The 72,089-nt window shown below is 45.4% G+C and overlaps 1 protein-coding gene across 1 annotated transcript; it reads left to right on the top strand.

Annotated features, from left to right (window-relative positions):
- Nucleotides 1-26,289: 26,289 nt before the first annotated feature.
- Nucleotides 26,290-70,796, top strand: LOC311125315 (actin filament-associated protein 1-like; the record flags this gene model as incomplete). Its single annotated transcript, XM_084199368.1, has 6 exons — nt 26,290-26,376; nt 42,178-42,306; nt 42,968-43,050; nt 69,083-69,191; nt 69,382-69,602; nt 70,617-70,796. Coding segments are annotated over exons 1-6 (774 nt in total), but the record flags the coding sequence as incomplete, so codon positions are not given.
- Nucleotides 70,797-72,089: the final 1,293 nt, after the last annotated feature.

Here is a 72,089-nt window from a genome sequence, read left to right as displayed (position 1 = left end):
TGTACTGTAGTGACCAGTAGCCTCTCTCTGTGTACTGTAGTGACCAGTGATCTCTCTCTCGCTGTACTGTAGTGACCAGTAGTCTCTCTCGCTGTACTGTAGTGACCAGTAGTCTCTCTCTCACTGTACTGTAGTGACTAGTAGCCTCTCTCTGTGTACTGTAGTGACCAGTAGCCTCTCTGTGTACTGTAGTGACCAGTAGTCTCTCTGTGTACTGTAGTGACCAGTAGCCTCTCTCACTGTACTGTAGTGACCAGTAGTCTCTCTCACTGTACTGTAGTGACCAGTAGTCTCTCTCACTGTACTGTAGTGACCAGTAGTCTCTCTCACTGTACTGTAGTGACCAGTAGTCTATCGCTGTACTGTAGTGACCAGTGATCTCTCTCTCACTGTACTGTAGTGACCAGTGATCTCTCTCTCACTGTACTGTAGTGACCAGTGATCTCTCTCTCTCTGTACTGTAGTGACTAGTAGCCTCTCTCTGTGTACTGTAGTGACCAGTAGCCTCTCTGTGTACTGTAGTGACCAGTAGCCTCTCTCTGTGTACTGTAGTGACCAGTAGCCTCTCTGTGTACTGTAGTGACCAGTAGCCTCTCTGTGTACTGTAGTGACCAGTAGCCTCTCTGTGTACTGTAGTGACCAGTAGTCTCTCTGTGTACTGTAGTGACCAGTAGCCTCTCTCTGTACTGTAGTGACCAGTAGCCTCTCTCTGTACTGTAGTGACCAGTAGCCTCTCTCTGTACTGTAGTGACCAGTAGCCTCTCTCTGTGTACTGTAGTGACCAGTAGCCTCTCTGTGTACTGTAGTGACCAGTAGCCTCTCTCTGTGTACTGTAGTGACCAGTAGCCTCTCTCTGTGTACTGTAGTGACCAGTAGTCTCTCTCTGTGTACTGTAGTGGCCAGTAGCCTCTCTGTGTACTGTAGTGGCCAGTAGTCTCTCTCTGTGTACTGTAGTGGCCAGTAGCCTCTCTGTGTACTGTAGTGACCAGTAGCCTCTCTCTGTGTACTGTAGTGGCCAGTAGTCTCTCTGTGTACTGTAGTGACCAGTAGTCTCTCTGTGTACTGTAGTGACCAGTAGTCTCTCTGTGTACTGTAGTGACCAGTAGCCTCTCTCTGTGTACTGTAGTGGCCAGTAGTCTCTCTGTGTACTGTAGTGACCAGTAGTCTCTCTGTGTACTGTAGTGGCCAGTAGCCTCTCTGTGTACTGTAGTGACCAGTAGCCTCTCTCTGTGTACTGTAGTGGCTAGGCCTCTTTCTTCCCTCATTCCAGTATGTTTGCTGGGGGGGTTGTGTTCATGTTAAGAAGGCTCTACGTTATGGTGTGTGTGTCTGTGTGGAAGAGGTGCCATTGCCATGTCCACACAGATCTAATATTAAGAGTATGTGAGACAGATGCAGTGTGTGTTACGCTGGTGTGTGTGTGTGTGTGTTACGCTGGTGTGTGACGCTGGTGTGTGTGTGTGTTTGTGTTTGAGTTACGCTGGTCTGTGTGTGTTACGCTTGTGTGTGTGTGTGTGTGTGTGTTACGCTGGTGTGTGTGTGTGTGTGTGTGTTACGCTGGTGTGTGTGTGTGTGTGTGTGTGTGTGTTACGCTGGTGTGTGTGTTACGCTGGTGTGTGTTACGCTGGTGTGTGTGTGTGTGTTACGCTGGTGTGTGTTACGCTGGTGTGTGTGTGTTACGCTGGTGTGTGTTACGCTGGTGTGTGTTATGCTGGTGTGTGTGTGTGTGTTACGCTGGTGTGTGTTACGCTGGTGTGTGTTACGCTGGTGTGTGTGTGTGTGTGTTACGCTGGTGTGTGTTACGCTGGTGTGTGTGTGTGTTACGCTGGTGTGTGTTACGCTGGTGTGTGTTACGCTGGTGTGTGTGTGTGTGTTACGCTGGTGTGTGTTACGCTGGTGTGTGTGTGTTACGCTGGTGTGTGTGTTTGAGTTACGCTGTTGTGTGTGTGTGTTATGCTGGTGTGTGTGTGTGTGTGTTACGCTGGTGTGTGTGTGTTACGCTGGTGTGTGTTACGCTGGTGTGTGTGTGTGTGTTATGCTGGTGTGTGTGTGTGTGTTATGCTGGTGTGTGTTACGCTGGTGTGTGTGTGTGTGTGTGTGTTACGCTGGTGTGTGTGTGTGTGTGTTATGCTGGTGTGTGTTACGCTGGTGTGTGTGTGTGTGTGTGTTACGCTGGTGTGTGTTTGTGTTTGAGTTACGCTGGTGTGTGACGCTTGTGTGTGTGTGTGTGTGTGTTACGCTGGTGTGTGACGCTTGTGTGTGTGTGTGTTACGCTGGTGTGTGTGTGTGTGTGTGTTACGCTGGTGTGTGTGTGTGTGTGTGTTACGCTGGTGTGTGTGTGTGTGTGTGTTACGCTGGTGTGTGTTACGCTGGTGTGTGTGTTACGCTGGTGTGTGTGTTACGCTGGTGTGTGTTACGCTGGTGTGTGTGTGTGTGTGTTACGCTGGTGTGTGTTACGCTGGTGTGTGTTACGCTGGTGTGTGTGTGTGTGTGTGTGTGTTACGCTGGTGTGTGTTACGCTGGTGTGTGTGTGTGTGTGTGTTACGCTGGTGTGTGTGTGTGTGTTATGCTGGTGTGTGTGTGTGTGTTATGCTGGTGTGTGTTACGCTGGTGTGTGTGTGTGTGTGTGTGTTACGCTGGTGTGTGTGTGTGTGTGTTATGCTGGTGTGTGTTACGCTGGTGTGTGTGTGTGTGTGTGTTACGCTGGTGTGTGTTTGTGTTTGAGTTACGCTGGTGTGTGACGCTTGTGTGTGTGTGTGTGTGTGTTACGCTGGTGTGTGACGCTTGTGTGTGTGTGTGTTACGCTGGTGTGTGTGTGTGTGTTACGCTGGTGTGTGTGTGTGTGTGTGTTACGCTGGTGTGTGTGTGTGTGTGTGTTACGCTGGTGTGTGTTACGCTGGTGTGTGTGTTACGCTGGTGTGTGTGTTACGCTGGTGTGTGTTACGCTGGTGTGTGTGTGTGTGTGTTACGCTGGTGTGTGTTACGCTGGTGTGTGTTACGCTGGTGTGTGTGTGTGTGTGTGTTACGCTGGTGTGTGTTACGCTGGTGTGTGTGTGTGTGTGTGTTACGCTGGTGTGTGTGTGTGTGTGTTACGCTGGTGTGTGTTACGCTGGTGTGTGTGTGTGTTACGCTGGTGTGTGTTACGCTGGTGTGTGTGTGTGTGTGTTACGCTGGTGTGTGTTACGCTGGTGTGTGTGTGTGTGTGTGTTACGCTGGTGTGTGTGTGTGTGTGTGTTACGCTGGTGTGTGTTACGCTGGTGTGTGTGTGTGTGTTACGCTGGTGTGTGTGTGTTACGCTGGTGTGTGTGTGTGTGTTATGCTGGTGTGTGTGTGTGTGTGTGTGTGTGTTACGCTGGTGTGTGTGTGTGTGTGTTATGCTGGTGTGTGTGTGTGTGTGTGTGTGTTACGCTGGTGTGTGTGTGTGTGTGTTATGCTGGTGTGTGTGTGTGTGTGTGTGTGTTACGCTGGTGTGTGTGTGTGTGTGTGTGTGTGTGTTACGCTGGTGTGTGTGTGTGTGTGTGTGTGTTACGCTGGTGTGTGTGTGTGTGTGTGTGTGTTACGCTGGTGTGTGTTACGCTGGTGTGTGTGTGTGTGTTACGCTGGTGTGTGTGTTACGCTGGTGTGTGTTACGCTGGTGTGTGTTACGCTGGTGTGTGTGTGTGTGTGTTACGCTGGTGTGTGTTACGCTGGTGTGTGTTACGCTGGTGTGTGTGTGTGTGTGTGTTACGCTGGTGTGTGTTACGCTGGTGTGTGTGTGTGTGTGTTACGCTGGTGTGTGTTACGCTGGTGTGTGTTACGCTGGTGTGTGTGTGTGTGTTACGCTGGTGTGTGTGTTTGAGTTACGCTGTTGTGTGTGTGTGTGTTATGCTGGTGTGTGTGTGTGTGTGTGTGTGTGTTACGCTGGTGTGTGTGTGTTACGCTGGTGTGTGTGTGTGTGTGTTATGCTGGTGTGTGTGTGTGTGTGTGTTACGCTGGTGTGTGTGTGTGTGTGTTATGCTGGTGTGTGTTACGCTGGTGTGTGTGTGTGTGTGTGTGTTACGCTGGTGTGTGTGTGTGTGTGTTACGCTGGTGTGTGTGTGTGTGTTACGCTGGTGTGTGTGTGTGTGTGTGTGTGTGTGTTACGCTGGTGTGTGTGTGTGTGTGTGTGTGTGTGTTACGCTGGTGTGTCAGCCCTAATTGTTATTTACACATGCCTCAACACTAATGACCGGCCCAAAGTCAATTTCATGCAAAGTTTCCATTACTTAATTTTTTCTAACCACTTTATACGCCTACTGTAAATGTCAGCTATTTCTGGACGGAATCGCTGTATTTACTCTGATAATGAGCATGTCATACCCTTTCTGTTTTGAAAAAAAATGTGTTGGACGGCGTTTTACAGTGGAAGACAGCTGTGGTATTTCCATCTTAGCGTCTCCTGTGTGCGGCTCATTATTATGTGTTTATTAAGGGCTTTTGCTCTACCCTGGTCTACCCCGGGTCAGGGGGTGCTTTAGTGAGGTTTGGTTCTGGTCGGGGTTCTCTTGGCCAAGGGTGTGTCCCGTTATCCTAGATGGCGCTTGGAGCTGTAACGCTCAGATGGAACACTGTTCTGTTCGCCAAGGTTTAGGAATCCTTGAGTAAATAACGGTTCCATATGTATTAACAAGAGTGGGGATGGAAACCAGGATTGGACCAGAAACAAGACTTCCCTGGGTCAGATAAGCACACAGACATGTGCAGGCACACACACACACACACACACACACACACACACACACACACACACACACACACACACACACACACACACACACACACACGCATGCACGTACACAAAGACGGTCTCAGAAATAGACACACACACACACTCATCATCCCTTCAGACCGTGGTGCATACACAGACATATAGAGTCACAGACATAAATCTTACCTCCAGACTGTTTCTGGACCATAGCTCTGCACTATTCCCCCATCTATCTTTTAGAAGATGACATTCACATCACATCGCTGTCCCGTTCAGTAGGATCTAATAGTCACCACTGTAGTCTAAACAGTTTTTTTTTTTTTAGGGGGACCAGTCTTCGCTCCAAGAACAGACAGTCCTCTACCTTTCACACTCCTACAAGGAACAAGTTGACCTCACGTCACCCCTTCATCCTAATAGTATTATAAACTGTATGCCATTTAGCAGACGCTTTTATCCAAATGCGTGCATTTTAAGAGTGCATATATTTTTCGTATGGGTGGCCCCAGCGGGGAATCGAACCCACAATCCAATGATCTACCAAACATCCTGTTTCCTGTCTTTTCTTTCTACCAGTCTTTTCATCACACCATCACACCCGGTTTATCCCAAGTTCTACAGCTAGGCTAGAGAATCAGTTATTGGACTACGGGATTTTCCTAGTACAGAATAATGTATGTTACGATTTACAGTCCTGTTTCAGCTGGGGATATTTGGGGCATGTTTGACATGCCTAATCAATCAATCAATCAATCAATCAATCCCTTTATGTAACTACTCTTGTGTTATTTCGTTTTAGAACAGGAGCGGAGGTTATGTATATTGTGACAATGTAAGTTAATAATGTAATAGTCGTAGAGAATTTGAGTGTTTTTCTATAGGATTGTGGGGAGCGTATTACTTTAATGTTGAACTCGGCAACATAACATTGTGTTTCCTCACATGGGACTGACTTGTGTTTTCTTAGCTTCCTTTGATGTTGTAATGGAGCACAACTTGATATTTACATTAAGAGAGAAGTACTCGAGATTAGATTTCAATTCAAAATAGTATTTGTTTTCACAGCGAGAGAGAGGGAGAGGAGAGAGAGAGAGAGAGAGGGAGAAAGGATAGAGCGAGAGAGAGAGAGAGAGAGAGAGAGAGAGAGGGAGAAAGGATAGAGCGGGAGAGAGACAGACATAAACATATTTATGTTTATTTATTTTCCCTTTTGTACTGTATTTGCACATTGTTACAACACTGTACATAGCCATAATATAACGTCTCTATTCTTTGGAAACTGAGTGTAATAATTACTGTTAATTTCTGATTGTTTATTTCACTTTTGTTTATTATCTATTTATCTTGCTTTGGCAATGTAAACATATGTTTCCCGTGCCAATAAAGACCTTTGAATTTAATTTAATTGAGAGTTCAATGGAGCCAGTGTCTGTGGCTTTGATGTAGCGGCTTTGAGGCCTGAGCATGCATCAGTTACACCATGTGGTAGCTCAGGACTCAAATGGGTTCTCCTCTCCTCTCCTCTCCTCAGTAGCAGTGGTTTCCAACCAGGGCATACTTGAGAAGACTCATGAGACCATAGGCTTACTGGTAAAATGCACATGAGGGGGTACTTCAGGGGTACTCCGGGCAGGGCAAAATTCAGTTGGTGATACAGTAACCGAAAAAGGTTGGGAACCACTTTACTATAGGACTGCATCCTCTATAATAAGGGAGGATCTCTCAGCTGAGGCATAGGGATTAGGCCATAGCAATTCAGCCAGATATTATAAACTAGAACAGCAGACATCCAGGGAGTGGCTTGAATAACGGATCTAGCTGTTGGTCATCTTGACTTTCTCCCAAAAAACATATTAGAGTTAGTCCATAATTAAGAACTTAAGAAGAACCGTAAAGTTGGATGATGATCAACATCTGTTGCATCGAGGTGTGGATGGCATCGGTACAGAAGCTTGAGCTAACGAACTAGCAACACTAACGGGAAAAAAAACGTTTTGCGTGTGAAAGCGTCAATCAGACAGGAAACAGTCATTATTGTTGGGCTCGCAGGAGACGCTCTGAGCAATTTGAGCCCAATGGAGTGTGGCTCTGCTTACACACACAGAACCCCGGTTCTAGTCGGTTACCCTCGCAAGAACCCTTCATGTTCTGTTTCCTCCATCTGTCACGTCACACCCACCAGGCCCTCTATCGCTATGCCAGCAGGACTGGTGTGGGGGTGTTAGTGGTGTGTGTGTGTGTAGACATGGTGTTCTGAGCAAAATGTGGACAGTCCATATGCACATACTGTATTGTGGTCAGTTGAAGAACCGGTAACACTTTCCTGTAGGTGTCCTTATGCATGCATTCATGAAGCCTTTATAACAGCTATATAACGCATAACTGTGAGTGTGATAGAAGGAGTCAGGCGCAGGAGGGTAATCACCGAATGCAGAGTTTATTCCGTCGTACACACATAGCGCTGGATAGCGACAAGCGAAACAGGCACAGGGGAAAGATCTACTCTGGCGATAACAAGGTAACGGTAGCTCCAACAATAACAGGCACAGGGGAAAGATCTACCCTGGCAATAATAAGGTACGAGTAGCTCCACCGAGCTACACTACTCTCACAAAGAAACAATCACCCACAAGGACAAAGGGGGCAGAGGGAACACTTATACACGGACTAATGAGGGGATAAGTATGAGAAAAAAGTGAGTATGCACTCACTAACTGTAAGTCGCTCTGGATAAGAGCGTCTGCTAAATGACTAAAATGTAAAAAAAAAAAAAAAAAAAAGAACCAGGTGTGTGATTGACAAGACAAGACAAATGGAATGATGATATATGGAGCGGCAGTGGCTAGTAAGCTGGTGATGACGAACAGGAAGCCTGAACAAGGAGGGGAGGCAGCTTCGGAGGATGTCGTGACAATAACATTTGTCATAAGTAGTTTTAAATAGTTATAAGTCACGGCATGAGATCATATGCTCTAATATCAACTGTTAATAACAACCGCTTGAGAACTTATGTTATTACATGTTACATGAGTCTACATACCATATGTTATAACAGGGTGTGATGATATTTACCAACCTCTGTGTCACATTATTACATTGAATGGAATGATGGGCGTTATAAGCATGTCATATGCCCTTATAGAGTGTGCACAGACACCTTAAGTAAAGTGACATTCATTTGAGGTGGTATAAAACAGTTATGAATGTGCTTATACCACGGGATGAGTTGGAAATAGGGCCGGGACGATACCAGTATCGCGATACTTGTTAGTATCGTGGAAAGGAAACAAAAACAGGAAACATATTTAAAGGGATACTTCAGGATTTAGGAAGTTTGAAGGTTGAAGTTAGAGGTAGTTTTGTGAGCCAATGCTAACTAGCGTTAGCACAATGACTGGAAGTCTGTGGTATTTACTAGCATGCTAGCAGTTACCATAGACTTCCAGTGTAAAATATTGTGTGCTATAGCTTGGAAAATAAATAAATGTGACTCTGGATGACAACATTAATGATGTTTGTTTCCAACATTAGGGCTGTTTTCCTAAAGTAGTTAAATGATAGCAAGACAACGAATAAGTCCTTGCAGCAGCATCAGAGGCTTATAGGCTCTAAAAAAATAATATTAAAGAGGAGTCTTAAGTTTGTAACAGTGCTAAAGTTGTCTATCAACTGTAAAATGTGAGCGCAACAGAGCCACAGTTACAACTGAAGTATCTGATCATCAATGGATTATTAGAGAAAAAGCAAGTTGTTTTTTAACTTAGCGACCACGTGTTATTAGGTATCCTTGTTTAATAGCCTACTACGACATGTTGAAATGTTGAAGCTTCTTACGATAGCCTATTTCAAAACCAACTGGTACATAGTCACAAAAGTAGATGGGTTTTAAATAATCTTTTTTTTTACCAAAAAATGAATGGACTATTTATTTTTTTGCGGAACGGGGGAAAGGACGTTGAGCGCCGGAGCTCCCATTTGCCCATGTTTCTTTAGAGATTTTTTTGAATGGTAACGTAATGCTGAGACTCATAACTATTTAAAACTACTTATGTGTTATGTTATGACAAATGTTATGTGTTTAAATAACAGTTATAAAGGCTTTACATAAGGACACCTACAGTTAAGTGTTACCGAAAACCCTATAACAGTAAACCCACTTCCATTGTTTGGAGAACGACGTCTAAAACACAAAGGGAGACTTTATTTCCAATGTGGATCCCAAATCTCCTACACACGTTGCTCTCTTCTTGGACTAGATAGAAAAACCAAGTCACATTATTTCAGCAAAGCGTTACACTGGACAAGGACTCCTCATGGTTCACTAACCACACTGCAATGGCATATGGCCGTATTCAGAACTCAGAACTCGAGTCCAGGTGTATATAGCTGTGTAGCCTACTGGAGTATCACTGTATCCGTGGCGTTTCCCCCCAAGAGGGGTCTGATGAGCTCATGCTAATTCCAGTGAAAGTGACACAAACACACACACACACACTGCAGAGATCTATGATGTCATGGTCATCATATCCTACGCAGAGGCGGCTAGCTGCTTTGATCTAGTGCAGTGCCTGCGTGGAGTGTGTGTGTGTGTGTGTGTGTGTGTGTGTGTGTGTGTGTGTGTGTGGCTCGTAAATGAGACCTATCATTAGGGAGCTGAGTGGACATTTTAAAACAAGCTGTTTAATTAACCCACCGACTGACCCTCTGTTCACACTGATGTATACATAAAAAATACACACACACACACACTCAGGCACACACATGCACATACACCGACACACGCACACACATTCATGCAAAAACACACTCGCACAGACACACACGCACAGACAAACACGCGTCCACACTCTCAGACACACACACGCATCCACACATGCACAGACACACACTGCTACCTCTCTACTTCTAGGTCATCTACAGAAGTGGGACAGTATTGGATGAAAATCACCGCCCACAATTGAGGTCATAATCCCTTGACTGGGAAGTCTCTATCTTCAGCCAAATATGACATCATAGACAAGCAATGCTAGACAGGAGTCTTTATAGAGGCCCTCAGAGTCCTAGCCGGGCTGTGACCTTTGTAGGTTTATAGGGGTTAAAGGTGAGGTTTCAGGCTGGAATGTACACGGCTGCACTCTTAGAAAAAAAATAAGTGCTATCTAGAACCTAAAAGGGTTCTTCGGCTGTCCCCATAGGTGAACCCTTTGAATAACTATTTTGGTTCCAGGTAGAACCCTTTTGGGTTCCATGTAGAACCCTTTCCCAAAAACGGTTCTGCTATAGGGACAGCCGAAGAACCCTTTTTTCTAAGAGTGTGGATGTTGGACACAAACACACACACACACACAGACACCCTCCTCAGGCAAGGGAGGCAGACCATCTCCCTCCCTCTCTCATCATCTCCCTCCCTCCATCTCTCTCCATCTCCCTCCCTCTCTCATCTTCTCCCTCCCTCCATCTCTCTCCATCTCCTGATACTAGATCTGGCCAGAGCCCATAGAGAGGGATATCTAATGGGAGAGCGTGAACCCTGGGTTTCCGTCTGGTGAAATATGGCGTCCCCCCTGGGCTAGTGACCTAGCTATGTAGACTGAACTATGCTACTTCCTCTCACCCCATCAGGAGTGCAGAGTATCAGAGTGTGTGTGTGTGTGTGTGTGTGTGTGTGTGTGTGTGTGTGTGTCTGAGTGTGTGCGTGCATACGTGTGTCCGTTTGTGTGTGCACGTGTGTGATGGGGTCTGGCTGTTTCTGTGCGGGCCGGTCACAGATCCGGTCTCAACTCAAATTGGGCTGAAAATGATGTCAATGGAGTCATAAGAACAACAACCCTCTCACCCCTCAGACTGTGGTCCCAGTGTGGTCCCAGTGTGGTCCCAGTGTTGTCCCAGTGTGGTCCCAGTGTGGTCTCAGTGTGGTCCCAGTGTGGTCCCAGTGTGGTCCCAGTGTGGTCCCAGTACGGCCTATGAAATGGAACCTCCTATCACCATGCAGTCATGTACAATGTGTTGTTTTAGCGTCTTTAACTGGGATGTTGGGATGTTACATGGGGTTATAACCTCTTCCATTGACCTTAGTCCTTATGACAGTCTGTCTCCCCTCCCGCTGGCTCATGCATCTTTTAATGAGCTCAGATTTGGCCCTTAATTGACACATGCGCACACACACACGCATACACACACACACGCATGCACACACACACAAACACACACCACCCCCCACAGACAGGAACAAATGCATTGTTGACATCCTAGGAAAAAATCACTCTGACAAACTAACTGGCTCCCCATTGAGATCATGGGCAGTGGCCAGGCCTCCATGACAGCCTGATGGTGAAATTATGGAGGGAGGGGTGGATGGTTTAACTACCGGACCATAGTCAGCATAGACCAGCCTGTCTACCTGTCCGCTTGATCCGATTTGGCTACGGACATTGGGGGGGGGGGGGGGGGGCAGAGGGCTTAGGGATATGTGTAATACAGTGTAGAGGAGGAAGTTATTTCAACCCCAGTCATTTCAATTTCCATTGGAAAGGCTGCATTTTAGAGAGCGAATGAGAGAGAGCGAGAGACCGAGACAGAGGAAGTGGCTGAAAGAGGGAGAACAAGAAACAAACTGACGGAGAAAAGAGATACAAAAGAGACTGCATTCCCCGTAGGGCCGGGACGATACTCGGGTCAGAATCCCCCCCCCTAAGTGAATTGAGACTGCCCAAGTACTTAGTGCTTCGATCTACTAGATATTCTATCATCGCAGGCGCCTGGCAAAAACAATGTGTGCTGTACTCATGTGAATTGAGACTATGCCCAAAACACTCTGTGCTGTTGTGCTAAGAACATTACAAAGCGTTTCGTTGTCAGTCAGGTTTCACATGGGGATGGGATTTACTAAGACATACAGTGCATTCGGAAAGTATTCAGACCTCTTGACTTTTTCCACATTTCGATACGTTACAGCCTTATTCTATAATTGATTAAGTTGTTTTTTCCCCTCATCAATCTACACACAATACCCCATAATGACAAAGCAAAAACATTTACATAAGTATTCAGACCCTTTACTCAGTACTTTGTTTAAGCACCTTTTGGCGAGTGGTTTCACTCTCGCCAAAATCTGTGCAAAATAAGCCCAATGCATTTCTATGGGCTTATTTTGGACCTAAGCTTCTCGCCTGCTAGACTCTGCCGAGTCCCCAACAACCGGATGTTCTGTTTTTTCAGGGGAACTGGAAAGAACGGTGCAGAAGAGAACCTCCCCAACAGTTAATTTTTCTTCTCGTGAAGACCATTATGTAGAGGATCTAGTTTCAGGCGTTTCTTTTACGCCTGCTACATTAGGGTAGTCGCCTGCCTCCCCACCTTTGCGACAACGACTCCCATTGTTAGGGCGGAGGCATGAGCATCTCGTCATTATATACAGATGTCTGGACGGATACCGTTTTTACGCCTGCTACGTTAGGTTAGATACACACAGACCGCATGAGAAAGGAATGCACACAACACAATGACGAGAGGGACGGAGACAGTTCGTGAAAGTATGCCTTATCTACTTACAGCACGTGCCAAACTCATTCCACGGAGGGCAGAGTGTCTGCGGGTTTTCACACCTCCCTTGTAGTTGATTTGATGAATTAAGGTCACTAATTAGTAAGGAACTCCCCTCACCTGGTTGTCTAGGAAGAAACAAAAACCAGCAGACACGTCCATGGAATGAGTTTGATGTACAGTATGATGAGCAGGTAAGGTTAGATGGTCTGGCTGGCTGACCCTGCCGTACAGGATGATGAGCAGGTAAGGTTAGATGGTCTGGCTGGCTGACCCTGCCGTACAGTATGATGAGCAGGTAAGGTTAGATGGTCTGGCTGGCTGACTGCTACTGCCAGAGCAGAGATGAGATGAGATGATGACTTTAAGGAATTAAACATAAAAGTCATCAAATAAAAATATACATAACTGAAATATTGTATTATTTCATAGTAATTTCCTATTTTTCTATTGATGTCTACCCAACGTGGACCTGACAGAGACAATGGAATATTTGTTATGTTTTGGCAATTGAATGTTCACTATTTGTGGCTTTGGAATTTCTATTAAGAAGTTTAAAAAAATAATTGTAATGTTATTTCATAGTGCATTTCATGTAAAGAAAAATTATGACAGTGACCGCAAAAAAAAAAGTGATACTTTTTTTATAATCGAAACCGAACCGACATCAAAAAGCACTATTAGCTCAGCACTAGTGCATCATTTAAGAGCTTAAAGGGGCTTTAGCTGTGTTTTTCCGCTAGCGTCGGTTGTCGGCTATAAAGCCGATTTACTGAGTAATTTAAAGCCTGGTACTTTTTCCACTTAAATTAACTAGGCTACATTTCAATTTGCTAGTCAGAAAAAAAGTCTGCCGAGCATTCTCCCACTAGAATGAACAATATGCATCTTCTGCGTATCTATTGACAGGACAAGTGCCTGTCAATCACAAAGTGAGCGATGACAGGGAAACTGCTGGTTTGACAGTCTGCTGTCTGTCCCGCCTCTCAGTACCTGGGGGTTTTGTGTTGTGTGGTTGCAGTCGAATTTCTACACGGAGGGAGAGCGCATGAATTTGCGCGTCCCATATAATGTGGTAACGATGAGTCGAAATCCACTTAGCACATTCATTTATTTTATTTCGCGTGCAGGGTCCAACATTAACCATAGCCCGCCAGTGCCACTAAATACATGAGTGGGTTAGCTGATAACGTCACGGAAACGATGCTCACGCTTCAATGGGGCAGAAGTCTGTGAGTTGTTGTGGTTCTGGATGGCCAGATGGCTAGCAACAATTACGATTCACCACATGGCAGTTTTTTTTTTGTAAGTGGCTTCTTTCAGCTAGTTTAATCTTGTTCTTGATACCATGTCTTGTTTTGAGGTGTTTTGACAGATTTAATATCAATGCTAATATGGCTAAAATTCACTAGCTAGCTAACCAACAACTGTAACAATGTATTTGAGAGACAACAAGTACTCAATCTATTTATGTTTTCAATAAACATTGGAGATGAAATATAGTTTACATGTTGTCGATAATCTAAGCCAACCCCGTCTGTTTTGCCCCATAGTTGCGCACGGGTCGGTTTTGTTACTAAACAACCATCCTGTCTATAGGGCAAGTAACTTTTCAGCACATTTTTGCATTCCAGTTCAACATTTACCTGCTCTGTCGTAGTCTGCCATTTGAAGATTCCTCTTGGCTAGCCTACTGTAACCATGGCCATATATCTTTTGGAACGTTTGCGTTAAAGGGGCAGCGTCTTATTTTCAAATCTTCTCAAAATGGCATATTTTAGAAACAAAAATGAATGCAATTAATACAATGCAATTCTAAAGAATATAGTAATGACTTGCATTGCTGAATTATATTACACAGCTTTTTAATACATATCACAATAACCAAATGTAGCCTATTAATAGCTGAGTACAGTGCCTTCGGAAAGTATTCATACCCCTTTTTCCACATTTTGTTAGGTTACAGCCTTATTCTAAAATTTATTAAATGTTTTTTTTCACCCTCATTAATCTGCACACAATACTCCATAATGACAAAGCAAAAAACGGATTTTAGAATTTTTTGCTAATTTATTAAAAATAAATATCTGAAATCACATTTACATTTGTTGAAACACCTTTGGCAGCGATTACAGCCTAGAGTCTTCTTGGGTATGACGCTACAAGCTTGGCACACCTGTATTTGGGGAGTTTCTCCCATTCTTCTCTGCAGATCCTCTCAAGCTCTGTCAGGTTGGATGGGGAGCGTTGCTGCACAGCTATTTTCTGGTCTCTCCAGAGATGTTCGATCGGGTTCAAGTCCGGGCTCTGGCTGGGCCACTCAAGGACATTCAGAGACTTGTCCCGAAGCCACTCCTGCGTTGTCTTGGCTGTGTGCTTAGGGTCATTGTCCTGTTGGAAGGTGAACCTTCGCCCCAGTCTGAGGTCCTGAGCGCTCTGGAGCAGGTTTTCATCAAGGATCGCTCTGTACTTTGCTCCGTTCATCTTTGCCTCAATCCTGACTAGTCTCCCAGTCCCTGCCGCTGAAAAACATCCCCACAACATGATTCTGCCATCACCATGCTTCACCGTAGGGATGGTGCCAGGTTTCCTCCAGACGTTACGCTTAGCATTCACGCCAAAGAGTTCAATCTTGATTTCATCAGACCAGAGAATCTTGTTTCTCATGCTCTGAGAGTCTTTAGGTGCCTTTTGGCAAACTCCAAGCGGGGTGTCATGTGCCTTTTTACTGAGGAGTGGCTTCCGTCGGGCCACTCTACCATAAAGGCCTGATTGGTGGAGTGCTGCAGAGATGGTTGTCCTTCTGGAAGGTTCTCCCATCTCCACAGCCCCAGATCTAGAGCTCTGTCAGACTGACCGTTAGGGATCTTGGTCACCTCCCTGACCAAGGCCCTTCTCTCCCGATTGCTCACTTTGGCCGGGCGGCCAGCTCTAGGAAGAGTCTTGGTGGTTCCAAACTTCTTCCATTTAATAATGATGGAGGACACTGTGTTCTTGGGGACCTTTAATGCTGCAGAAATTATTTGGTACCCTTCCCCAGATCTGTGCCTCAACACAATCCTGTCTCTGAGCTCTACGGACAATTCCTTCGACCTCATGGCTTGGTTTTTGCTCTGACATGCACTGTCAACTATGGGATCTTATATAGACAGGTGTGTGCCTTTCCAAATCATGTCCAATCAATTTGATTTACCATAGGTGGACTCCAATCAAGTTATAGAAACATCTCAAGGATGATCAATGAAAACACGATACACCTGAGCTCAATTTCGAGTTTCATAGCAAAGGGTTTGAATACTTATGTAAATAAGGTATCTGTTTTTTATTTGTAATACATTTGCAAAAATGTCTAAAAACCTGTTTTCGCTTTGTGATTATGAGGTATGGTGTGTAGATTGCAGATAAAAAAAAAAAATAAAAAAAATTAAAATCCATTTTAGAATAAGGCTGTAATGTAACAAAATGTGGAAAAAGTCAAGGGGTCTGAATACTTTCCGAATGCACTGTATATAGAGAAAACACGCCAACCTATAGGCCCTGCATGACCCCAATTAATCTAAGAACTACAACATGTCCGGGCCATTAGAAATTTGGTTCGGGCCAGTAGATTTTTGGCCAAAGGTTAACGTTGGACCCTGGCTTGTTTCATATGCAGCCACGGAGTGGTGGCGCACAGGCTATTTACTGTGCTTTGATTGACGAACAGCAAGCTTGACTAGTTCATAAAAGGTGTGGAACTGACTGAACAAAGTCGGTCTCTCATATCCTTGCCATTTCATAAATCATATAACATAGTTATATGTCCTTGGCATTGCATCCGGACAAGTAAACTAAAGATCTCGTTGGTATTTTTGATATGTAGTCCATCAGAACTTGCCAGACAATGACGTTAAAGTGAGTGACCCGTCAGTAGCCGACCGAATTGCATCGGTAAGAGAGCTATTCATTTGACTCCCTAATTTGCATACTGGTATGCTTTTTGGCGATTATCTGCAGATAAATGATGAAAACATTTGATGAAGATGGTGAATCCTCCTCACTGCAGGAACAATAGGTAGGTTAGTGGAGAGAGAGCCTCACTCTGGTCCAGAATATGATAAAAGGAAAACCGATTCAATTGTTTTAAAAGCTAATGATACTTATATGTTATTTTCAAAGATAGTGATATAGGTCTACTGATTTTAATCAAAGTGTTGACAATGGAGTAGTCAGCTGCTGCTTTCTGTGTAGCAAAGCCCATGATTAACACCTGCTTCATTCTTCCATCATACCTCTATTGCAGATAGCTGAGAAAATGCCTCTTTAAAAAAAATCTTAGTCACCTAGCCAAATAGAAAAAGCTGGATACTTTTTATATTTTGCTGCTACTCCATGTGCTTGTGGAAAACACTGGCACCTAGGTGATTTCCCTCCAGTTATGATAATTAACTCACCTGATGAGCTCTTCCCCCTTTCAGAAGAGACTTCTTGTCCTTGAATACGAAGCAATTGTGTGTGCGCGCGCGTCTGTGTGACTGTAATACATTGTCCATCTAGTGAATAGAGGGTAAGGCATGTTCTGAATGGGATTCCTTTGGAAGTCTGCCGTCTGATAATACACTACAAAAGTATGTGGACACCTGCTCATCGAACATCTCATTCTAAAATCATTGGCATTAATATGGAATTGGTCCCCCCTTTGCTGCTATAACAGCCTCCACTCTTCTGGGAAGGCTTTCCACTAGATGTTGGAACATTGCTGTGGGGACTTGCTTCCATTCAGCCATGAGCATTAGTGAGGTTGGGCACTGATGTTGGGCGATTAGGCCTGGCTCGCAGTTGGCGTTCCAATTAATCTCAAAGGTGTTCGATGGGGATGCGGTCAGGGCTCTGTGCAGGCCAGTCAAGTTATTCCACACCAATCTCAACAAACCATTTCTGTATGGACCTCGCTTTGTGCACGGGGGCATTGTCATGCTGAAACAGGAAAGGGACTTCCCCAAACTGTTGCCACAAAGTTGGAAGCACAGAATCGTCTAGAATGTCATTGTATGCTGTAGCGTTAAGATTTCCTTTCACTGGAACTAAGGGGCCTAGCCCGAACCATGAAAAACAGCCCCAGACCATTATTCCTCCTCCACCAAACTTTACAGTTGGCACTGCATTTGGGCAGGTAGTGTTCTCCTGGCATCCGCCAAACCCAGATTCGTCCGTCGGACAGCCAGATGGTGAAGCATGGTTAATCACTCCAGAGAACGCGTTTCCACTACTCCAGAGTCCAATGGCGGCGAGCTTTACACCACTCCAGCCGACACTTGGCATTGGGCATGTTGATCTTAGGATTGTGTGCACATATGTTGTTGTACTATGAGCTAGGTGGAGCATAACAGATCTGGAGGTATCAAATTACACAATACCACCCTTCTTTCAAACATAGGAATCATAATATTCCTCCACTCCTTAGGGGAATAGAGACTTCAAGGGGCTATTGCCTGCGATGATGATCATAATGATGATGTTTCTTCCAGACCTGAAGGCACATTACGGTTGTCTGTAGTATAGCTGCTGATACATTGTGCCAGTATGTTTATATTAGCTTGACCTCACTGTCATACACACACACACTTCCTGGCATGGAAGGTGACCCTATGGGCTTCTCTGTACGGTGTGCGTGCGTGCGACATAAGGACCGGAAATCACTTCTCGTAAATGAATGGACCTACTAACCTACCACGATCAGCATGACCTCATTCCAAGTGGCTTTTTAGGAGATTGTAGATTTTTGTGTATTTTCTGGGGGTTTCTCTCCATGCATTTCTGAGTGGTTTTAACCTTAAAATGTGTTTTTAAAGTGGCAATATGTAACTTTTTGGGGCGACCCAACTAAATGTGAGTTATAGATCTGTCATTCTACTTGAAAGCAAGTCTAAGAAGCAGTAGATCTGTTCTATGTGCGCTATTTCTATGCTTCCTGTTCTGAAGTTTTGTTTTTGCGTCTTTTACTTTCAGTTTTGTACACCAGCTTCAAACAGCTGAAACAACAATATTTTTGGTTATGGAAAATATATTTCACAGCGGTTTAGATGGAACAATGATTCTCTACACTATACATTGCTTATTTTGTCACATAAACTGAAATTACTTTAATTGGAGCCTGTTGTTCGTACATTAGCATTAGCTTAATGTGAACCATCTGTGCAGTGTGGCCATATGAACAGATAAACACAGAGGGGGTACATGTCTCACCTCAATCCAGCCCCTTTCCCAACCAAATATATGCAAAATGCCACAGAAGAATTATGGATCACAAATTTTGAAGGGAAACTATGAGATCTTGTTACACATCAAAAGGGGGCAGTTGCAGTGTTTCCCCTATGATTTTTTTTCAGTAGCAGTGGCACATTTTTTATTTATTTTTTTGCAGTGGTTGCGACAGCTGCTAAATGCATATAGGGGAAACACTGAGTTGGCATAACACAAGCTGTTGCAGCACATGGTCGTACATTACCCAGATTAGGGCTCTCTCCTAATTAATAATCCTGTCTACCCCCAAACCTACCCACCCCCTCTCAGTCAGACCCTTAGATTAACACAGACTGAGAAACAAACATTTACGCTTTGATCCTGACTCTAGTATTACAGTGCCAGCTATTGTGATGCAGCAAGCCAGCGGGTAGTTTGGAATCCAGAGGAATTCCAAAAATCCTTATCCCACATTCTGGGTTGTTTTGTTAAAAATGTTAAAAAGAACACCTTGGTATTGTACAGTAGTTGTTGTGAGGACGCTATCTCCCTTAAACCTTTGCTAACATATGTTTTACTATGTAGGGCCCTCCAGATTAGACGTTTAGTTGAGGCCAACAAGCTAGTCGATTTAAATTGAGTTCTGTCTTTACTGTGTGTTTGATTTGTCTGTTTCCTCAAGGTTGACCCTGGAAAGATAGTGTAGGTGTTTTTAGAGAGTCTCATTCTCTGTGGACTAGATGCCACTCTTCCTCTGATAACACAAATTCCACCCAAATCAAAGCCAATACCTTCAAAAGGAGACATCTTTGAACTCTCTTCTTTCTACTTTGACTCTGGCAATCCCCGACTCTTTTTCATGACACCTGTTCAAGGCAATAGAATGTTCCGCTCTGACACTGACGGTAGAAAGTCAGTGGGGGTCGCCATGTTGGATGGATACAGAGACATCTGACCTTGTGGCACACCTTTACTGCTCTGACTGGAGCCTGTGTCTGGCTGGAGCCTGTGTCTGGCTGGAGCCTGTGTCTGGCTGGAGCCTGTGTCTGGCTGGAGCCTGTGTCTGGCTGGAGCCTGTGTCTGGCTGGAGCCTGTGTCTGGCTGGAGCCTGTGTCTGTCTGGAGCCTGTGTCTGGCTGGAGCCTGTGTCTGGCTGGAGCCTGTGTCTGGCTGGAGCCTGTGTAAGGAAGCAATCACTCCAGCACCTCCAGGGGCCTAAACGTTTCATTAGAGGAGTGTTTGTTTAACTTCGCACCTATCAAGAGGCCCAAACCCCCCAGCCCCTAGACCCCCTAAACTCCCTAACCCGACTCCCTTCTGAGGCCCTGGTCTCCCACCTCCTCTTGTTGAGGGAGTGAGGGGGTGGGTCATGCGCCGAGAGGTTTTGACCGGTGCGTTTCGACTACCCTTTCTTAAGCTAGGGGAAGATACACAGTCTACATGGGCTGGGCTCTGACTGCTTTTCCAAACAAACACTCTTTTTCATCATAATACACACATGCACACACAAATGAGAGCAAGCATGCACGCAAACACACATGCATGGAAACACACACACACACACACACACACACTTTATCGCTTCTCCTCCTCCAATCACAGACACACACACACACCGCCGCCTTCAGTGTATTTGCTCAGCAGACGCCTCCAGTCATGGCGGCAGGTCTTTGAGCACATCTCTGACCCCGTTAGCCCATTGACACAGCTGGAGCGGCTCAGCTCTCCCAGAGCGCACCACTGGGGCTGTGAGGCTGCGGGCACCAGTTTTCAGCACCGCAGGCTGACCCACCTCTGAGACAAACACTCGCTCTATCCATCTATCCATCTATCCATCCATCCTCTGTCCTGGACTTCCTGACGGGTCGCCTCCTGCTGGTGAAGGTAGTTAACAACACCTCCACTACGCTGATCCTCAACACAGGGGCCCCTCGGCGTACACATCACTGACAATCTGAAATGGTCTACCCACACAGACAGTGTGGTGGAGAAGGTGCAACAGCGCCTTCATTGGCAGGAGGCTGAATAAATTTAGTTTGGCCTCAAAGACATCCAGAAGGCAAGGTCAGTACAGGTGCATCAAAGCTGGGACAGAGAGCCTGTAAAACAGCTTCTATCTCAAGGCCATCATCAGACCGTTAAACATGGAATCACTGGTCACTTTAATAATGGAACACTGGACACTTTAATAATGTTTACATACTGCTTTACTCATTTCATATGTACAGTATGTACTGTATATTTAGATATTTCTTAATTCCATTATTTTACTTTTAGATTGGTGTGTATTGTTGTGAATTGTTAGATACTACTACACTGTTGGAGCTAGGAACACAAGCATTTCGCTACACCCACAATAACATCTGCTAAATATGTGTATGTGACCAATAACATCTGCTAAATATGTGTATGTGACCAATAACATCTGCTAAATATGTGTATGTGACCAATAACATCTGCTAAATATGTGTGTGTGATCAATAACATCTGCTAAATATGTGTGTGTGACCAATAACATCTGCTAAATATGTGTATGTGACCAATAACATCTGCTAAATATGTGTATGTGACCAATAACATCTGCTAAATATGTGTGTGACCAATAACATCTGCTAAATATGTGTGTGTGATCAATAACATCTGCTAAATATGTGTATGTGACCAATAACATCTGCTAAATATGTGTGTGTGACCAATAACATCTGCTAAATATGTGTATGTGACCAATAACATCTGCTAAATATGTGCATGTGACCAATAACATCTGCTAAATATGTGCATGTGACCAATAACATCTGCTAAATATGTGCATGTGACCAATAACATCTGCTAAATATGTGCATGTGACCAATAACATCTGCTAAATATGTGCATGTGACCAATAACATCTGCTAAATATGTGCATGTGACCAATAACATCTGCTAAATATGTGCATGTGACCAATAAAATGTGATATGATATCTCGTTCTCTCCCTCTCTATCCCCCACACACTTTCTCCTACGTTCCCTCCATCTCTTTCTCTCTCTCTCTCTCTCCCATCTTCTTTTCCCTCTTTCCCCCCCAAAGCGTCATGTCATCGTATTGCAGGATGACACACTCTTTTGTCAGGGTTGGGAGGGTTAGTGTGACCCAAAATGCCTGGTTTCCTACCACTCTATAGACCATAGAGGTCCATAGTCTCTGAACACTGGGCTACAGACTGGGGTCACAACCCTCAGCTCTGTGTCCTTCATTCAATCAATTCATCTGGAGGAGAGAAAAATGTTATTTGTGTCATGGCTGTTTTGTGTAGAGCCTAATGTGTGTTCTGGACATGTGAGTCTGGTCGATAGGCTATGTAGCCCACTCAACTCAAACCCCCCAACACACACACACAGAAACGTGTACAAACACACACACACACACACACACACAGGTTTTTCCATGGGGAAAGCCAAAGGGAGATTATCTTGATTCTACGAAGGGGCTGCCCACAATGTCACCCAATGTGCTCTCAGCACTGTTGAGGGGGAGCATGTAGAGATGAGCCAACACCCGGTGTTGTGAGGTGGGGAAATCCTAGATTTTAATAGTAACAGTGTGTAGACAGCATGGTTTCAGTGACGACAGTTTCATGGCTATAGTGCATGCAAGAGTGGGGGTCCAAGTGTGTGTGTCCCCATTAGATTAGTGTTGTCATGCAGCCAAGCACTGACGTCAACAATGACTTTCACAAAGCCCATATCAGCCAAGAAAGAGTTGATGCAAGAGATACAATCCATCGCAAGTATACAACTAGTATGCAACTCAGCGTGTGTGTGTGTGTTTACAAACACTTCAGGTTGTACATTCAATTCAGGTTAAAGGTTGACACCTTGCACAGTCACACTATAGCATATCCTCCTGTCTCGTACACTCTCTACCTCAAACACACATTCAAAGGAACACACACACACACACACACCTCCACTTGGCCCATCCATTGCACCACATCTTTAACACTATAATTGGTGTAATCAGGCCCATCTTTCATCACCCTCCTGCTCGGCTTCCTCCCTGAAGCTGCATTGGTCATGTTATTTCATACTAGCTAAAGTCTGCTCTCAACTCAACAAGCACTCCTCCTCCCACTAGTTTCCTGTACAGCAATTAACACACTTAAGTGCATCTGGGACTACATACCATAATACACAGCATACTATAATGAACCCTAGCTGTAAGGAATGCCACCTCTGGTCTACTACAGGTCTCACAACCTGTCTTGCTGTAAACCCAGTCTTGCTGTAAACCTGTCCTGCTGTAAACCTGTCCTGCTGTAAACCCGTCCTGCTGTAAACCCGGTATTGCTGTAAACCCGTCCTGCTGTAAACTCGGTCTTGCTTTAAACCCAGTCTTGCTGTAAACCCGGTCTTGCTGTAAACAGGTCCTGCTGTAAACCTGTCCTGCTGTAAACCCGTCCTGCTGTAAACCCGTCCTGCTGTAAACCCGTCCTGCTGTAAACCCGTCCTGCTGTAAACCTGTCTTTGTTGTAAACCTGTTTTGCTGTATTGTGTTTTCATTTTTCTTGTTTCTTGAAAGTGAGATGTGAGTGAGATAAAAGCTTGCTGGAGGATTTTACCACATTGTTTTGACAGGCCTGTCCAAGGTAATCGGCTCCGAACACAAAATGCATTTACATTTTAGTCATTTAGCAGACGCTCTTATCCAGAGCGACTTACAGTTAGCGCATACATTATTTTATCGAACCCACAACCCTGGCGTTGCAAACGCCATGCTCTACCAACTGAGCTACATCCCCTGCCGGCCATTCCCTCCCCTACCCTGGACGACGCTGGGCCAATTGTGCGCCGCCCCATGGGTCTCCCGGTCGCGGCCGGCTACGACAGAGCCTGGATTCGAACCAGGATCTCTAGTGGCACAGCTAGCACTGCGATGCAGTGCCTTAGACCACTGCGCCACTCGGGAGAGATGGAGTTACCTAACCTAACCCAACCCTCTACTCTACTAACATACAGTAGAAGTGAACGTTAGGTTGGCTTGTTTTTGGATAGCAAGGCACACACCCTCAAGTGTTTTTTAGTTTATAGTCCACAAAAACCTTAATTACAATGGTGCCAGAGGGGATGGCTGTCGTTTTATGCTCTTATGCTTTTTTTCGCATTGTTTGTAACTTATTTTGTACATAATGTTGCTGCTACCGTCTCTTATGACCGAAAAGAGCTTCTGGACATCAGAACAGCGATTACTCACCTCGAACTGGACAAATAATTTTTCTTTAATGAGTCGGACGAGAGGGATTTGCTCCAGACACCCGGCAGGGTCCTCATCCCGTAATTCGCAGTAGAAAGAAAAGGAGATATTCGGAAGGAGATCGGGGTGTCTTGTAAGGAGCCGGTGACGAGTGGCTAATCTGCCTTTGCCATCGATACTATTGGCCAATTTACAATCGCTTGATAATAAAGTGGACGAACTAGAAACACGTATATATCCTACCAACGGGACATTAAAAACTGTAATATCTTATATTTCACCGAGTCGTGGCTGAATGACGACATGAATAACATACAGCTGGCGGGTTATACACTGTATCGGCAAGATAGAACAGCAGCCTCTGGTAAGACAAGGGGTGGCGGTCTATGTATATTTGTAAACAACAGCTGGTGCACAATATCTAAGGAAGTCTCGAGGTTTTGCTCGCCTGAGGTAGAGTATCTCATGATAAGCTGTAGACCACACTATCTACCAAGAGATTTTTCATCTATATTGTTCGTAGCTGTCTATTTACCACCACAAAGCGATGCTGGCACTAAGACCGCTCTCAATGAACTGTATACGGCCAGAAGCAAACAGGAAAACACTCATCCAGAGGCGACGCTCCTAGTGGCTGGGGACTTTAATGCAGGGAAACTTAAATCAGTTTTACCTCATTTCTACCAGCATGTTAAATGTGCAACCAGAGGGGAAAAACTCTAGACCACCTTTACTCCACACACAGAGATGAGTACAAAGCTCTCCCTCACCCTCCATTTGGCAAATCTGACCATAATTCTATACTCCTGATTCCTACTTACAAGCAAAAACTAAAGCAGGAAGCACCAGTGACTCGGTCAATAAGAAAAGTGGTCAGATGAAGCAGATGCTTAGCTATAGGACTGTTTTGCTAGCACAGACTGGAATATGTTCTGGGATTCTTCCGATGGCATTGAGGAGTACACCACACGAGTCACTGGCTTCATCAAAAAGTGCATCATGACGTCATCACCACAGTGACTGTACGTACATCACTGGGGCCAAGCTTCCTGCCATCCAGGACCTCTATACCAGGCGGTGTCAGAGGAAGGCCCTAAAAATGGTCAAAGACTCCAGCCACCTTAGTCATAGACTGTTCTCTCTGCTACCACACAGAAAGTGGTAACGGAGCGCCAAGTCTAGGTCCAAGAGGCTTCTAAACAGCTTCTACCCTCAAGCCATAAGACTCCTGAACATCTAATCAAATGGCTACCCAGACTATATGCATTGCCCCCCCCCCCCCCCCCCTCCCCCCACACTCTTTTACGCTGCTGCTACTCTCTGTTTATTATCTATGCACAGTCACTTTAATAACTCTACCTACATATACCTATTACCTCAATTACCTCGACTAACCGGTGCCCCTGCACATTGACTCAGTACCGCTACCCCCTGTATATAGCCTCGCTATTGTTATTTTACTGCTGCTCTTTAATTATTTGTTACTTTTATTTCTTATTATTTATTTAATGTTTTTCGGTATTTTTGGGGGGTATTCTTTCTTAAAATTGCATTGTTGGTTAAGGGCTTGTAAGGAAGCGTTTCACTGTAAGGTCTACATCTGTTGTATTCGGCGCATGTGACAAATAAAATGTGATTTGACTTGTTTCATATGTGTCAATTTACACATGGTAAAACTTTTCAGTTCAGCGTTTCCATAGCCTACCTACCTAAGCTGTTCTACACTGTTGAGTCTTGAGTTGCAGGAGGTAGGTATGTCCTGCTGCTGTATCTCTGTATTACAACTTGAGCTGCGCTCTCCTTCATATCTGTCATGGCTGGCGTTTGTTCTCCCCTTCCGACACAAAATCCGCACGATTCGGCCCCTGTGTGCGGACAGACGCGACCGGTCCTTAATTACCTACTATTACCATAAACTGCCGATTTCCCCCATCCCTAGAGGCGAGCCAGCCCGAGTTTAATATCCCATCTGTCCCAGAGCAAAAGGGGGAGAGCGGGGCTAACCCTTCTCTAGCCGTACGTGTTTTATTTTTTCCCCGAGCTAACTTCAAACTGCCAGACAGAGAGAACGCTGGGCGGAGAGAAAGAGTTGCGTCTCATTTTACAGCGAAGAGAGAGGAGATACAGAAAAAGAGAGACTGGGAGAGATTTAAAAGTTAAGTCTTCCCTCGGCGCACTTGTTTGCAAGGCACGATTAGCTCTCCATATTATAGCTGCCTGTCAGCACCGTGGTGACAGACTGCAGATGCAAGCATTCAAACAAGATCCGCTCTGTTTCTGAGCCGAGCAGACCATGCATGCACAGGCAGTTTGACTAGCGAGAGTTTTGAAAAGAGGGAGGAAGACGGAAGGAAGCAAGGGAAGAGGGAAGAGGAGGAGAAAATAGCCGGATAAAAGTTTGAAAGGAGACGCGAGACGTTGCTGGTTGGTCCTAAAGCGCACGGTGAAGAAAGGCAGTTCAAAGCTGCTATCGCAGGGCAAATCTATCCTCAGATAAACAGACGAGGGCCTGTCGTTGGCGGCTGCCCAGTGGAGAGAAGGATTTTATTGATATTCGGCAGCTGCCGGGAACGTGCCAGATTACGTTTGCTGTTTGGCGATTAGATGCGCTGCGAAGCAACTATGCGGAGCGATCCCATTTTGTTCGCTTCCAGGGGTGAGTGTCTATTTTAAGGTCATCATGCGCTTTGTTTCGGTGGCGCCAACAGCTTGCCGCAGAAATTATTGTTATGTATCAGAAAAATCTATTTACAATCACCCCTTGATAGTCTGTTGGTTTTTAAAACGAAACAGTTCAATAGTCAACACACTCACTGGAAGTGAAAAGCAGCGGAGAGGGAGAATGGATTATATCACGTCACGATAATTAATGGCTTATAACAATGTATATCCTAATACTAACACTGCATTATTGTTTATCATTATCAACCTGCATTGTAAAATGCCATTGCAGCTTTGCTACAATGAAAACTCGTCTAATGAATACAGTTCTTTGTGCAGTTATGTTTCCTCTCATAACTGAGACACAGAGACACCGAGAGAGACATAGAGAGGGGTGCTGCGAGCTGGAGGCTGGAAAGACTGCTGGCCACCGCTGGCTCCTGACAGCATCATTAGGGTCATGTTTTTTTTTGTCCATGGAATTATGCGTTGCGACTGCAGTAGCCTAGCTGGTTTCAACCTGAGCCTTCCCCGTCCTTTCCCGTCCCTCACCCCAACTACACTGATGAACAGCAGCTCTTACGGCGTACAGGCAGTCCCACATGATAATCACTGGATGATGCCCTCGCTGGGCGCAGCTGCTGCCCACTGACTCGAGACGAAGTGACCGGTGACAGCTTTTATCCAAGGAAGCGCGCTTGGGGTACCATATTGAGCATGAGTTTTACTCGCTCATTGATTTGGGGGCATTACTTTTGTTTGTGTACCACCAGTTAAATAGGGCAACGTTAGTTTCTATAGCAGCCGTGGAATGTTTATGTTCCATTGTTATTCGTAATCCAATTTGGTGTCATATTAGGCTTACTTTACGCAAATGAAGCTATTTTTGTATCATATTACTTTACACATATTATTGTGGTGGTGCCACTCAACTGTTACCATGGTGTTACAACTCATCTGTTATGTAGGACCACATACTTAAGGTCAACCAAGAGGTCATTTAAGATTTTCCCTGAGGTCAATAACATAGTCGTGGTGTGACAACACCAAGTGGCTCCATATCTCTTGTTTCTCTGCAGGAGACTGTATCCCTACAATAACAAAACCTGGCTTCAGCGCTAGACTCTTCCAGCCTACTTGTGTTGGCAGCTGCGTGGTATCAGGTAGCTCGGTGACATATTCCGGCTTCACATTTGTTGGGGTCCCCGACAGAAAACCATTGTGTAGTAATGCTGTAATCTCTACTCCACGCCACATAAGAAGTGTGTTTTGGCTGGAGGGCTGGGACTTGGAGAGGGTGTTTTTAGGTTTTGCGTTGCGATCATCCTATCCACCAGTGGGGGTACTATCAGCGGACAAATAGCTTGGCACTTAGAAATAAATACTTTTCTTTCAGCAAGTCCCTGTTTCTAAACTCTTACGAGGTGCCATTTTGGGAGCAATACGAATGGAGTGTTAATGTGTTTATTGCTGTTTATTATTGTAGTTTTCCCCTGGGTTGGAAACCCCCGGACGATGTGGCATTAATTGGCACCGTGTTGGGTGCCTGTGCATGGTGTCAGTGATTTAGCCCCCTTCGTTCCTTGGCCCATTTTAGTTCTGGTTTTAGGGGAAAGGGAAACCCTACCCAGCACCCCAATGATGATGGATTTTAAAGGCTTTCACGTGTCAGAAAATCAATCAGGACCAACTTTCAACAGCAGGAAAATCCGATCCAACAAAGAGGAGAAGAGAGATTAATTTATTTTTTATAATCCCTCCTCACCAAAGTCAATCTGTCATTGAACTTGCATGCAATCACAGAGAGTTTAATTTCAACACTAATTTGGAGATCCCTGGCCCCTTCACCTCGCCTGTCAATAAACCAATGTGATGAAGAGCCATATGCAGACTTATGAGATTTGTGTCATGCAGTGTGACTGTCATGCAGTGTGACTGTCATGCAGTGTGACTGTCATATGGTGTGACTGTCATATAGTGTAACTGCGCCTTAATCCAAGGCCCTTTGACTTGATGTGACATTGGTTTTGCATGGCCATCTGATATAATCTCCAAATGCATACAGTATTAGTCATTATAAAAGACTACTCCTGCGCTCTTTGGTAATATCCTCGGGGCAATAACGGCTACAAGTGTTGTTCATCATTTCTAATTAGCCGGTAGCCTGATATCAAGGCGGTTAAGTCTATTATAAGAGGATGAGCCGGTAAGCTAGTTAGCTTGTCTGTCTGGGGCGAAGATTGAAGATTAAGGTGGTCCGGATGGAGGATGGAACTACCGCTAGCGTTACAGGGTTAGGGTGGGGTCTGTCTCAGCCAAATGTGGGGTCGTGGATTTAGGGAGGGGCACAAGGGTGGCTTTGGGAATAAAAACAACGACATGGCTGGAAGTGATGGAAGAAGGAAGGGTGGTCTGTGTTTGGGTGGAGTTTAATGTGAATAGATGCATCAAAGACTGTCTGGTTAGGAGCTGTCAATCAAAGGGTAAGTGGCTTGACTTTGAACATCGCAGTAGATAACTTGGCATTGGGCCAATACATGGATGGCTCGATCTTTACCACAAACTTTAAGTATGGGATCGGAACCAGAATGTTCATCTCATCTGCTTCCTTCCCATGGTGATAGACTGTTCATCAGCCACACTATCCTCTTTGGCTTTCTTTCTTTATTGGTTGAATGCAGATGGCTGGTGACATTACAAAAGTCCAGGATGGAATGCCATCCTCCCTGCACCACCAAGTCTCCTCCATCCTTTCTTTCCTCCAAGAAAGAGGAGTCCAACCGAAATCCGGAGCCTCTAACCACCATCCTCTCCTCTTCTTCCCCCCCCCCCCCCCCCCCCCTGTGGTGTGGTTTCACATTGAGTGCTTTGTAATTATCCTCTTACACATACAGGAGGAGCTTCACTCTCTCTGTCTCTTTCTGTCTCTCCCTTAATTCCCTCTCTCTCCCTCCCTCTTTCTGTGCCCTGTCTCTCCCAGAACTACAGAATCCAACTTCACTTCTCTCAGATGAGGTTTTGAGCAGTCGATCAGTCCTACTCGGATGTTTGTGGTTTGGCCATGGAGATAGATAGAGGACTAATTTTTATATCTGTGCCATTTATAGCGTCTGTGACAGCATGGACAGCGCCATTGAGGCTACAACCCATAGGAATGCCCACCCAGTTGACTTCTTTGCCTACTTTAAAATGGCGGAAGCATGGTGGAAGCCCTCAATGGCGCTTCCCATGCTAAAATAGCCTTTTGGCCACTAGAGGCCTCTATCATTCTCTATGGGTTTGGCACCAATAGAGATGATATAGATGACTGTGATGTTTCCTTGTCATGCCCCGTGGAACACAGACAAGAGCCCTGGTAATTACAGACCACGATAGAGAACGCTTGTCTCTCATCATAGACTAACACCGCCACTGATCTCCTCATCTTACAGTACATGTGTACGGTTCTCAGGGGAAAGGACTCAAAAGCACGAGTGGTTTATTAAAGGTTTATTGCGTTTTTATGACCATGGTTTGATATGATGTTGAGCCTTGTGATTGTGGTGTTGGTGGCCTGCAGGCCAAGTCTGGTCTTCAGAGTTTCGGGGCTTATTCATGTAGAAATATGATGCAAAGAGCTGGCACGACAGTCGAGTCATGTTTGTTCTACACATCCCATTTCTATCTGATTGCATTGGAACGTTGCAATCTACTGAAATAGTCCCCAGGTTAACTATTCTGGGTCAAACGGGGGCTCCAGAGAGAAAGAGTTCCAGAGGCACAGGGGAGGTGGCGTGTTTTCCCCCGCTCTCGACACCGCTAGATCGGCCTTCCTCTCTCTGAGCATGGGTGTGGACCGCCTGGAGGAACTGTGCCGACAGACCCTGGAGTAAGGCACTCAGTTCACCCAGACCGAGGGAGGAAGGGAAGTGCCAACCCAACCCAAACAGACCAGGGACCGGTTACCCCATAGCGATGGAATTTAGGCTTACGAGTGTTTTTAACGATGCATCTGTCCTACAACGGCCGAAGATGTAACGTGTTTCCCAAAACACAAGGCAGAGAATGGTCGCTAAGGGCGTCGTTAGAGCGTGTGTCGATACTGGTAGGATCGAAAGATGGGGAGCGCTGCTCTCGGATCAGTTTCTCCATTCGTGGCGCAGTGGTCTAAGGCACTGCATCGCAGTGCTAACTGTGCCACTAGAGATCCTGGTTCGAATCCAGGCTCTGTCGCAGCCGGCCGCGACCGGGAGACTCATGGGCGGCGCACAATTGGCCCAGCGTCGTCCAGGGTAGGGGAGGGAATGGCCGGCAGGGATGTAGCTCAGTTGATAGAGCATGGCGTTTGCAACGCCAGGGTTGTGGCTTCGATTCCCACGGGGGGCCAGTACAAAAAAAATATGTATTCACTAACTGTAAGTCGCTCTGGATAAGAGCGTCTGCTAAATGACTAACATGTAAAATGTAAAAAAAATTCAAATATTTCATTAACATTAGTATTATTTCACAATACTGACGACGGATCAGCTTCTAGAGAGATATTACTACCTACGGCTGCAAATGTTGAGGCGGCTTATTGTAATGCTTACCCAATAAACATGCTCTGAATTATAGATTTGGCACATCATTGCGAATGTTAGGCAACACATCATTAAATATATTGAGACAAATTACAGACAAATTACAGATGGTAGCCAAAATAGAACTCAATTGATTGAACATCACATTTATTTCAATATGATTGAAACAGGCCTACAATTGATATTTTAATGCAGTCATCTCGGTTTTCATTTGAAGCATCTTTTTATAGCCTACGTCGCTTGTTTGTATCAATTGCAAAGACACTGGCAACTTTTTAATTTTGTATTTTTTTTTATGGGGGGGGGGGGGGGGGGGGGTTAGATCAGCTTTAATATTGCAGATAGATTGTAACTTCCATCAATGTAATTGTCTGCATCACTTCCAATCCCCCATATGTTTTTTTTTCTTCTCGCAAATGTATATATATATGTGTGTGTGTGTGTGTGTGTGTGTGTGTGTGTGTATATATATACATATATATATATATATATATATATATATATATATATATATATATATATATATATATATATATATATATATATATACAGTGAGGAGAACAAGTATTTGATACACTGCCGATTTTGCAGGTTTTCCTACTTACAAAGCATGCAGAGGTCTGTAATTTTTATCATAGGTACACTTCAACTGTGAGAGACGGAATCTAAAAAAATCCAGAAAACCACATTGTATGATTTTTAAGTAATTAATTTGCATTTTATTGCATGACATAAGTATTTGATCACCTACCAACCAATAAGAATTCTGGCTCTCACAGACCTGTTCATTTTTCTTTAAGAAGCCCTCCTGTTCTCCACTCATTACCTGTATTAACTGCACCTGTTTGAACTCGTTACTTGTATAAAAGACACCTGTCCACACACTCAATCAAACAGACTCCAACCTCTCCACAATGGCCAAGACCAGAGAGCTGTGTAAGGACATCAGGGATAAAATTGTAGACCTGCACAAGGCTGGGATGGGCTACAGGACAATAGGCAAGCAGCATGGTGAGAAGGCAACAACTGTTGGCGCAATTATTAGAAAATGGAAGAAGTTCAAGATGACGGTCAATCTTCCTCGGTCTAGGGCTCCATGCAAGATCTCACCTCGTGGGGCATCAATGATCATGAGGAAGGTGAGGGATCAGCCCAGAACTACACGGCAGGACCTGGTCAATGACCTGAAGAGAGCTGGGACCACAGTCTCAAAGAAAACCATTAGTAACACACTATGCCGTCATGGATTAAAATCCTGCAGCACACGCAAGGTCCCCCTGCTCAAGCCAGCGCATGTCCAGGCCCGTCTGAAGTTTGCCAATGACCATCTGGATGATCCAGAGGAGGAATGGGAGAAGGTCATGTGGTCTGATGAGACAAAAATAGAGCTTTTTGGTCTAAACTCCACTCGCCGTGTTTGGAGGAAGAAGAAGGATGAGTACAACCCCAAGAACACCATCCCAACTGTGAAGCATGGAGGTGGAAACATCATTCTTTGGGGATGCTTTTCTGCAAAGGGGACAGGATGACTGCACCGTAATGAGGGGAGGATGGATGGGGCCATGTATTGCGAGATCTTGGCCAACAACCTCCTTCCCTCAGTAAGAGCATTGAAGATGGGTCGTGGCTGGGTCTTCCAGCACGACAACGACCCGAAACACACAGCCAGGGCAACTAAGGAGTGGCTCCGTAAGAAGCATCTCAAGGTCCTGGAGTGGCCTAGCCAGTCTCCAGACCTGAACCCAATAGAAAATCTTTGGAGGGAGCTGAAAGTCCGTATTGCCCAGCGACAGCCCCGAAACCTGAAGGATCTGGAGAAGGTCTGTATGGAGGAGTGGGCCAAAATCCCTGCTGCAGTGTGTGCAAACCTGGTCAAGACCTACAGGAAACGTATGATCTCTGTAATTGCAAAGAAAGGTTTCTGTACCAAATATTAAGTTCTGCTTTTCTGATGTATCAAATACTTATGTCATGCAATAAAATGCAAATTAATTACTTAAAAATCATACAATGTGATTTTTCGGATTTTTGTTTTAGATTCCGTCTCTCACAGTTGAAGTGTACCTATGATAAAAATTACAGACCTCTACATGCTTTGTAAGTAGGAAAACCTGCAAAATCGGCAGTGTATCAAATACTTGTTCTCCCCACTGTGTATATATATATATATATATATATATATATATATATATATATATATATACAAATAAATACAAACAAATAAATACATATACATACATATATATACATATCCTTAAAAAAAAAATATTTCCCTATATTACTTTCCAACCCCACCACCCCTTCCCTAATTGGAGTAAACTAGTGAACAACAATGCTTTGGCCTCTACTTCCAGCTTATACATACTATATACATTTTATGGACACAGTCAATTTTACAATAATTCTATTTTGTTTGTTTTTACTCCTGAACTTCCTCTACCCTCAACTTCTCCGATCATTTTCATGATGTTCATCCGGTTTGCTTCTATATGCCATATCTTTCTAACTGTGCTCTTTCACAAAAGCTCTCAACCTATAACCTATATACTTATTATGGACACAGTATGCTTTACATTAGTTATTAATTGTTGTTAGTTGTTATTAGTCCCATCCTTCAGCTCCATTCAACACCTCCCATCTATCTCTTAACACCATCCATATTGGATTTCTGTTTGCCAAAAAAATGTCAACTGTACGGTGATGTTTCACAAAAATTCTGAACCTTTCTATTCTCATTGTTTCTACAGATTGTAAATTGAAAATATTTTTTTTTGCTAAAAGTATTATTATATTATTGACTATGACTTTTCAGATCACCCAGTAGTGCTATCTGCAGGGTTAGCTCCAGGTAAATATTGCAATCCTTCAGCCATTCCTGGACCTGTGACCAAAAACAAGCTACAAAGACACTGGCAACTTTGTATTTGTAGTCAACTTTGTTCTGAAGTTATCAGCGGTAACAGAGAGACGGATAAACCATGTGATCCTATGTTTAGCGAGGATCTTCTGTGTATAAAGTGACGCGGGAGGGCAAAAAAGCATCTAACGACGCACTTGGCTGTTCTACGAGTGGCCTGAGGGGTTATATTACGAGCGTTTTCAAGTGGAACATTAATAATGAAGGTTTGGGAAACAGCTCGGAGATTTAACGATGCTCCTATGAAGGTTCTAACGATGAATTTAGCCTTAAGATGCTTTTGGGAAACCGCGCCCAGAGAAGAAGGAGGAGGGGAGGGGAGGGGGGGCACAGTAGGAGGGTCATCTGGAAGAGCCAGGCTGTAGTGTGTGTGTGTGTGTGTGTGTGTGTTGGGGTTTGAAATAAGGAGCTGTGTGCAGCCAGCGTTGAGCGATGCCCTGTTGTGTTGTGGCGACTGGGGCGAGGGGGGTAACCATGACGAAGCCAGACCATAAACCACCCCAATTAACGTCTCCACCGTCCAAGTGCAACATTCTGCCCACAAAGCAACAGATTATGTGGTTGTACCCTATATCCGACAATGAGACTTTATATACTGCATTAGCTGATTTGAGATTGACATTCTATGGAAAAGTGAATTCAAGCATACCTGCACTGCACACAAACTATGTTTGGTGGTTCATGCGTGCAGTGCACATATAAACAGCCTGTCATTGGTCCAGGTCTGGAGTATCTCATGCCCATTGGCTCAGTCAAGTCATGGAGTCTGGGCGGGATCCATCATCGGACATCAAAGTGGAGCAGTACTTTTGAAAAGAGCAAAGAACGCCAGTGCTCCCTCAGAAGCTTGGCTCAGGTTTTTTAAACAGATATGTCAGATTACATAACCTTATGGTCTAACCTACATTATATATGGTTTAGATTAGTAGTTGTAGTACACATGAGAGACTGTGTCACACCCTGGCTCTGGGACTCTATATGTTGAGCCAGGGTGTGTTCATTCTATGTGTTAGATTTCTATGTTGGTAGTTTCTGTTGTGTTTATTTATATGTTGGCCAGAGTAACTCCCAATCAGAGGCAACGAGTGTCAGCTGTCGTTGGTTGTCTCTGATTGGGAGCCATATTTAAACTGTCTGTTTTCCCTTTGTGTTTGTGGGTTCTTGTTCCGTGTTGGTCATTGTTACCGTGGACTTCACGAGTCGTTTCTTATTTGGTTTATTGTTGTCTATTATCACCTAAGATAATAAAGTTTAAACATGTTAGTTCATCACGCTGCGCCTTGGTCTATTCCCTACGACGATCGTGACAGAAAAACCCACCATACAAGGACCAAGCAGCGTGTCCAGGAGCAGGCAGCCTGGACATGGGAGGAGATATTGGACGGGAAAGGATCCTGGACTTGGAAGGAGATACAGGCCGGGATGGATCGGCGTCCGTGGGAAGAGACGGTGGAGGCGCGCCGTAAAGAGGAGCAGCGGCGTCAGCAGTGTCAACGTCGGACAGGCGAGAGGCAACCCCAGAAAATTTTTATGGGGGGGCACACGGCATGGACGACGGGGCTGACGGAGGCAGAAAAGGGGCGGATTCAGAAGGCCACCAGGTTACGGGGGCCACTGGTCAAAGCAGGGAAGGAAGGTGTAGAGGCACGGCGAGAGGTACTGGGGTGTGTTACCAGTCCGGTCCGGCCCGTTCCAGATCCCGAGGTAGAGCCAGTGGTGTGTGTCCCCAGTACGGTCCGGCCTGTTCCGGCCCCTCGCACCAAGTGTACGGTGCGCGTTGCCAGCCCGGTCCGGCCTGTCCCTGCTCCTCGCACCAAGCCTACGGTGTGCGTCGCCAGCCCAGTCCGGCCTGTCCCTGCTCCACGCACCAAGCCTACGGGGTGCGTCGTCAGCCCAGTCCGGCCTGTTCCTGCTCCACGCACCAAGCCTACGGTGTGCGTCGCCAGCCCAGTCCGGCCTGTCCCTGCTCCACGCACCAAGCATACGGTGTGCGTCGCCAGCCCGGCCCGGCCTGTCCCTGCTCCACGCACCAAGTCTACGGTGCGCGTCGCCAGCCCGGCCCGGCCTGTTCCTGCTCCACGCACCAAGCCTACGGTGTGCGTCGCCAGCCCGGCCCGGCCTGTTCCTGCCACTCGCACCAAGCCTACGGTGCGCGTCGCCAGCCCGGCCCGGCCTGTTCCTGCCACTCGCACCAAGCCTACGGTGCGCGTCGCCAGCCCGGCCCGGCCTGTTCCTGCCACTCGCACCAAGCCTACGGTGCGCGTCGCCAGCCCGGCCCGGCCTGTTCCTGCCACTCGCACCAAGCCTACGGTGCGCGTCGCCAGCCCGGCCCGGCCTGTTCCTGCCACTCGCACCAAGCCTACGGTGCGCGTCGCCAGCCCGGCCCGGCCTGTTCCTGCCACTCGCACCAAGCCTACGGTGCGCGTCGCCAGTCCGGTGAGGCCCGTTCCGGCTCCACGCACCAAGCCAGGGGTGCGAGTCGTCAGTCCGGTGAGGCCCGTTCCGGCTCCACGCACCAAGCCAGGGGTGCGAGTCGTCAGTCCGGTGAGGCCCGTTCCGGCTCCACGCACCAAGCCAGGGGTGCGCATCGTCAGTCCGGTGAGGCCCGTTCCGGCTCCACGCACCAAGCCAGGGGTGCGCATCGTCAGCCCGGTCCGGCCCGTTGCTGCTCCACGCACCAAGCCAGGGGTGCGCATCGTCAGCCCGGTCCGGTCCTTTCCTGCCTCATGCACCAAGCCAGGGGTGCGCGTCGTCAGTCCGGCACAACCCGTGCCTGGGTCACCGGTGCCTAATCAGGTACCGGTCAACTGCTCCACAACGGAGCTGAAGCTAACCGCTCCTGCTACGTCCAGTTCAGCTCCAGCCAGCGGGGCCAGACCGGACCAGGGGCGCTATGGGGGGTTTATTGGAGGGTGGTGGGCAAGGCCGGAGCCAGAACCGCCGCCGAGGAGGTATGCCCACCCAGCCCTCCCCTGTTTTGTTCAAGTTGAGGCGCGGTCGCAGTCCGCGCCTTTAGGGGGGGGTACTGTCACACCCTGGCTCTGGGACTCTATATGTTGAGCCAGGGTGTGTTCATTCTATGTGTTAGATTTCTATGTTGGTAGTTTCTGTTGTGTTTATTTCTATGTTGGCCAGAGTGACTCCCAATCAGAGGCAACGAGTGTCAGCTGTCGTTGGTTGTCTCTGATTGGGAGCCATATTTAAACTGTCTGTTTTCCCTTTGTGTTTGTGGGTTCTTGTTCCGTGTTGGTCATTGTTACCGTGGACTTCACGAGTCGTTTCTTATTTGGTTTATTGTTGTCTATTATCACCTAAGATAATAAAGTTTAAACATGTTCGTTCATCACGCTGCGCCTTGGTCTATTCCCTACGACAATCGTGACAGACTGGTTATAGGATGGATAATGATGATGCTCTCTCTAATTTGTGTAAATATACCCACTGTTCTTCCTGTGTGTTTGAGGGGTTCGTTGGGTTGTGCCTATAGATGCAGGATCTTAATTTGACCACTTTCTCACAATAGGAAAATAATCCTGCAGCAACAGAAAATGTGAATTATTATGTGGGTTATAATTAATGGACATTTTTCAACCTTGAATACACTGCACGTTTGCAATTTCCTGATGTGCAGGACATTTCCTTGCAACAACAGGGTGGTCAAATTAAGATCCTACATCTGTAGGTAGGTTGCCTAGCAGTTAATGTGTCTTAATGGAGTAGTGACACATGTTGTTATGGGAAATGCAGTCTCTTTAAGGTGAGAGATAAAAATATAGGATTCATTTTCTTGCCCTAAGTTTGTGGGTGTGTATTTGTCAGTCTCTGTCTCTTATTTACCAAAATGTGTATTGTCTGTAGCACGCCATGTCTGTTGTGTTTAGTCTGGGGACTTGACAGCCTTTCAAGTCAGGACCAGCTCTTAAACACACACACACTGCCTAGGGCCTATCATCGCAGTCACAGGAGAGGGTAGGGCAGGGTTTAAGGATCTGTCAGACTTCACACAAACAACTGATAGACAGACACACACACACACACACACACACACACACACAAACTAAAGAAAGTATGGTGGGCGGGTGTATACAGTCGGTCCATTTTAAATTAGGACACCGTAAAATATAATTTAAAAAAGAAGACTGGTATTTATATCAGTTAAAGCAGAAGGTCTCAAACATGACCTAGTCCCAAACAAGACCTAGTCCCAAACAAGACCTAGACCCAAACGTGTTCACCTAGTCCCAAACGTGTTCACCTAGTCCCAAACATGTTCACCTAGACCCAAACGTGTTCACCTAGTCCCAAACGTGTTCACCTAGTCCCAAACGTGTTCACCTAGTCCCAAACAAGACCTAGACCCAAACGTGTTCACCTAGTCCCAAACATGTTCACCTAGACCCAAACGTGTTCACCTAGTCCCAAACGTGTTCACCTAGTCCCAAACGTGTTCACCTAGACCCAAACGTGTTCACCTAGTCCCAAACGTGTTCACCTAGTCCCAAACGTGTTCACCTAGTCCCAAACGTGTTCACCTAGTCCCAAACGTGTTCACCTAGACCCAAACGTGTTCACCTAGACCCAAACATGTTCACCTAGACCCAAAATGTCCATTATCTTCCTCACAACCCTTCACCTCTCTTGCTTGGTCCAGGAATCATGACTGACTACCCCCGAGCTGAGACATTCTCCTGTAGGTTCTAGGTGTGTCCACATCTTGACTCAAGGTGGGGTTTCGTGTTTTTAGAAGGCCCAGCCAGAAGCTGCCTTTGGCATCGGAGCCTGTTGACATGGGGAGTTTTGTTAGTGTAGAGTGTGAGAGAGAGAGAGAGAGAGAGATTTGCATGGTTTGGTGTTTTAGTTCGTAGCCCTGAGGGTTGTTTGAGGGTGGTCGTCTTCGCCCCATGCCACCTAGTTCTAATTCCCTTAAGCGATCTGGGATTTTATTGCATATTGTTGCTCCACCACCACGCGTTTTGACCACCCCTGTTAGAGGTAGGCTAAGCCATTCATTCTTTGTCTATCCAAAGGCATGAGCTCACCAATACAATACACTGTGAAATTGGAAATAAAACTCTTAAGACTCCTGGCTGCAACACGTGTACATTATGAAAGTAGGCTGTAACCCATGAATGCTGTCATGCAGTTTTTGTTGTTGTTGCCATTTACCCAACTGGCCCAAGACTACCTTAAAGACATTGTTCAGCATGACTAAGTGTTGGTCTGGGGTTTGGAAAACTGATCGAAAATCTGTTTCTAAGTTGCCAACTGCTATTTTAACCTGATATTGATGTGCTTGTTTAGTCCTAGGCTCTCTCTCTCTCTCTCTCTCTCTCTCTCTCTCTCTCTCTCTCTCTCTCTCTCTCTCTCTCTCTCTTCTCTTTCTCTTTCTCTTTCTCTCTCTCTCTTTCTCTCCTCTCTTTTTCTCTCTGTCTGTCTGTCTCTCTCTCTCTCTCTCTCTCTCTCTCTCTCTCCCTCCTGGCCTCCCCCTCTCTCATAGGATAATACGATTAAAACAGGAATGTGTGAAAGTTTCTGTTTATATCGAGAGAGAGACTCCTAGTCTTGTCCGTGGCTGAGAGTGAAATATGGGCGTGTGTTCGAACCAAATTTCTCTCCCAGACAACGGTATGCACCAATCTCGATGCCAGACAACCGATCAAAAGTTTGGGCCACCCTCCTCAAACTGTACATCCCTATCATTCATAGAGGTCAAGGGGATCCTTTACAGGGAAACTAGATATTATATAATCACAGGTGTCTGGCAAAAACAATGTGTACTGTACTCATGTGAATTGAGACTATGCCCAAAACACTCTGCTATTGTGCTAAGAACATTCCAAAGCGTTTCATTAGCTGTCAGTCAGGTTTCACATGGGGATGGGATACCGATAATTGCATTACCATTTACTATGACATATAGGGCCGGAATGATACCAGTATCGTGATACTCGTTAGTATCGTGGCAAGGAAACAAAACACAAAACTGATTTTACTTCTTTAAGAAAACATCCCTAATGTTGGAAACAAACATCATGATGTTGTCATCCAGAGTCACATTTATTTATTTTCCAAGCTATAGCACACAATATTTTACATACAGCCGGTTTTTAAAGGACCAAAGAGGTTGGTCTGCTTGTTTTCATTTTTGGCATGGAAGAAATATTGCGATACTGGTATCGTCCTGGCCCTAATGACATAATGCATTACTCAATAATACACACTACATGACCAAAATAATGCTCGTCGAACACGGGCATTAATATGGAGTTGGTCCCCCCTTTGCTGCTATAACAGCCTCCACTCTTCTGGGAAGGCTTTCCACTAAATGTTGGAACATTGCTGCAGGGATTTGCTTCCATTCAGCCACAAGAGCATTAGTGAGGTAGGGCACTGATGTTGGACGATTAGGCCTGGCTCGCAGTCGGCGTTCCAATTCATCCCAAAGGTGTTCGATGGGGTTGAGGCCAGGGCTCTGTGCAGGCCAGTCAAGTTCTTCCACACCGATCTCGACAAACCATTTCTGTATGTACCTCGCTTTGTGCACTAGGGCATAGTCATGCTGAAACAGGAACGGGCCTTCCCCAAACTGTTGCCACAAAGTTGGAAGCACAGAATCATCTAGAATGTCATTGTATGCTGTAGCGTTAAGATTTCCCTTCACTGGAACTAAGGGGGCTAGCCCGAACCATGAAAAGCAGCCCCAGACCATTATTCCTCCTCCACCACCAAACTTTACAGTTGTCCCTATGCATTGGGGCAGGTAGCCTTCTCCTGGCATCCGCCAAACCCAGATTTGTCCGTCGGACTGCCAGATGGTGAAGCGTGATTCATCACTTCAGAGAACGCGTTACCACTGCTCCAGAGTCCAATGGTGGCGAGCTTTACACCACTCCAGCTGACACTTGGCATTGCGCATGGTGATCTTAGGCTTGTGTGCGGCTGCTCAGCCATGGAAACCCATTTTCATGAAGCTCCCGATGAATAGGTATTGTGCTGACGTTGCTTCCAGAGGCAGTTTGGAACTCTGTAGTGAGTGTTGCAACCGAGAACAGACGATTTTCACGCGCTTCAGTACTCAGCGGTCCCGTTCTGTGTGCTTGTGTGGCCTACCACTTCGCGGCTGAGACGTTGTTGCTCCTAGACGTTTCCACATCACGATAACAGCACTTACAGTTGACCGGGGCAGCTCTAGCAGGGCAGAAATGTGATGACCTGACTTGTTGGAAAGGTGGCATCCTATAACGGTGCCACGTTGAAAGACACTGAGCTCTTCAGTAAGACCATTCTACTGCCAACGTTTGTCTATGGAGATGTGTGCTCGATTTTATACACCTGTCAGCAACGGGTGTGGCTGAAATAGCCGAATCCACTAATCTGAAGGGGTGTCCACATACTTTTGTTTATATATAGTGTAGGTGTATCAAAATATACCTCCCTAACACCACTATTGTTCCTTAACTAAACTGATTTAATGGAATCATCCAAAACACACCAGCATGGTCTGTGAGGAATTATGACGTTGCAGGGAGTAGACGATACAGACAGTTCCATCATGAGTGTGTGTGTGTGTGTGTGTGTGTGTGTGTTTTGTCTCCGTGGGGTACTGGTGAATTCTCTACAGAACTAACCACAGACAGGACCTATGATTTATATGATGAGCTAACCAACTATAACCTCCCCTCTTTAGCGTTCATATGATGTCATCAGCAATAACATAATCACATCTCATGTTGATGACAGGCTCTGCTGGAACTGAAAGGGCTGAACTATTGAAAGCAGAGGGGTGTTCTTCATCTGCAGAGTGGTTCTGTATTGATGTGCAGCTCATAACACCCTCATATCACCCCTATAAACTCAATGTGAAGCGATCCATAACATGTCCTGAGAGAACCATACCCTTTTCTCACTCCCAGTGAGACACACACACACACACACACACACACACAGCTATGTATTTACATGGGCCGTGTCTATTGTTTTGCTATATGAAGGGGAGTGAAGGTGTATTTTCCCAGAGCTGTAAATCAGCGTTGATAGCTGGGTGGAAGATTCCTCAGTTGTTGTAGCAGTGCCAGCCTGGGTCTGTGTTATCTAACACTGTGAAGGTCTTACAGGAGGCTTCTGCACAACAACTGAGGTGTTCTTCTGTCTCCATTTCCTCAGACAGGAGGCTGTTGAAACTGTTTTGCCAGCATTGTTGAAATCAATGACGTCATTCACACACATCACTTTTTTTAGTATTTATCCATAACCAAGACATTGCCGTCAACCCTGATGATGTCTAACATTCTAATACTGTGTGTTCTGTGTCTCTTTGAAGCCATGGATGAGTTGGTGTGTGAGCTGCGGCTGTTCCTGGACCTGCTGGACAGGGAGTATCTGAGCACTGGGGTCAGGGAGAAGAAGAGGCTCATCTCCAACATCCTCAACAGGGTCCTCAATGCTAAAGGTTAGAACCGTAACTATTATCAAATCAAATACAATGTTAATTGTCACATGCTTGGTAAACAACAGGTGTAGACTAACAGTGAAATGCTTACTGACGGCCCGTCCAACAATGCAGAGAGAAAAACATAATAGACAAATAATAACACGAGGAATAAATACACAATGAGTAATGATAACTTGGCTATATACAAGGGGGACCAGTACCGAGTAATGATAACTTGGCTATATACACGGGGTACCAGTACTGAGTAATGATAACTTGGCTATATACAAGGGGGACCAGTACTGAGTAATAATAACTTGGCTATATACACAGGGTACCAGTACTGAGTCCATGTGCAGGGGTATGAGGTAGTTGAGGTAGATACAGTATGTACCTATAGGTAGGGTTAAAGTGACTGCAACATTACCTTACATACAACCTTTACACAACCTCACTCGACTCTCACATTTCCAACATCCTCCACACGATCCTCAACGCTAAAGACCACAACCTTCACCATCATACAGCCGTTACTCAACGTCAGTCCTCAACCCAGACCAACAGCCATTACATACCCTCAATCCACACACTTTACCTCAATACCACATCATCATACCTAATCCATACCATTGCATTTATGTTTGTTGATACTAATTTGATCTCTCTCTTCCTCTCTCAGAGCCCTCGTTCAAGTCAGAGGTCCACAGCAGCCTCCCGGCCCCCCCTCAGATGCCCCTCCCTGAGATCCCACACCCCTGGCTCGTAAGAACACATCACACGCCATCTCTCTCTCTCTCTGACCTATGACATCACAACCTTTTACATCAAATACAGTGCATTCGGAAAGTATTCAGACCTCTTGACTTTTCCACATTTTGATATGTTACAGCCTTTTTCTAAAATGGATAAAATAAAATAAAATCCTCATCAATCTACACACAATACCCCATAATGACAAAGTGAAAACAGGTTTTAGAAATATTTGCTAATTTATAGAAAATAAAAAAACAGAAATACCTTATTTACATAAGTATTCAGACTCTTTGCTATGAGACTCGAAATTGAGCTCAGGTGCATCCTGTTTCCATTGATCATCCTTGAGATGTTTCTACAACTTGACTGGAGACCATCTGTGGTAAATTCAATTGATTGGACATGATTTGGAAAGGCACACACCTGTCTATATAAGGTCCCTCAGTTGACAGTGCATGTCAGAGCAAAAACCAAGCCATAAGGTTGAAGGAATTGTCCGGAAAGCTCCGAGACAGGATTGTGTCGAGGCACAGATCGGGGGAAGGGTACCACACAATTTCTGCAGCATTGAAGGTCCCCAAGAACACAGTGGCCTCCATCAAACTTAAATGGAAGAAGTTTGGAACCACCAAGACTCTTCCTAGAGCTGGCCACCCGGCCAAACTGAGCAATCGGCGGAGAAGGCCCTTGGTCAGGGAGGTGACCAAGAACCCGATGGTCACTCTGACAGAGCTCCAGAGTTCCTCTGTGGAGATGGGAGAACCATCTCTGCAGCATTCCACCAATTAGTCCTTTATGCAAGACGGAAGCCACTCCTCAGTAAAAGGCACATGACAGCCCACTTGGAGTTTGCCAAAAGGCACCTAAAGGACTCTCAGACCATGAGAAACAAGATTCTCTGGTCTGATGGAACCAAGGTTGAATTTTTTGGCCTGAATGCCAAGCGTCTCGTCTGGGGGAAACCTGGCACCATCCCTACGGTGAAGCATGGTGGTGGCAGCATCATGCTGTGGGTATGTTTTTCAGCGGCAGGGACTGAGAGACTAGTCAGAATTGAGGGAAAGATGAACGGAGCAAAGTACAGAGTTCCTTGATGAAAACCTCAAATACAGGTGTACCAAGCTTGTAGTGTCATACCCAAGAAGACTTGGCTGTAATCGCTGCCAAAGATGCTTTAACAAAGTACTGAGTAAAGCAGGGATTTTCAACTAGATTCAGCCACGGCCAATTCTTTCTTGAGCGGATGGTCGGGGGGCCGGAACAAAATAAAACAAATATTTTTAGACTGCAAATTGACCGCAAGAAGACTAAACAGATATAATATTTGACTAAAACATAATCATTTCAAACCTTGATTACATTTGGGGACATTGATCTGCGTAGTGTGGCGTCTTTTGGATGGGACATTAAAACAAGTGTCCTGACTCTCGGTGGTCATTCAATATCGCATGGCACTTATTGTTAGATTAGGGGTGTTCACCCCTGTGTCATGGCAAAATTCCCAACCTGGCCCCATTCCACCATTACTAATGGTCATACATCCCTCCTCACCTCTCCACCTGATAGCTGATGTGTGGTGAGCGTTCTGGCACAAAATTGGTCTCTGTGCATCACTGAGGTGGGTGCTACACATTGATGGTGGATGGAGGTGAGTTTCCCCCACCTATGTAAAGCGCTTTGAGTACCTCAGTTGCTAGAAAAGCGCTATATAAATCCAATCAATTTGATAAATTATTATTATATCTATACGGTCACATATTTCTCTCAATTATGCGTGGGAATACTTGGGAACAGACTTCCTAAATTACAATCAGTTGGAGCTGATTTCCTGGTGTTTATACAGTCTTTTATGTACAACAATGAAAATATCCCCCCCCCCCCCCCCAAAAAAAATACATAAATAATAATTACAGTACCAGTCAAAAGTTTGGACACACCTACTCATTCCAGGGTTTTTCTTTATTTTTACTATTTTCTACATTGTAGAATAATAGTGAAGACATCAAAACTATGAAATAACACATATGGAATCACGTAGAAACCAAAAAAATTGTTAAACAAATCAAAATATATGTTATATTTTAGATTCTTCAAAGTAGCCACCTTTTTCCTTTGACAGATTTGCACACTCAAATCAAATCAAATCAAATTGTAATTGCCACATGCGCCGAATACAACAGGTGTAGAAATTACCGTGAAATGCTTCCTTACAGCCCTTAACCAACAATGCATTTATTTCTTTTAAAAAAAGTTAAATAAAACAACAACAAAAAAGTGTTGAGAAAAAAAGAGCAGAAGTAAAATAAAATAACAGTAGGGAGGCTATATATACAGGGGGGTACCGGTGCAGAGTCAATGTGCGGAGGCACCGGCTAGTTGAGGTAATATGTACATGTGGGTAGAGTTAAAGTGACTATGCATAAATAATTAACAGAGTAGCAGCAGCGTAAAAAGATGGGGTGGGGGTGCAAATAGTCCGGGTAGCCATGATTAGCTGTTCAGGAGTCTTATGGCTTGGGGGAAGAAGCTGTTGAGAATCCTTTTGGACCTAGACTTGCCGTGCGGTAGCAGAGAGAACAGTCTATGATTAGGGTGGCTGGAGTCTTTGGCAATTTTGGGGGCCTTCCTCTGACACCGCCTGGTATAGAGGTCCTGGATGGCAGGAAGCTTGGCCCCAGTGATGTACTGGGCCGTACGCACTACCCTCTGTAGTGCCTTGCGGTCGAAGGCCGAGCAGTTGCCATACCAGGCGGTGATGCAACCAGTCAGGATGCTTTCGATGGTGCAGCTGTATAACTTTTTGAGGATCTGAGGACCCATGCCAAATCTTTTCAGTCTCCTGAGGGAGAATAGGCTTTGTCGTGCCCTCTTCACGACTGTCTTGGTGTGTTTGGACCATGATAGTTCCACAATCATCTCCTTTGGCTTGGTCACGTTGAGGGAGAGGTTGTTATCCTGGCACCACACGGCCAGGTCTCTGACCTCCTCCCTATCTTGTCGGTGATCAGGCCTACCACTGTTGTGTCGTCGGCAAACTTAATGATGGTGTTGGAGTCGTGCCTGGCCATGCGGTCATGGGTGAACAGGGAGTACAGGAGGGGACTGAGAACACACCCCTGAGGGGCCCCCGTGTTGAGGATCAGCGTGGTAGATGTGTTGTTACCTACCCTTACCACCTGGGGGCGGCCCGTCAGGAAGTACAGGACCCAGTTGCAGCGGGAGGTGTTTAGTCCCAGGATCCTTAACTTAGTGATGAGCTTTGAGGGCACTATGGTGTTGAATGCTGAGCTGTAGTCAATGAAAAGCATTCTCACGTAGGTGTTTGCAGTCTAATAGTTTTCAAGCCCTGCCACATAAAATAAATAAAAATAAATTGGTCATTTAGCAGGCGCTCTTATCCAGAGCGACTTACAGGAGCAATTAGGGTTAAGTGCCTTGCTCAAGGGCACATCGACAGATTTTTCACCTAGTCGGCTCAGTGATTAGAACCAGCGACCTTTCGGTTACTGGTACAACGCTCTTAACCACTAAGCTACCTGCCGCCCGACGAGCGTCAGAGCCGGTGTAGTATGATTCAATCTTAGTCCTGTACTGACTCTTTGCCTGTTTGATGGTTCGTCAGAGGGCATAGCGGGATTTCTTATAAGCGTCTGGGTTAGAGTCCCGCTCCTTGAAAGCGGCAGCTCTACCCTTTAGCTCAGTGCGAATGTTGCCTGTAATCCATGGCTTCTGGTTGGGGTATGTACGTACGGTCACTGTGGGGACGACGTCATCGATGCACTTATTGATGAAGCCAGTGACTGATGTGGTGTACTCCTCGATGCCATTGGAAGAATCCCGGAACATATTCCAGTCTGTGCTAGCAAAACAGTCCTGTAGCTTAGCATCTGTGTCATCTGACCACTTTTTTATTAACCAAGTCACTGGTGCTTCCTGCTTTAGTTTTTGCTTATAAGCAGGAATCAGGAGGATAGAGTTATGGTCAGATTTGCCAAATGGCATTCTCTCAACCAGCTTCATGAGGAATGCTTTTCCAACAGTATTGAAGGAATTCCCATATGCTGAGCACTTGTTGGCTGCTTTTCTTTCACTCTGCGCTCCAACTCATCCCAAACCATCTCAATTGGGTTGAGGCCGGGTGATTGTGGAAGCCAGGTCATCTGATGCAGCACTCCATCACTCTCCTTCTTGGTCAATTAGCCCTTACACAGCCTGGAGGTGTGTTTTGGGTTATTGTCCTGTTGAAAAACAAATGATGGACTGTCGTTTCTCTTTGCTTATTTGAGCTGTTCTTGCCATAATATGGACTTGGTCTTTTACCAAATAGGGCTATCTTCTGTATATCCCCCCTACCTTGTCACAACACAACTGATTGGCTCAAATTCATTACGAAGGAAAGAAATTCCACAAATTAACTTTTAACAAGGCACACATGTTAATTGAAATGCATTCCAGGTGACTACCTCATGAAGCTGGTTGAGAGAATGCCAAGAGTGTGCAAAGCTGTCATCAAGGCAAAGGATGGCTATTTGAAGAATCTCAATTATAAAATATATTTTGATTTGTTTAAGACTTTTTTTTGGTTACTACATGATTCCATTTGTGTTATTTCATAGTTTTGATGTCTTCACTATTATTTTACAATGTAGAAAATAGTAAAAATAAAGAAAAACCCTTGAATGAGTAGGTGTGTCCAAACTTTTGACTGGTACTGTTATATACTGCTCAAAAAAATAAAGGTAACACTTAAACAACACAATGTAACTCCAAGTCAATCACACTTCTGTGAAATCAAACTGTCCACTTAGGAAGCAACACTGATTGACAATACATTTCACATGCTGTTGTGCAAATGGAATAGACAACAGGTGGAAATTATAGGCAATTAACAAGACACCCCCAATAAAGGACTGGTTTTGCAGATGGTGACCACAGACCACTTCTCAGTTCCTATACTTCCTGGCTGATGTTTGGGTCACTTTTGAATGCTGGCGGTGCTTTCACTCTAGTGGTAGCATGAGACGGAGTCTACAACCCACACAAGTGGCTCAGGTAGTGTAGCTCATCCAGGATGGCACATCAATGCGAGCTGTGGCAAGAAGGTTTGCTGTGTCTGTCAGCGTAGTGTCCAGAGCATGGAGGCGCTACCAGGAGACAGGCCAGTACATCCGGAGACGTGGAGGAGGCCGTAGGAGGGCAACAACCCAGCAGCAGGACCGCTACCTCCGCCTTTGTGCAAGGAGGAGCAGGAGGAGCACTGCCAGAGCCCTGCAAAATGACCTCCAGCAGGCCACAAATGTGCATGTGTTTGCTCAAACGGTCAGAAACAGACTCCATGAGGGTGGTATGAGGGCCCGACGTCCACAGGTGGGGGTTGTGCTTACAGCACAACACCGTGCAGGACGTTTGGCATTTGCCAGAGAACACCAAGATTGGCAAATTCGCCACTGGCGCCCTGTGCTCTTCACAGATGAAAGCAGGTTCACACTGAGCACATGTGACAGACGTGACAGAGTCTGGAGACGCCGTGGAGAACGTTCTGCTGCCTGCAACATCCTCCAGCATGACCGGTTTGGCGGTGGGTCAGTCATGGTGTGGGGTGGCATTTCTTTGGGGGGCCGCACAGCCCTCCATGTGCTCGCCAGAGGTAGCCTGACTGCCATTAGGTACCGAGATGAGATCCTCAGACCCCTTGTGAGACCATATGCTGGTGCGGTTGGCCCTGGGTTCCTCCTAATGCAAGACAATGCTAGACCTCATGTGGCTGGAGTGTGTCAGCAGTTCCTGCAAGAGGAAGGCATTGATGCTATGGACTGGCCCGCCCGTTCCCCAGACCTGAATCCAATTGAGCACATCTGGGACATCATGTCTCGCTCCATCCACCAACGCCACGTTGCACCACAGACTGTCCAGGAGTTGGCGGATGCTTTAGTCCAGGTCTGGGAGATGCCTCAGGAGACCATCCGCCACCTCATCAGGAGCATGCCCAGGCGTTGTAGGGAGGTCATGGGTAAGCCTCTGTAGCTCAGCTGGTAGAGCACGGCGCTTGTAACGCCAGGGTAGTGGGTTCGATCCCCGGGACCACCCATACACAAAATGTATGCACGCATGACTGTAAGTCGCTTTGGATAAAAGCGTCTGCTAAGTGGCATATTATTATTATTATTATTATACAGGCACGTGGAGGCCACACACACTACTGAGCCTCATTTTGACTTGTTTTAAGGACATTACATCAAAGTTGGATCAGCCTGTAGTGTGGTTTTCCACTTTAATTTTGAGGGTGACTCCAAATCCAGACCTCCATGGGTTGATAAATTTGATTTCCATTGATAATTTTTGTGTGATTTTGTTGTCAGCACATTCAACTATGTAGAGAAAAAAGTATTTAATAAGATTATTTCATTCATTCAGATCTAGGATGTGTTATTTTAGTGTTCCCTTTATTTTTTTGAGCAGTGTGTATATATAAATAATACATGTTTTGCTCAAAAAACTTTGGGGGCCAAATAAAACCACTCGCTGGCCAAAAATTTCGAAAATCCTGTTTTTTGCTTTGTCATTATGGGGTATTGTGTGTAGTTGGAAGAAAATAAACAATTGAATCAATTTTAGAATAAGGCTGTAACGTAACAAAATGTGGAAAATGTCAATGGGTCTGAATACTTTCCGAATGCACTGTAACCCGCACTGACTGGGCATGGTAGTGATTTGTACTACCAATGCAATGTCTTCAATCAGATCGCAACGCAGCTTGTTCATTGGGAATTCTTTCCCCATTCTTCAACCACATGTCATTTGACACTTGGAGACATGTTGCGTGAGCTCAACCCAGATCGCATGCACTACTCTGTCCCATGAATGTCACGTCCAATCATATTGGAGGATGTTGTAACCGTGTGAAGTGTTCCAGGGCATTTTACAGACTCCCATAAAGCAGAAGGGTAGCTCTGAGTTGAATATGGTTCTGCACTCTCAACACCTCCCAACTCCTGACACACCTCTCGTCACCACCTCAGTGTGTGTGTATCCCTGCCAGTGACTGCAGGTCAAAGGAGGAGTTACATGTTTTATGGTTCCCCTAGGAAACTAGAGAGATGGGAGTGCCGTTTCTCTCTCCCTCTGAAATTACCATTCATTACGTTGCAATGCATGAACCAAGTAGCTGTGTTTTTCAACTTTCTTTTGGTTTTGTTTCACATACCTTGAATCCCCCCCTTTAATGTTCTCTCCCTCTATCTCTCCCTCTATCTCTCGCTCGGTCTTTGTCTCATCTAACCCTATAGTAGGGAGGGAGGGAGGGAGAGAGTCGGTGTAGGCGGCTGGTGTGTTGCAGGGGAACTTTTAATAAATTCCCTGGTTTTCCCTTAATCCCGCTTGGAGGATTCCCGGATCAGGCTGTAATGAGCAGTAAATCCGGAATCCTCCAACCAGGATTTCTGGAAAACCAGGGAATTTATTGAACATTTTGCAACCCTAGCCACGCTCTGTCTGTGACCGGCCACGGACCAGCTCTGGGCCAAACCCACACACTCTGGAGAGGGAGCGGAATGAGACGAACCAGGGCTTCTCTCTGTTGCTTCAGATGATGTTATGTGGAATGGATACTAGTGCAGCCGCAATCTTGGTTTAAGGCTATGACTGAATTTGGTCATACAGAGAGGTTCACTGTCTTCACTAAGCTGGCTGGTGGAATAGTTTGTGGTTCCTATCCATTCACGAATCCTAATGGCTGTCATTGAATGAATATATAGCATTGTGTTGGGTCAGCAGTCTTGGACTTCCTAGAATAAGCGTAATAACATCATTCAGCAAATCATCTGACATCACAGACCCTCTCAGTGAGTAGGGCAGAGATACGATGCCACATGGATGACGCTATTAGCAGAGAAAGCGACTGTTGATAGAGTTCAACTGTCGCTAAGAATAGCTATTTGTGTCAGGGGAATTTATGTTTTGTTGACCCATACACACGCACGTGCGCGCACACACACACACACGCGCGCGCACACACACACACACACACACACACACACACACACACACACACACACACACACACACACACACACACAGGCCCTAATATCATTAGGGATCAGGAGACTCTTACAGGATGTCCGTTAATCAGATAGACAGAAATTGGGGCGGTGAAGCCTATCGTGTTTGTGTGTTTGTTAGGGAAAACATATGAAAGAGTACTTTGTGTGTATGCTAAAGAGAGAGACCGTATATACTATGTGTTGATTTCTGCAAACAGTTGTGAAATCTTTGGCCACATTAAGAGTTTCCTTCTTTGGCTCATTCACACACACACAGTAGCCCAATGCAGTCTCCTCTGAGTCCCAGTCTCCTCTGAGTCCCAGTCTCCTCTGAGTCCCAGTCTCCTCTGAGTCCCAGTCTCCTCTGAGTCCCAGTCTCCTCTGAGTCCCCGTCTCCTTAGACCACACTGAACACTACACACACACACACACAAACACACACACACACACAAACACACACACACAAACACACACACACACACACACACACACACACACACACACACACACTGTTTTACTTGGTGAGTACAGCTTTCAGTCTGGTTTAACCAGGCTGGGCTCTTAACTCCAGGACAGGAGTTTTCCTGAGCAGGTCACATGGTTAGGGTGTCAGGAGAACCTCAGAGCCCTACTTTTAGGAAATGAATTGTCAAGGGTTAATGTCTGCTGGGGGTTAATGAGTGAGTTCCTTGAGGCTGCTGACAAACATGCCTGTAGATTGACAGGAGGGGGGGTGATGGAAACTGTTTCATGTGTAGAGAGGAAGTTGGATACCCCTGTCTCTCTCTAGTTTCCTAGGGGAATCACAAAACGTATAGCTCCTCCTTTGACCTGCAGTCACTGGCAGCGATTAGGCATCTCTCAATTTCAATGTAATTCTGCTCTGCATGCATTATTTGGGGTTTTACGTTGTACAGGGAGGATATTTTTGCAGAATTCTGCATGCAGTCTCAATTTGGTGTTTTTCACATTTTGTGAGTTCTTGGTTGGTGAACGGACCCCAGACCTCACAACCATAAAGGGCAATGGGTTCTATAACTGATTCAAGTATTTTTACCAAGATCCTAAATGGTATGTCGAATTTTATGTTCCTTTTGATGGCATAGAAGGCCCTTCTTGCCTTGTCTCTCAGATATTTCACCTTTATTTATCCAGGTAAGCCAGTTGAGAACAAGTTCTTATTTACAACTGCGACCTGGTCAAGATAAAGCAAAGCAGTGCGATTAAAAACAACAACAGCACAGAGTTACATATGGAATAAACAAAACGTACAGTCAATAACACAATAGAAAATCTATATACAGTGTGTGCAAATGTAGTAAGTTATGGAGGTAAGGCAATAAATAGGCCATAGTGCCAAATAATTACAATTTAGTATAAACACTGGAGTGATAGATGTGCAGAAGATGATGTGCAAATAGAGATACTGGGGTGCAAATGAGCAAAATAAATAACAATATGGGGAAGAGGTAGTTGGGTGGGCTAATTACAGATGGGCTGTGTACAGGTGCAGTGATCGGTAAGCTGCTCTGACAACTGATGCTTAAAGTTAGTGAGGGAGATAAGAGTCTCCAGCTTCAGAGATTTTTGCAGTTCGTTCCAGTCATTTGCAGCAGAGAACTGGAAGGAATGGTGGCCAAAGGAGGTGTTGGCTTTGGGGATGACCAGTGAGATATACCTGCTGGAGTACATACTACAGGGGGGTGTTGCTATGGTGACCAATGATCTAAGATAAGGCAGGGATTTGCCTAGCAGTGATTTATAGATGACCTGGAACCAGTGGGTTTGGCGACGAATATGTAGTGAGGGCCAGCCAACGAGAGCGTATAGGTCACAATGGTGGGTAGTATATGGGGCTTTGGTGACAAAACGGATGGCACTGTGATAGACTACATCCAATTTGCTGAGTAGAGTGTTGGAAGCTATTTTGTAAATGACATCGCCAAAGTCAAGGATCGGTAGGATAGTCAGTTTTACGAGGGCATGTTTAGCAGCATGAGTGAAGGAGGCTTTGTTGCGAAATAGGAAGCCGATTCTAGATTTAACTTTGGATTGGAGATGCTTAATTTGAGTCTGGAAGGAGAGTTTACAGTCTAACCAGACACCTAGGTATTTGTAGTTGTCCACATATTCTAAGTCAGACCCGCCGAGAGTAGTGATTCTAGTCGGGCGGGCGGGTGCAAGCAGCATTCGATTGAAGAGCATGCATTTAGTTTTACTAGCGTTTAAGAGCAGTTGGAGGCCACGGAAGGAGTGTTGTATGGCATTGAAGCTCGTTTGGAGGTTTGTTAACATAGTGTCCAATGAAGGGCCAGATGTATACAAAATGGTGTCGTCTGCGTAGAGGTGGATATGAGAGTCACCAGCAGCAAGAGCGACATCATTGATATACACGGAGAAAAGAGTCGGCCCGAGAATTGAACCCTGTGGCACCCCCATAGAGACTGCCAGAGGTCCAGACAACAGGCCCTCCGATTTGACACATTGAACTCTATCTGAGAAGTAGTTGGTGAACCAGGTGAGGCAGTCATTTGAGAAACCAAGGCTATTTAGTCTGCCAATAAGAATGCGGTGATTGACAGAGTCAAAAGCCTTGGCCAGGTCGATGAAGATGGCTGCACAGTACTGTATTTTATCGATCGCGGTTATTATATCGTTTAGGACCTTGAGCGTGGCTGAGGTGCACCCATGACCAGCTCGGAAACCAGATTGCATAGCGGAGGGTGCAGAGCTGGTGGCCAGGGTAGGGGTAGCCATGTGGAAAGCATGGCCAGCCGTAGCAAAATGCTTATTGAAATTCTCGATTATCATAGATTTATCGGTGGTGACAGTGTTTCCTAGCCTCAGTGCAGTGGGTAGCTGGGAGGAGGTGCTCTTATTCTCCATGGACTTTACAGTGTCCCAAAACCTTTTGGAGTTAGTGCTACAGGATGCAAATTTCTGTTTGAAAAAGCTAGCCTTTGCTTTCCTAACTGTATATTGGTTCCTGACTTCCCTGAAAAGTTGCATATCGCGGGGGCTGTTCAATGCTAATGCAGTACGCCACAGGATGTTTTTGTGCTGGTCAAGGGCAGTCAAGTCTGAGGAGAACCAGGGGCTATATCTGTTCTTAGTTCTGCATTTTTTGAATGGGAAATGCTTATTTAAGATGGAGAGAAAATCACTTTTGAAGAACATCCAGGCATCCTCTACTGGCGGAATGAGGTCAATATCCATCCAGGATACCCGGGCCAGGTAAATTAGAAAGGCCTGCTCACTGAAGTGTTTTAGGGAGCGTTTGACAGTGATGAGGGGTGGTCATTTGACCGCGGACCCATTACGGATGCAGGCAATGAGGCAGTGATCGCTGAGATCCTGGTTGAAGACAGCGGAGGTATATTTAGAGGGTAAATTAGTCAGGATGATATCTATGAGGGTGCCCATGTTTACGGATTTAGGGTTGTACCTGGTAGGTGCCTTGATGATTTGTGTGAGATTGAGGGCTTCTAGTTTAGATTGTAGGACGGCCGGGGTGTAAAGCATATCCCAGTTTAGGTCACCAAGCAGTATGAACTCTGAGGATAGATGGGGGGCAAGCAATTCACATATGGTGTCCAGGGCACAACTGGGGGCTGAGGGAGGTCTGCAGCAAGCGGCAACAGTGAGAGACTTATTTCTGGAAAGGTGGATTTTTAGAAGTAGAACCTCAAACTGTTTGGGCACAGACCTGGATAGTATGATAGAGCTCTGCAGGCTCTCTCTACAGTAGATTGCAACTACGCCCCCTTTGGCAGTTCTATCTAGACGGAAAATGTTGTAGTTCGGAATGGACATTTCGGAATATTTGATAGCCTTCCTATGCCAATATTCAGACACTGCTAGAACATCAGGGTTGGCTGAGTGTGCTAACACAGTGAATAACTCAAACTTGGGGAGGAGACTTCTGATGTTAACATGCAAGAAACCAAGGCTTTACGGTTACAGAAGTCAACAAATGATAGCGCCTGGGGGGTAGGAGTGATACTGGGGGCTACAGGGCCTGGGTTAACCTCTATATGACAAGAGGAACAGAGGAGGACTAGAATAAGGATAAGGCTAAAAGCTTTAAGAACTGGTCTTCTAGTGCGTTGGGTACAGAGAAGAGGGGCAGATTTCCGGGCATTGTAGAATTGATTCAAGGCATTATGTACAGACAAGGATATGGAAGGATATGAGTACAGTGGAGGTACACCTAAGCATTGGGTAACTATTAAAGAGAGAGCATCACTGGAGGTACCGATTTGAGCCGGTCTCCGCGTGTATGGCGGGTGGGACAAAGGAGCTCTCTGAGGCTGGTTGAGCTGAACTTGGGGCTCTACAGTGAAATTGTATAAAAGCTTTGTGGAAGTTTCCTGTGGCACTGATGTTTAGGCCGAGGTATGTATAGTTTTTTGTGTGCTCTAGGGCAACGGTGTCTAGATGGAATTTATATTTGTGGTTCTAGCAACTGGACCTTTTTTGGAACACCATTATTTTAGTCTTACTGAGATTTACTGTCAGGGCCCAGGTCTGACAGAATCTGTGCAGAAGATATAGGTGCTGCTGTAGGCCCTCCTTGGTTGGTGACAGAAGTACCAGATCATCAGCAAACAGTAGACATTTGACTTCAGATTCTAGTAGGGGGAGGCCGGGTGCTGCAGACTGTTCTAGTGCCCTCACCAATTCGTTGATATATATTTTGAAGAGGCTGGGGCTTAAGCTGCATCCCTGTCTAACCCCATGGCCCTGTGGAAAGAAATGTGTGTGTGTTTTGACAATTTTAACTGCAGACTTGATGTTTGTGTACATGGATTTTATAATGTTGTATAATGTTTTTCTCTGTACACCATTTTCCATAAATTTGTATAGCAGACCCCCATGCCAAATTGAGTCAAGCTTTTTTGAAGTCAACAAATCTTGAGAAGACTTTGCCTTTGTTTTGGTTTGTTTGTTTGTCAATTAGAGTGTGCAGGGTGAATGCGTGGTCTGTCGTACGGTAGTTTGGTAAAAAGCCTATTTGACATTTCCTCAGTACATTGTTTTCACTGAGGAAATGTACGAGTCTGCTGTTAATGATAAGGCCAAGGATTTTCCCAAGGGTGCTGTTGTCGCGTATCCCACGGTATTTATTGGGGTCAAATTTGTCTCCGCTTTTGTGGATTGGGGTTATCAGTCCTTGGTTCCAAATATTGGGGAAGATGCCAGAGCTGAGGATGATGTTAAAGAGTGTAAGTATAGCCAATTGGAATTGGTGGTCTGTATATTTTATCATTTCATGTAGGATACCATCAACACCACAGGCCTTTTTGGGTTGGAGGGTTTGTATTTTGTCCTGTAGTTCATTCAATGTAATTGGAGAATCCATTGGGTTCTGGTAGTCTTTAATAGCTGATTCTAAGATTTGTAATTGATCATGTATATGTTTTTGCTGTTTGTTCTTTGTTATAGGGCCAAAAAGATTGGAGAAGTGGTTTATCTACACATTTCCGTTTTGGATAGATAACTCTTTGTGTGCTTGTTTGTTTAGTGTGTTCCAATTTCCCCAGAAGTGGTTAGATTCTATTGATTCTTCAATTACATTGAGCTGATTTCTGACGTGCTGTTCTTTCTTTTTCCGTAGTGTATTTCTGTATTGTTTCGTGATTCACCATAGTGAGGGCATAGACTCAGGTTTTCTGGGTCTCTATGTTTTTGGTTGGATAGGTTTCTCAATTTCTTTCTTAGGTTTTTGCATTCTTCATCAAACCATTTGTCATTGTTGTTAATTTTCTTAGGTTGTCTGCTTGACATTTTTTGATTTGATAGGGAAGCTGAGAGGTCAAATATACTGTTTAGGCTTTCTACTGTCAAGTTTACACCTTCACTATTACAGTGAAATGTTTTGTCCAGGAAGTTGTCTAAAAGGGATTGAATTTGTTGTTGCCTAATAGTTTTTTGGTAGGTTTCTACACTACTTTCCTTCCATCTATAGCATTTCTTAATATTGTGCAGTTCCTTTGGCTTTGATGCTTCATGATTGTGTATTGCTCTGTTCAAGTAGACTGTGATTTTGCTGTGATCTGATAGTGGTGTTAGTGGGCTGACTGAACGCTCTGAGAGACTCTGGGTTGAGGTCAGAGATAAAGTAGTCTACAGTACTACTGCCAAGGGATGAGCTGTAGGTGTACCTACCATAGGAGTCTCCTCGAAGCCTGCCATTGACTATGTACAGACCCAGCGTGTGACAGAGCTGCAGGAGTTGTGACCCATTTTTGTTGGGTGTTTTGTCATAGTTGTGTCTAGGGGGGCATATTTGGGAGGGAATACTGTCACCTCCAGGTAGGTGTTTGTCCCCCTGTGTGCTGAGAGTGTCAGGTTCTTGTCCAGTTCTGGCATTTAGATCGCCACAGACTAGTACATGTCCCTGGGCCTAGAAATGGTTGATCTCCCCCTCTAGGATGGAGAAGCTGTCATCGTTAAAGTATGGGGATTCTATTGGGGGGATATAGGTAGCACACAGGAGGACATTTTTCTCTGTTGATTTAATTTCCTTATTAATTTCTAGCCAGGTGTAAAATGTTCCTGTTTTGACTAATTTAATAGAGTGGGTTATGTCTGCTCTATATCAAATTAGCATACCTTCCCTGTTTCACACCTGGTAGTTTGGTGGATGGGACTACCAGCTCTCTGTAACCTAGAGGGCAACCAGTGGGTCCGTCTCCTCTATACTCTTTCTTTCTTCCCAGGTTAGGTTAGGCATGTGCATGTACAAGACTCAGCTCATCCATTTGACGTCATTACTTTGAGCCAGATGAATGGCCCAGCCCCTGTTGCTCTCGGATACATTGCATGGAGTGTGGGTTTGAGAGTGGTGCTGCTCCATTCCGGCTCCATGTAGGAGAATATGGGACAAGCATAGCCAGGCCTGCTCCTGAGACACAAATTAGTTCCATCTGTGTTGATGTTGGCGAGTGCCACTCCCCATCCCACCTCCTCCTCTCCCCAAGTCAGTTCATAGAGACCACTCATACACACAAATGTAAATGTTCTCCTTTCTCTCTCTTGTTCACATTCTCTGTCTGTGTCTTTCTCTTACACACACACACACACACACACACACTCCTAACCATACCATGTACTGAGTTGGTCTTTGTTAATTTCTTAAAGGGGATCTTTTTGCATGTCTATGAATTGTAAAAAAAAAAACTTGTGGGGTTTGGAAAGAAAATAACTGAAAAGATTTGCTAACTCCAACAAATGAAAGCCATCGGTCTGTCACAATTGGCGTGTTGTGTTTGGATAAGCCCGGTCCTTCTGTATTTAGCCAATCCAAATGTTTTCTAAGCTAAAAGGGAAACACATTTAGCGCTGGCGTGTAACAACGTCAGCGTTCAAAATCGAGCCGTTATGTGCGTGCTCAGTATGAGCCTGGATCAGAATCAATCACTTTCCAATTCATCCATTCCACCCATTGATTTAATCGCTATTGTTTTGTCTGTGGTGTTTTGTTTTTTAATATACCGTAGTATTGATGGCAAACTTGGCCCTGCCATCACTAGCTGAGGCTTCAGTTTCTCAGTTGACTTCCCCTACTTGGTGGTTGGTCTAACTACAGTTGAATGCATTGACCTCACCACCACTATTCTGTCATAGACAAATGATTTACGGTTATAACGAACAACAACAGTTCCTCGGGGAGACGGCTCCCACATCGCTGTGGAAATGGCACAACAAGCGGTAAATCTGAAGTAATAAATAATTTTTACAGTAAGGAAATCGAATGGGACCATGGCGTGAACAGTACCCAGCTTCAAGGACCTTTATGCATATAAACGCGTTTGGAAAAAGTCCACCTGAACTATTCATGGATTGCATGTTTCATCACGTTTGTTTTGAACTGATGCCCAACTGAGCATCATCAATGAGCGCTGATGAAGATTTCATCAAAAGTGCATTACAGTGGCTTGGAAATACAAATAATTGGTAGGAAAACATTTTGCCATCATCTTGATGTCACCAGATTTACTTTAGATGCAGTATAACGTTAGCTAGCTAGCTAAGATTGAGGGGAGGCCACCGGATTTTAGCTAACTAATGTTGAGAAAAAAAGAAAAAACCTGCACACTGCTCTTCCTAGTATCACTGCTCTTGCTTGTATCACTGCTCTTGCTAGTACCACTGCTCTTCCTAGTATCACTGCTCTTGCTAGTATCACTGCTCTTCCTAGTATCACTGCTCTTGCTAGTATCACTGCTCTTGCTAGTATCACTGCTCTTCCTAGTATCACTGCTCTTGCTAGTATCACTGCTCTTCCTAGTATCACTGCTCTTGCTAGTATCACTGCTCTTCCTAGTATCACTGCTCTTGCTAGTATCACTGCTCTTCCTAGTATCACTGCTCTTCCTAGTATCACTGCTCTTGCTAGTATCACTGCTCTTCCTAGTATCACTGCTCTTGCTAGTATCACTGCTGATGCTAGTATCACTGCTCTTGCTAGTATCACTGCTGATACTAGTATCACTGCTCTTCCTAGTATCACTGCTCTTGCTAGTATCACTGCTCTTCCTAGTATCACTGCTCTTGCTAGTATCACTGCTCTTCCTAGTATCACTGCTCTTGCTAGTATCACTGCTCTTTATTAAGCTTTACGTTTCGGCCACAAGGCCTTCGTCAGAGCTTTTGTGAGTGTTTTTTATAATTTGCAACCTTCTGTAGACATTATTCCACACACATCCGTTCAATGCATCGAATGGGGTTGGAGTCGAGGAGAAAATAAGCAAGTGTTACCAAATATAACAATGTGCATTTCATAAGTATTGTAATAAAGTGTGTACATAAAACGTATTAAACACATCTGTAAAACCACAATGAGGACATCGACCTATCAAGGAAGCTTTCATAAATAATTGGGTACAGTGCAAGACATGTTAATGTTAGCATTGCTAGCTATTTTCGACGAACTTTGCTAGCTAATGACAACATTGCCATCTGTCTAAAGTAAATTTGACGACATGATAATGCTGGCAAAGTTGTTTCCTACTAAATATTTGACGACTTTAGCAATGCCATCGTATTTCCAGGCAATATAGTTTAATTTAGACGAAAAAGTAGTTAGCCTCCGTCTAGAATGACTGGGTTTATCAGCCCCTTAGGGCACCACTACGGCGCCGCCAATAGAGGGCGGCTTGAGAACGTTCATGACAACGGCATGACGTGACCGAGTGACTGGGGTGCAACCTATGAATAGAACGAATGGAAAACCTATCTCACTCCGTTTCCAAATATCGTTTTTACAAGTCTTTCTTTATTCCCATTGATGGTGTGATCTTACAAACGAAATAAAGAAACTAAGTGAAAACTCTCACTGCCTCTAATACAGAGTAAAATAAAGCAGTAAGATCTAGTTGAATACGTGTTTGAGACAGTGAATGAGACTTCTCTTAAACTAACTGAATGAGGACTGACTGTGTGGAGCTGGCAGGGACCAAGCTTCCTGTGTAACTAAGTGAGTGTGTGTTCGGGATGTGTGTGGGTGGGTGTTCGGAGTGAATGAGTGTGCGTGTGTGTGTTTTCGGGTGGTGAATGAGTATGCGAGTGAGTGTGTATGTTCCTGTTTCCCCATGCCAGCTTGCTCCCAGTACAATAGCCCCGGTCCATTCCAGACTTCCGTTCCATTCCAGCCCAAACGTACACTCGGGGGGCTGTCCAACAAAAGCACGGGCCTCCTCTGCCCCCTCTATCACAGGATTAGGGCCCCAGACCCCTCCCTCTCATCCCTCTGGCCCACATTGACACCTCATTGTGAGGTTGGAGAAAGAAGGGAAGAGGTGTGGAGGTCTGGAAGCTTCCTATCCTCTATTCCACACTTCTCCTCATTTTCCCCACTCAGCATTCAGACTGGCATATCAGCTTCTTCATGTGAGAGCACACCTGCCTAAAAACACAGACTTGTCCCCCACTCCCATTTCCAGGAAAGATAATACAATTCAGAATGAGAACCGGTACAAGGGTTTTCTAAAGTTTCACTAACATGGGCAGGTCGTGTAAAAACATTTTGGAGTAACGCTTAGATTAGTATCTGTGAACATGGCTCATTGGCCATGCTTGTTCCGAAAGGGGAGAGTCCTGGGTTTTTCACACAAGCTACTGGTATGAGGGTGTGTGTGTGTGTGTACATGAGAGAAGAAAAATAAGTGTGTGTGTGTGTGTGTGTAAGAAGCTTCTGGTATGAGTATGTCTGGCTAATCTGTAGATGATAGGTAGGAGTTTCTCTCAGACACATTGGACTATTCACCGTCCTTCAACAGCCAGGGGCAGCTGGACCATGGCCACTGAGTTTTAAACCAACAGCCTCTTCACAAATGTACAGTGTTTGTTTGCAGTCTTTCCCAACTGATAACTCAGTTTCATAGAGCGAGTGTGTGAGCTTGCTGGAGACTGTTTTTGGACCTACACCAGAATACAGTTGGCTCTAGAGTTAGACAGGCCAAAGTCGAGACTCAGAGGGCTAACCAGGCCAAAGTCGAGGCTCAGAGGACTAGACAGGCCAAAGTCGAGGCTCAGAGGACTAGACAGGCCAAAGTCGAGACTCAGAGGACTAGACAGGCCAATGTCGAGGAGGCTCAGAGGGCTAGACAGGCCAAAGTCGAGGCTCAGAGAGCTAGACAGGCCAAAGTCGAGGCTCAGAGGGCTAGAAGTCAGCTAATGATTGAAACGCCCAAGAGTGTTGCACCTAGCATGGCTTCTCTGGTGTGTGTGTGTGTGCATGAAGTCTGACACCAACAGGCTCTTGAACAGCTGCACATTGTAAATATGGTATTGGAACTGACTTTAAGTATTTCCTGTATATAGTATGCTTACTTACTTACTTTATTGTGTATGTATTTCCTATTCTTATTTCTTGTGTGTTTTTTTCTAGTACTACATTGTTGTTGATTATTGCATTGTCGGGTTTTGAGTTTGCAAGAAAGACATTTCACTGTACCTGCGCATGTGACATTAAAACTTGAAACTTGATATAGGAAATGGAATTGCAGTGGGGTCATGGAGAAAGAGATGGTAGGAAACGAGTTGTGTTGTTCACCAAGGACAATGTAAAGTATGTTGGCCAGCCACAACACTACTATAACTAAATACAACGAACACACAAACTTAAGAAAACAGAGAATTATAGACACGTTCCTCTATAGAAAAAAGGTATGAAGGTATGACAGTGTACCCGGGTCAAACTAGTCCGATCCAGGCTAAACCAGGCCAAATCAGGCCAACCCAGAGCAGCAGAGAGGCTGATGGGTATCTACTGTGCTGCACCCCTCTGGTGCTCTGTTGCTCCTTTAATCTCCGGGGACGTCTGGGACCAATTTGGAACACCTTGAGATGCTTTTACCTTACCTTGACCTCTGCAATGGAGCGTGTGTGTGTGTGTGTGTGTGTGTCTGTGTGTGTGTGTGTGTGTGTGTGTGTGTGTGTGTGTGTGTGTGTGTTTGGCCTCTGTGTGGACAGTTTAGTTAGTTCGGTGTGTTGGAAGGTGTACAGCTGACATGAACAACTCAATGATCTGAACCATGTGTCTATGTGCATGGCCCTTCTGGCATCAACACTCCCCCAGAATACTACACTTGCTTGATGTAGAGACAATAGCTACAGGCCCTCAACCTAAAGAAACCACAAAGCATCTTGGGAAATGTAGTCTTTCTCTCCTAGAGACCCCTCCCACCCTCTACACCCTCAGTTCGAGATGCTTCCCTCTGGCCGGCGCTTCAGAATGCCCACGGCCAAGAAGAACGTGTTCAAACATTCATTAGTTCCTTGTGCTGTTGGACGACTAAATGCATCGGTATATGTAGTTATCTGTCCAGTGCAGTTGGGACAATGGTCATTTGTGAGCAAATGTATTAATGACCTCTATGTTTTTAGTGTATGCAGCATGATGGACTGACTGGTTTAAGTGGGTGAGGTGACAAGGAATGTGTGATTCTTTTAATGGAAGGATGGATGGACAAAAAAATATTTATTCCATTCTATTCAAGACAAACTGGGAGTCAGCCTGCGTCTGTCCCCTCAGTGCATCCAAACTCCCACAACGGCAAACACATTGACACAACACTGACTACTCCTCCTACGCAGACAGATAGAGTGGACTTCTGACTGGACTCTGGTATGTGGAGCTCAACCCAGGCTAGACAGAGAGTCTCCAAACCAAGGTCAGGCCTGAGACCTCCCTCACTGCAGCTCCCTAATTACCCACTGGCTTCTCCCTGGAAGGGATGAAACTGGTGGGTTCAAAGGCACCAACTGCAGAGATCTGTTGATCTAAACGATACATGGATGGGAATTTACAATAGAATTGGTGGGTTTAAGGGTTATCTGTATTTTGCAGCAAATGCACAGATCTGTAGCAGACCGTGGTTCAATTGTATTTATGAACCAAAACGTTCAATTCTTTAAGCATTTGCTTGATCCGAAATGGAGTGCGAGATGGGCCAGGTTTGCACTTTTGAGACTATCCCATTGGTTTCATTCCTCTAGGCACACTCAGTTAAGCGCAGCTAAAGTTTTTGAAATATTTCTCTACATCTAAGTGGTAGATGGATGAGAGACAATAGGATGGTAGGACTCGGATAGCATTGGGATCTGTGGAAGTTGAACAGACGGTAATGATCAGTGTTAGTTAGAGCATAGACATCCATCTGGACTGACACCGCTTTGGGGTTTATGGATGATGTTTGTTTATGGTCAATCGGAGGCTGGAATGCGCTTGGACCGGTCTCCATCTCAAGTAACTCACATTGCGTTTCAAAATGCAGATCTAAAACAATCAAGTCTCGAGAGTTATTAATGTTGCTATTGTTAACTTTTTAAGGAAGAAATGGCAGAATTCTGATAATGCTGAAAGGTCACGGCCTTCCAACATCAACAGTCCCACAACACGAACCAAACCTAACCTCCAGCTTTTGTGTTTGGAGGCGAAATGTGAAGTGCCGTATTTGACCTACAGAGCTTATTGTTCAACTGTCAAGGTTGGACTGTCAAGGTCGGACTTCATTTCTCTGCCTTTTACAGTCTTGAAGTCTTGAAGTGTTCCACTCGCTCAGCTTTCTTTTATTCTCTTGTCCTCCCTTGGTGCAGTGGGGAGTTTTCGGGAAGGGTGGGGGAGCGGTTGTGGAGTTTAGTGGGCCTGTGGCCTTGCCAGAAAATGAGTTCACCACAAAGCAGTGTTTCCCAGAGGAAATGGTTCTGGGGTCGAGCCACGTCTTAGAGTTAGTTATAGATGAGAGAGAAAGGGAGGATATAGATGGAGAGCGAGGGTAGATGGGTGGGGGAGAGGGTAGAGGGAGAGAGAGAGGGGAGAGAGAGAGAGAGAGAGAGAGATTTTTTGCATGGGCTGCGTCTCAAGCCGCCGCATCCACCTTAGTCAGCCTTCTGTGGAAGGTGGCCAAGCTACAGTGGTGTTTGTGAAACCATGAAACATCCCGTAAATCGGCCTTTGTCCAAACGGTTTGGCCTACAAACTAATATGACCACTCTATGGAAAGATGAGACTCTCATGAACAGCATTTGCTCTACGACCCCCAAAAGCCCCACGGGACTCGTCTGCAGTCGGTACAGCCGATGTGCCAAGTTCTGTCTGTAGCGTCCAAACCGTTTGGGCTACAAACTAATATGACCCCCACAAGTGTCACGGGACTCGTCTGAAGGTAACCCACTACCGATTTAAAAAATGAATGGAAGTACACTACATGACCAAAAGTATGTGGACACCTGCTCGTCGAACATCTCATTCCAAAATCATGGCCATTCATATGGAGTTGGTCCCCCCTTTGCTGCCAGAACAGCCTCCACTCCTCTGGGAAGGCTTTCCAGTAGATGTTGGAACATTGCTGCGGGGACTTGCTTACATTCAGCCACAAGCATTAGTGAGGTCGGGCACTGATGTTGGGCGATTAGGCCTGGCTCGCAGTCGACGTTCCAAATCATCCCAAAGGTGTTCGATGGGGTTGAGTTCAGGGCTCTGTACAGGCCAGTCAAGTTCTTCCACACTGATCTCGACAGACCGTTTCTGTATGGAGTTCGATTTGTGCACGGGGGCATTGTCATGCTGAAACAGGAAAGGGCCTTCCCCAAACTGTTGCCACAAAGTTGGAAGCACAGAATCATCTAGAATTTCATTGTATGTTGTAGCGTTAAGATTTCCCTTCACTGGAACTAAGGGGCCTAGCCCGAACCATGAAAAACAGCCCCAGACCATTATTCCTCCTCCACCAAACTTTACAGTTGGCACTATGCATTCGGGCAGGTAGTGTTCTCCTGGCATCCGCCAAACCCAGATTTGTCCGTCGGACTGCCAGATGGTGATTCATCACTCCAGAGAACACGTGTTCACTGCTCCAGAGTCCAATGGCGGCAAGCTTTACACCACTCCAACCGACACTTGGCATTGCTCATGGTTATCTTAGGCTTGTGTGCGGCTGCTCGGCCATGGAAACCCATTTCTTGAAGCTCCGGACGAACAGTTCTTGTTTTGACGTTGCTTCCAGAGGCAGTTTGGAACTCGGTAGTGAGTGTTGCAACCGAGGACAAACGATTTTTACACTCTACGCGCTTCAGCACTCGGCAGTCCCGTTCTGTGAGCTTGTGTGTTCTACCACTTCATGGCTGAGCCTTTGTTGCTTCTAGACGTTTCCACTTCACAATAGCAGCACTTACAGTTGACCGGGGCAGCTCTAGCAGGGCAGACATTTGATGAACTGACTTGTTGGAAAGGTGGCATCCTATGACGGTGACACGTTGAGCTCTTCAGTAAGGTCATTCTACTGCCAATGTTTGTCTATGGAGATTGCATGGCGGTGTGCTCGATTTTATACACCTGTCAGCAACGGTTGTCGCTGAAATAGCCGAATCCACCAATTTGAAGTGGTGTCCACATACTTTTATATATATATAGTGTATGTAGGTAGTTTTGTGCCAGCAAAAATAAGGGGTTAAATATGTGTCCAAAAAACAAAAATATTTCCTGAGCTTTCTTATGTCTCCAGGTCCCCTGTAGCTCAGTTGGTAGAGCATGGCGCTTGCAACGCCAGGGTTGTGGGTTCGTTTCCCACGGGGGGCCAGTATGAAAATGTATGTACTCACTAACTGTAAGTCGCTCTGGATAAGAGCGTCTGCTAAATGACTAAAATGTAAATATAGGACAGACACTTCAAATCGTTATTCCTTGTGATTTTGTTTTTGGACTGTCTGTTTTATGAAAGTGTTATTCATCAAATTATTTTGTCATATATAATATAATATATGGCCATCTTAAAACAATTTCATATGTTAGCTTAGTAGAACCCCCCCCCCCCCTTCCAATGGGAAGTTGGGCAGATAGACTTGAGGAAGCATTTTGGTGCTGAAGTGCAGCACTGTGACTAATCTGTGTTTATCATTAATGGTTAGTGTTTGTCAGTCTGTGGTTTGGCTGGGCCTTGTCAGAGTGGCTGAGAGTTAGGGCTGCAGACTGTAAATAGTCCTCTTTTACCCTTGTCAGCTAGCTGTATATCAGAACTCAGCATTTTAGTTTCTTCAGCTACCATTTCCCTTTGGCCAGTGAGTGTAGTTTAGAGTCATCGTATTGACTTTGCATTGAGCTTTTCCCCAATCTAGATGTATGAATACGGTGTTAATGCTAGTAATAATCTGGTCCAGTCCTGCAAGATGTGTGTCAAGGTCAACCTAGACCTGTTGGGAGGATTGCCCCACATCTCATAGCCACTGTGTATCGTTCAGTATAAATGCTTTGATCATGACACGGTGATACATACTTCCTGACATAGCTCTGCACTGTAAAAGAACACACATAGAAATGGTCCCTTATTATATGGATAGCCACATATTTCCACGTTGCCATGGCAACGGGGACATTGATGTGGCGACACCGTTGTTTGCCGCCTTTCTGGGTTGGTCACGAGCAACGGCCCGTAGCACTGGCGTTTCACAACTGTGGTAGAGTTTCCCCTAAAAACCTTCCATCCGCGGAAAAAATGGCAGCTGCCACCAACAAAATAAAATTAAAGCAGACTTTTCCATGAGAAGAAAAAGGGGGGAGCTGGGGCTTTATGGGAGGTACCAGACATAACTGCTTGTTTTTAGGCGAGAGGCCGTTGTCATGGTTACGTCAGGTTGTCAAGTGGGCCATTTCTAGAACGGGCTTCCAGGCGACATGATGCCGATACTGGGGCCCGAGTTTTTACCTGACCATGTGACCTGACTAGGGAAAACCCCGGTCACGTGATCAGGTAACACTCATGGCCTTAGATATAGAGCCTAGTGAAGAGCAGGTGGGAATGGAGTCAACCAGGATTACACAGAGTGAAGGGTAGGATTTATAAACAGACTGAACACACAAAGAGAACCTCCGAGAGAGGTAACAACACCCCAAAGGCCCGTAAGAAGCTATTATCCAACCCAAGGTATCGCTCTCCAGCAGAGAAGCTCTCTCTGTATTCTCTCTTGCTCTCACTCTGGGTGAAAACCAGCACTGGGAATGCTCAAATCACTGCATTGAATGTCAACGGAGAATACATTTATTTCCATGCACTTGGAGAGATTATGAGATTTACATTTTTTATTGCCGCAATTATGTTATTTTAAGAGCTGAACGCAAAGACCCCGGCGCGTTGTAGCGCAGGCCAAGATGCATTACGTCAGTGAGTTAGTTTATCCTCGCACCCTAGCTAGCTAAGTGGAGGAGAGTAAACAACCACAAAGAAGTGTTATACCATCCCACACCCTCTTTTACTTGTCTCTCTGTCTCTCTCTCCATCATCCCCTAAGTGGAAAAGCATCACTTCTTAGTGAAAAGTCTTTACATGTTGATTGCCTCCGTGGCTCTGTAACACTTCAAAGCCAATCACTAGTCAACTCAGCGGATTACTAAATGACTGACTTCCTCCCATTGTCTGGCTGATAACGTAGAGATAAGATGGCCACCATATAGACGGGGGTCACACTTACGGACCTCCCATTAGAAGTAGCTACTTCTTGTGGTTTTGCCCTGCCCTAACGCACATATTGCCTTCACTTTCCCATAGACCACAGTGCAACGTAACAGATGCCTCTCTCTGTTTATCACACTGCTGTACAAGCTAACATCTCTCTCTCTCTCTCTCTCTCTCTCTGTTTATCACACTACTGTACAAGCTAACATCTCTCTCTGTCTCTCTCTCTCTCTCTCTCTCTCTCTCTCTCTCTCTCTCTCTCTCTCTCATTTCAATTTAAGGGCTCTATTGGCATGGGAAACGTATGTTAACATTGCCAAAGCAAGTGAAGTAGATATTAAACAAACGTGAAATAAACAATAAATATTAACAGTAAACATTACACTCAGAAGTTCCAAAAGAATAAAGACATTTCAAATGTCATATTATGTATATATACAGTGTTGTAACAATGGTTAAAGTACAAATGGGAAAATAAATAAACATAAATATGGGTTGTATTTACAATGGTGTTTGTTCTTCACTGGTTGCCCTTTTCTTGTGCAACAGGTCACAAATATTGCTGCTGTGATGGCACACTGCGGTTTTTCACCCAGTAGATAAGGGAGTTTATCAAAATTGGATTTGTTTTCGAATTCTTTGTGAACCTCTGTAATCTGAGGGAAGTATATGTCTCTAATATGGTCATACATTTGGCAGGAGGTTAGGAAGTGCAGCTCAGTTTCCACCTCATTTTGTGGGCAGTGTGCACATAGCCTGTCTTCTCTTGAGAGCCAGGTCTGCCTACGGCGACCTTTCTCAATAGCAAGGCTATGCTCACTGAGTCTGTACATAGTCAAAGCTTTCCTTAAGTTTGGGTCAGTCACAGTGGTCAGGTATTCTGCCACTGTGTACACTCTGTTTAGGGCCAAATAGCATTCTAGTTCGTTATTTATTTCTCTCTGTCTCTGTCTCTCTGTCTCTCTCTCTGTCTCTCTGTGTGTGTGTGTTTATCACATTACTGAACAAGCTAACCAATCCCTCTCTCTCTCCCTGTGTTTCCTCCAGCCTCCAGACAATGGTCCGCCTCCTCTCCCCAGCTCCTCTCTCCCAGAGGGATACTATGAAGAGGCCGTCCCCCTCAGTCCTGGAAAAGCCCCAGAATACATCACCTCCAGTGAGTGTACAAAATATAAACACACATACATGTGAATAAGATACACGAACACACAATGAAACCACACATCTTGAAAAGCCCCCGATAATGTATCACCAATGTGAGGACTGAACACACATTTACTCAGGCTGCATCTATACCCTCAATATCTAACACATTCTACCTGGTCCCTCTCTCGTCTATCACTCAGACTATGATTCTGACCAGATGAGCAGTTCGTATGAGTCGTATGACGAGGAGGAGGAGGATGGGAAGGGGAACATAGGGAAGAAGATGCGTCACCAGTGGCCTAGCGAGGAGGCCTCCATGGACCTGGTCAAGGACGCACGCATCTGTGCCTTCCTGCTGCGCAAGAAACGCTTCGGCCAGTGGACCAAGCTGCTCTGTGTCATCAAGGACAACAAGCTGCTGGTACGGACATATGCACAGAGACAAAGACATGCACTATCAGCCTCGCACACAAAAACACACACACACACACACTCATGATGGAACTAGGGCGGCGCGCAATTGGCCCAACGTCGTCCGGGTTTGGCCGAGGTAGGCCGTCATTGTAAATAAGAATTTGTTCTTAACTGACTTGCCTAATATCGTCTACCCCCTGCAACGTCATAATTCCTCACAGACCATGCTGGTGTGTTGTGGATGATTGCTTGTGCTCGTAGAGCCAGTTGTCCTTTACCTGTCAAATAGCCATGTGTATTTGAAAGACTTAATCCACCGGTTCTTTGACCTCTCCCTCTCTCCTTCCTCTCTCCTCCTTCTCTCTCTCTCTCCTCCTTCTCTCTCCTCCTTCTCTCTCTCTCTCTCCTCCCTCTCTCTTTCGCTCTCTCTCTCTCTCCTCCTTCTCTCTCTCCCTCTCTCCTTCTCTCGCTCCCTCTCTCTCTCCTTCCTCTCTCCCTCCTTCCTCTCTCCCTCCTTCCTCTCTCTCCCTCTCCTCCTTCTCTCTCTCCCTCTCTCTCTCTCTCTCTCCTTCCTCTCTCCTTCCTCTCCTCCTCTCTCTCTCTTTCTCTCTCTCTCCTTCCTCTCTCCTCCTTCTCTCTCTCCCTCTCTCCTTCTCTCTCTCTCTCCTTCTCTCTCTCCTCCTTCTCTCTCTCTCTCTCTCTCTCTCTCTCTCTCTCCTTCCTCTCTCCTTCCTCTCCTCCTTCTCTCTCTTCTTCCTCTCCTCCCTCTCTCTCTCCTTCCTCTCTCCTCCTTCGCTCTCTCTCTCTCTCTCTCTCTCTCTCTCTCGCTCTCTCTCTCTCTCTCTCTCTCTCTCTCTCTCTCTCTCTCTCTCTCTCTCTCTCTCTCTCTCTCTCTCTCTCTCTCTCTCCTCTCTCTCTCTCTCTCTCTCTCTCTCTCTCTCTCTCTCTCTCTCTCTCTCTCCTCTCTCTCTCTCTCTCTCTCTCTCTCTCTCTCTCTTCCTCTCTTCCTCTCTTCCTCTAGTGCTACAAGTCTTCTAAAGACCAGACGCCCCAGATGGAGCTGGCGTTATCAGGCTGCAGCATCACACATGTCCCCAAGGACGGCAAGAAGAAGAAACACGAGCTGAAGATAGTCCACCAGGGGGCAGATGCCCTGGTTCTGGCCGTGCAGAGCAAAGAACAAGCTGAGGAGTGGCTCAAGGTAACACAATAACCTGAGACACCAATTATGATGGTTTGCTATCAGACAATGGTTCCAATGTTACCGTAACACTGTTGTAGACGGAATGCCAGACCAATGGGTGTATTTGATGATCCTGCATTGTTAACAAGACAATGACAAGTTGGCTAAAGAAGCAGGAACAGACTGGTATTGTGGAGAGTTTTTTTTTTACAGAGAATGAAAAACCGATTCATCTTGTGGTATGCTTGTCCAAAGGAACAGTAAGGCTACTGGTTGTTTTTCTTGGGGAGCGACTACTTTGGTCCTGTATGAAAATAAAAGCTCTATTTCTGCCCTAGCAGATGGAGTCTTCTTCCTGATATTGCGTGAGGGGCCAGAGGTTTATTTTGAACAGGTGTTTCTGATGTCAGGATGTTTAGTTAGTATCTGTGGAACAGTCTCTCTCAGATCTCCCTCTCACCTCTTGTCTCTCCTGGAGACCTCAAAGTAAACCATCCTGCTGACTTCAAATACAGACCTGTTCTTTTTCGTTGTCCACTCTGCCCCATGTGTTATTCCAATACCATCGCCTTTCAGCTATTCTATTTCAATCGCAGTATGGAAGAGGCCATGGGGGGTTAAATTCAAAGAAACACACACAGAGATGCACACACACAACCATTGTTTATCCTTGTGCAGCTATTTTAAGACCCCTCCTTGTTTCTCTTTTCATTTATCCAGTTGCTGCGCCAGCGAACTTCCCCACCCTCTAGTTTACCGACAGGGCCCTTTGTAACTGAGTTTGGACCCGGCAGCACATTTTCTTACAGCACCTCAATCTGTGAAAAACCTAGTCAGAGAGGCCCCGTTAAAAAACCGAGCGGCCTGTTATTTCGGCCCGTGTAGACTGCTGATGGAAACATCAGCCAGTCGTATTTGCTTTCCCAACACTTTTACGTGTTTATGGTGGGTCACTATAGGAGCTTTTTGCAAAACTAAGGGAATTAAAGGAAACTTTTTTGTTCTGATTCGATTACTCCTTCCACATGGTAATTAGCTTTGTTTATTGCTTCGCTTCGGTGAAGCAGCACGCTAGGGTAGCGCCGAAGTACCTGCGTGCAGCCGCAATGGACTGCACAAATATACAAACCGAACCAGCGAAAAACACCCAACCACAACATCCGTAATTATCGCTTGAGACGGGACATTGATGCATATTTGGTCAGGTGTCTGAAAATTTGCGCGATAAAAACACATTGAACCAATAAATGTGAACACGGCATAAACACATACCCTTCAACCTCACCCCAAACAAACTCTGTTTCAGTTGAT

The sequence above is a fragment of the Coregonus lavaretus genome (genome assembly GCF_964263955.1).
Source record: "Coregonus lavaretus genome assembly, contig: HAP1_SCAFFOLD_1865, whole genome shotgun sequence".
Taxonomy (NCBI): domain Eukaryota; kingdom Metazoa; phylum Chordata; class Actinopteri; order Salmoniformes; family Salmonidae; genus Coregonus; species Coregonus lavaretus.
This window is presented reverse-complemented; position numbering and strand designations above follow the sequence as displayed.